The following is a 68,357-nucleotide window of genomic DNA, read 5'->3' on the forward strand; positions in this document are numbered from 1 at the left end:
GATTTGAATCCAGGCCTAATGCTCTCAGGCCATGTACAGTGTTGGGGAGTAATGGAATACATGTGCCACCGTTACGTATTTAAAATACAAAATATGAGTAACTGTATTCCGTTACAGTTACTGTTTAAAAAGGTGGTATTCAGAATACAGTTACTTTGTTGAAATAAAGGGATTACACGGCGGTCTTTTCCTGTTGTAAATAAGCTATTAAGACTCGACTGTAAACTGTGTTCGTGTTTTCCTCCGAAACAATAAGTTCCGTTGGAGCAGCCTTTCAACGCCTCTCTCTGTCTCTCGCTAGCAAACAGCTACGAGCCCGACACGGAACCCGACGTATTAGTCAGAGGTCCCTTTACTACGGTTCGGAGCCGCGGACCTTCAGTAATAGTAATAAATCACACAGCAATAGTACATTCATGTAGTTGTAAAAAGCATGATAATATATTAAGTAATCCAAAGTATTCAGAATACGTTACAAAATACATTTTGGGGCATGTATTCTGTAATCTGTAGTGGAATACATTTTAAAAGTAACCTTCCCAACACTGATCACCTCCTACCACCTCCAGTGCAGTGTGACTCAGAGTGAAGCACTCGGGTGTAGAAGTCTTTCCTCAGAGCTGACTGTGACCTGCTGGACTCAGCAGCACACCTCCACCCCTCACGTCACCTCCAACCTTGCTGAATCCTCCACCATCATTAAAAAATAAAGTCCAGGTTAAACTGTGGTCTGTTATTCATTAATATTTCCTTCTGTGCGTTTAATAAGTTCTATGAACAAATTCAAATCTGCCTCAGACCGTGTGTGTGAACTAATGATGAAGGCCTGGCTGTAATACCAAATTTAAACAAACATCTTTAAGGGAAACATAAAAAATACCATTAACATGAACTCCAAAATGTTAAAATTTTTTAACTAAAAAACATGAAAATTTATTTATCCGTCTCAAAAGAATTACCAAAAATCTTCCCACAAAGCTGGAAGTACAGAATTCTCTGACATGTGTTGGTAACATGAAGCATTAAGATTCTGCTTCACTGGAACGCAGAGGCTCAGAAAACAATGATTAATAGTCCAAACACTTTTGTCCATGTGGTGTATTTTTCTGCACAGCTGGATTCTCACTCTGAGTCTTTATGTTCTAACAGACAACCTTTGATTTTAACCACAGAAAGTCCAAATGAATCACAAAACAAAACTTCTACATGTTTCATCATAACATTAAATGCTGTGTATCAACAACATTTGGTGATTTTCCAGCTTCTGCAGATACAAAAGTATTTTCTCTGTCATGAAATGACCTCCATGCTGGCAGGATGTCCTCACTCACAGTGTGAGATCTCTGGCTGGCGGAGCGGCAAAATAACCAGCTCGCACAATAAAACCAAATAAAACCGAATGAACAAACAAACACAGAAACACCAAACATCATGATACAGACATAATTTGCACTGATGTGTTTTTAAATTCTGTCACACCCAGGGCCCTCAGTGCGACTGCGTGCTGCTGCTGCTGCTGTGCTGAAGTGTCACATACACCCTGTCGAAAGGGGAGGGGGGCGGGCTGCTTCCAAGTAAAGCACATTTCATTCATAATATCGTCAATCCAAGCTCATTATGTCACAGTCAATTTTTCCTGGGTTGTGCAAAACCACAGAAAAACCTCATACAAACCGAGTCTGCGCACTAAGGTGGAGATCTGTTAGTTGGTGGGGATTCTCGGGTGTGTGTGTGTGTGGGGGGGGGGAATCACGTTCATTAGCAGGAATAGTGAAAACTTGTTAGCTACTTGGCTATGATAGTAAACAGTAGACAGGCAGTAATATTATATAATTAAAATATTTATTAGTCAATAACTGGAAAAGGTGTATTGTTGATTTTTCTCCTATTCTCAGTGTATGATGAATTATTAAGGCTGTTTGTTAGCCATTTGTATGCTATGCTACACTCAAACCGGACAATAGTTTTCTGTTGTAGTCTGACTTAGCAAAAACAAATCTCTTACACCATTAGGCTGCATTATTTAGGAACATTATCTTACTGTAATTACAGAGTAATGCATGACTTCCAAACACTGATGGTGTGGTATCCTATTCAATAAAATGCTTGTTACACATAATTCTGAATATTTGATAAAACAATAATTTGGTCCAGTTTAATTCTGAAGATAGTTACTTTGGGATTTTGCAGAAACTTAACCATTTGTTTTCAGCCTCCACTCAGAGATGGACCGTCCTATAAAAACATGCTAATGTTAAACTGAAGACATGGTCTGAAACAAGGTGGGAAAGTAAGATCAACAGTGTTGAGCCCCTGAGGTACCGAGCATCTGCAGGGAGTGACCACACCAAAGACTCAGTCATAAAGACTGAAGCCCAGTCTTTGTCTGAGGAGGTGGGATCATACAGATTCAGGATTTGTACAGTGGTGTCGTATGACATTCTGAACCAAACTCACCATGTGGGCACGCTCATGCAGTCTCCCAGCATGCATGTAGATGTAGCGGTCAGTCTCCAACTACAGGGGAACAGGCTTTGCATCTGCACAAATGTTTGCCAAGGATATGTGTGAGGACATGAACGTAGAGGCTGTTCTGCAACAGAAAAGACTGAGATCTACGACACAGCACTTCTCTTACGAATCAATTGATGAGCCATTGAGTGATGCCCTAAAGAAGCTGGAGGTGACCTTTTTAATGTTGTTGTTGGTGGTCTATTCCATCCAAGAGAGATTCACCACTTTGGAAAATGTGGGAGAGAAATCTGTTGAAAAATTTTCCAAATCTCTCAAATGATGAACTCACTGAACTTTTTCTTTCCAAGCTCCTTAGTCAACTCACTGAACAGTGTAAGGCCCTCAGCACTACTTTGCTTTTTCAGGACCAATCAGACTTGGATGCCAGAGAGTTTGCAAAGGGGATTAAGAATTTGCCTGACTTACCATCAAAATCTATGAGCTTTTTTGAGCTGCTGAACTTTGTGCATGACAGTGAATGCAGCTGATGCTGAGAGCAGCTGCTCTGAGCCCAGCACACAGGAACACTTCATACATCACTGCATTTTCTCACAGAGACTCAGGAGGCTCAGGCCTGCTGTTCAGGCCCTGTTATAAAGATGGACAACACACCATGATGATCACATCATCTGACAGAGCAGACTTCAGAATAATGTGAATAGTGAAAATGGTTCCAATACAAACATATTTAGTCCATAATAACAAATTAAACATTTAACAACATCCACATTTAAAGATGAACATTTCTAAAGTCTTTTATCTTCATTACAACCAAACTTGCTGTTTTCCACAGACTAACTAACCTTAGATCCACCGGACACACCCGAGTTCTCCAGTTGTACCCTGTCAGTATCAAGGCAGGCATATATATATATACAGAATAACTCCAGCTTGTGTCTTTTTTTCATTCTAGCTGAAGTGGGCTGAGGTGAGCTTGCTGATACAGCAGGAGTCGCGTTCCTTTTCACCTCAATACCATTTTCTTCTGTTTCAGGAAAATTGCTTTCCGAGCTGGGCAAGGGGGAGGGTGCATCCGACCTCCTCGACTGTAATTGGTCCAGCCCAGAGTCGACCATGACACATGGCCAATCCACCACCTTTCATTGTTTATACTGATACTACAAACAAAACAAAAAAACCATCGGCCGATAAAAACAAAACATCACCATCCGCCTAGCAGGCAAATGCCGATGGCCAGTCCAGCCATGCCAGCAAGCAATAAACAATATAAAGAAGAAGAAGAAGCTGATGACAAACAGCTGCAGTAGCCAGAGCCCAGGAAAACTGGAGATCAAACCAGCCACCCGAGAGGAAGGAGAGAGGGAAGGAGACACGGAGAGGAAGCAGAGGAAGGAAAGAAGGAAAACAAACCTGACCTACCAGGACCATCACAAGTTTCTATCTGCTCTGAAAAGGTGGTGCAAAAAATATCCCATCAGTGTTGTTTCAAACAGTCCAGCTTAAATTACAAAACTTAAAACTAATCTTAGACTAAACACTGAAATAATTCTGACACATTATTTATTAAACAAAGTCAACTCTGGATTACCAATAAGGGCACTGATGAGCCCTACACTTACATAGATAATATATCACAAATATAGAGACATGCTGAAGCTTTGGGTTATTAAACTTACACTTTTTAAGCATGGCAACACTCTTTTAAGGTTTTTTAAGGTTTGCTGATGAGCCTTGTGTCAGCACTGAGGTGGAAGTTGTGGGCTGTAAAGAGTGTTTGTCCCACTGGACAGTTTCATGTCACATGGTTGACTTCCTCTTAAAAACAAAAGTGACCTTTTCTTTGTGTGCTTACAGCTGGAGAGTGTTTGTTTCTTTGTTCAGTCAGCAGCAGATTTAAAGGACTTTGTGTTTGTTTGAGGTGTTTTACAGGAGGATGAAGACGTTGCTGATGATCCTGCTCCTCATAAATGGTAAGAAACTGAATGCAGATCAATCTGCACTCACACCACAGTTTAAAGCAGATAGTCTCACTGTGTGGTTTGTGTGTGATGATTTCAATTAATGCATTGTACAAAATACAAATGTAATGATGTGTGCTCTGTGAGAGTCCAAGACAGAAGTAACAGAGAAGTAAGAGCTACTTTACATTTACAGAGTAAAACTTCATGTTTAGGTCACATGTACACTTTGTTGTATTTGACTTTGCCTGTACTTAAGATTAATTACATATTTTTGCATTTAAGAAAATGTTTTCTTTAAAACTCGTAAACGCGTAAATTTAACGATGGGTTTAGTTTGTTTTTGGACAGATATTGTTTTAGTTCAACTTTAAAATATTGCCATTTCTAAAATAGAAACCAGTTCATTCTTAAAGACCTGTGTTTCTTCTCTTTTGAAGATTTATCATTTTTCATTAATCAGACAAAAGCATTTCCTATCTGATTATTCAATTAATCAATAGAATAATTGATAGATTACTCAGTTACTACTGGCTGTAGGATTTGGGTGCTTTGTGGATTGGGTTGTGGTCAGGGTGGAGGTCCTGGTGGTTCAATCCAAGTTGACAAATTTGGCCATAGGAACAGGGAGAGTCACCTGTCTGATGAGGAAGGAGCCTGAACTAGTGTGTGATGCTGAGAGATATTAGCCAGATGTAGTCAGGCTCACCAGAACACACAGCTGTGATGATCTGCTGTGGTGAAGATGGAGCTGAGCATCAAAGCAAAGCTGCCGATTCGTCAGCCAGTCTATGTTCCTCATGGCCTCGAGCTCTGGACAGCGACTAAAAGTATGAGCTTGCTGATACAGCAGAAAAGAGCTTCCTCTGAAGGATGGTTGGGCTCTCCCTCAGAGGCAGGAGGCAGGAGGGTGGTTAGTCCTGAGGGGCTCACATTAGATCTGCAAATTCTCCACATTTAAAGGAGGCAGCTGAGGTGGTTCAGCCTCCTGACTGGTATAACTCCTCAGGAGGACTTGACTATGACTGTTTCTTTGCACTAAATACTGCTGCAGCAATTCACAGACAGAGCCCGGGGGCTGGACAACAGATGGAGTTCAACACAGCTTCCTTTGTGTTAGTTGGTTTAACAAAACCTAAAACATAAGTCAGAGATAACAATAACATGACTCTGGGATTTCTGTATTCAGGCCTTCAGTGTGTTCACATGAAATCAGGTGTTTCATGCATATATGTTGATGTACAGTGAATGAAGGAGACATGAAAACAACTTTAGTTTGTTATAAGAATTATTGTTTGGATTAGTATTGTTAGTGGGTGTTGTTATAGCTGCAGCTCCAGCAGAGTAAAAAGACTTTAACTTTACAGCAGATTAAAATCCAGCAGAGAAAACATACAAAAATATGTTTTCTGTATCACAAAGTGAAAACATGAACATTACAGTCAGGGACAAAAAATAAATTAAAAAATCAGCCCAGGTCCACAATGAACGGCCAGTATTCCTACATTCATACAAGCACCACTATGGTAAATGGACTGTCATTTATGTAGCACTTTTCTATTTGAGCACTCAAAGTGTTTTATACTACAGGCCTCATTCACAGATTCACAGATGTATCTTTGAAACTTTAGAGCCACGCTAGTTTTGTATATGACAATGTTGTTTATTAAAATAAGCTAGCATTAACACTTTAAACCTAGCAACAATTAACATTGAATATAAATTGTAAAACTCTTTTTTGTTTCTCATGGACATACTGTATTAACATGTTGATCTGAAATCACACAAAAACATAAAATCCCAGTAGGAAAAAAAAATTTTCTGTAAGAAACCACAGATATGTTTAGTGAATTATATTTATAACTTGAAATGCAAATGTAAATTTTCTCACTGGTTATATAATCAAACCACCTTTCCAAGCCAACAAGGTGACAGGACAGCAGGAAGACAACAGAAATGAGAAATATGGCCGTGTTAATGACTGTAAGCTGGTATTCATTGTGTATATATTTTTGCTTTTTTATATCAAACAAGCCTTTTTTGCCTGTGTGTGTGTTAGTAGGCAGGTTAAAGCATTCCCTGTGTGTGTGTGTTTCCTGTTTTCATCTTTTACCTTATTTTGCGATGCTGAGGACCTTTCTCTTTCTCAACCTCCACCCCGAGTCACTTGACTTCAGTTTCCTGTTTTTCAGAACAATCCTGAACCCAGTGTTCATGTGTCCCCACCTGCTGCTTGTGTCTACAGCTCCCTGTGTCACTGAAATAGTGAGTGCGTAATTACCGAATTGCTTTCTGCTTCACTGCCACCCTCCCTCAAGCCCGCTGCACCACCCCTCCTCTACTGTGGAGCTGCAGACCACACCTCCCACACAAACTCTTTAATAGCCTTTGTGTGGATACACTCTGTCTTTTCAGAAGTTAGGAGTTGAATTTTTGCCATCATGTAGGCACCAGCTTGATAATGAAGTGTTTCAAGGCCTTGAACAAAGCTTACAGTTAGTTGTTTTCCTGTCTTAGTACACTATTTTCTTTGTACAAGACAGTCCATTATTGTACACTGAGGTTAAATGAGGTGAAACACAAATTTTCCATGACACCCCTGACTTCCTCATGCAGTTCCATAGTTTCCCTCTTTTGCTCAGGAAATGAGAAACACAGTATTAATGAAAATTTCTGATCTGAATAACTCGAAGTCATGTTTATAGTTTTTCATTAGACCGAGTTACACCATAGCAACAACATAAGTGCTGCTTTAAACCATATTTGTTCACAATAATCATCAGAAGTTTTTGCTTCATTACTGAAGAAATCCTTCAAAGTGAAAGATTCAAAGACAAGTTCTGAAGTCTCTCCACTGCTGTCACATTAACCTGTTGTACAGTATTACACACCTTTAATGGTTTAACAAAAAACAAACAAACACAAAAACTCGGAACATGGTTCAGGAAAGGAAATGTGGCTCATTACTAGCAGTTATAAATTTGGTCAAAAGTAGACATTTAAACATGTCAGCAAAAAGTTGCTCAGTGTGCAGCAAACACATGTAAACGTGCCTTAAAATTCTCAGGATTTTAAGATTTTTTGAGTTTCAGTGTGAAGACAGTGATGCAGAGTAGAAATAACAGCTGTAGTTAAACAGCAAGTCACTGATGTGCAGCACAGATCAACTTTGATAGTGATTTTTGATTTCTTTATTAAAAGATAAACAATACAGCTGCAAATATTTCACTATGAACTCAATTTTACTCTAATCCTATGTAGCAGAATTAGATTAATATAAACCAAAAACTGCAGTATTTTGGATAATAACTTACACATCTCCTCATGAGGTATTCTAGTTTCGGCCAGCTAATCTGTGCTCCTCTCATTATTGAAATTAATTGTGTCTATTTAGAATTGCATTGTCTGTAGTGCTGTGTGATACTGCACGTGTTGGTATTAATCCAATATGAAGTAAATACATGGCTAATTTTACCAATACTGATACTTTTAACTTATAAATGCAGCGTATGTGGTGGAGAGATGCGTGTTATGTTTTTATCATTTGAACACTAAAACACTGTTTTTTTACCTTCTATTATAATTAAAGTTAGTAAATTCAAACACAAACCTTTCATAGTTTGTGTTTGAATTTTTTTTCATTTCCAAAAACATAATTTAACTTAATTCAGTGGGCTCCACTCTCCCTTTATTTCTCCTTTCTCTACGTCAGATTTAAAACCCAACATATTTCACACCACTACTCACCTCTTACTGCTTTGACTCCTTTCTTTTTTTTCTTTACACCACAGAGAATTTAACCCAATTAAGCCCGTCTATCTCTATGTGGCTCCGAATTACCCTTTTTTCTCTCTTCTTCTTCTTTTCTTTTCCCTTTTTCCTTTTGTTTTATTTTTTACACACTCGCCAGGGGACAGGCACAAAACAATCTACCGCTGAAGTGAGTGATTCAACCTTTTTACCTAATGTAGAACTCGACCTTTGATCATTAAATATATCTTGTTCTACTCCAGAATAAATATAAACCTGTGATCACACAGCAGTTTCAGTGTTATTCTGATATTATTTGAGAGCCCTGAGTCCTCAGGTTATAAACCTAGACCTCCAGACGCCGCTGGTCCGTACCTTGCGTCCAAAGTACGGTGGGGGAGCCAACCCCAGGACAAAGCTTTTTAGGTGTCCCCACCTCCAAGGTTACTATCCTAGTTACATCCGGGCCGCGTCCGAACTACCGGTTTGGGGGAACCACTCCCAGGACAAAATCCACAAGGCCCACCAGACGTCAACCTTAGTATCGTAAAATATTTTCTTTGCACTAGTGCCCTCAAATTCACACATCAACCGTCACTGTCACCATGTTCATATTTCACACACTGAAACACACAGAGAGCGTGTCTCACACGCAGGAACACACACAGAAACTTCTGAGCTCAACTTGGAAATAATTTAAAGTGTTTCTGCACCAACAGCCAGTCTCTATTTCATCTCTAGTTCATATGCTGAACTTTGGCCGTAACTTAGAAATTTTTCACCGTTTCTTGCCACAAAAGCCAGTCAAAGAGAAAGTTAAATGTGGGCTGCAACTCTAGTCTCAACGTAGAATGTTTTTAGTTTCTTGTTAGAGCCAGTTCCTATGTCACACTGGAATTCAGCCTCAACTTATGATGTTAGTATCTCGCGCCGAAAACCAGACACCGACAATTTAATGTGAAAATACGTGTAACTCAGCGAACAGATTAATTTAGAATGTCCAATATGCACATTTCGGTATTTATACAACAGGTGGTGCTGACCCTTTTAATTCTGTTGGACCGGTCCTCTGTTCGCCTCGCCTCACGATCTCACCAAAGGCCAAATCTGCCCTCCTCAGCAGACCAAAGATCCGGGTCACGGCACCAAGTTGTTAAATATTCCAATTCTTTAATCTTTGGGCTGAAGGAAGAACAACACTCGGTGTATAAATGCTCAATCAACAATCTCTTTATTCCATACCATTCTCATTATTCCATACAAACACTTTTGCGCAATACATCCGGATGGGAGATGTGCCGAAGAGGGTCACAGCAGATCTCATAGTGTCTGACCATTTCTCACATTCTTATAGCTTCAGGAGGCCCCCACCTAGTCATAAAACCTAAACATCCACATTCTTTCTCTCTCAGTGAGTCTAAGTTCTGACCTTGGCTTCCTGTCCAGTATGTTCTGTTCTTTTCTAATCAGATAAATAAGGCCATGATTCTCTGAAAACAGTATTTCTTATAACGCAGCAGTATCATGCATCATAAAACAATATCATTCATTCACAATAAATCAGCAGTCTAATGTAATACAAATCAGTTTAATAAATGTAATAGTTATCACCTTCTTCTAAGTCAGGAGAATAATGCAAACTAAAACTACATAATGATTTCACAATCTTTAATTAGGGGTATAACGTAGCATAAGATAATATAATAATCTCACAATATGTTGCTGCATTTTTTATATGTTCATACTCAAGTATTAAAAAACAAAAACACTAAAGGTATTCTGTACCTTTACCTTTATGCAAAAAATACACTGCACCCAAAATATTTCATAGTTCAGCAACACTGATCAATCTAATAAACTTAAACCTGCACCATCCTCCCTATTCTGGTATTCTAAAGACTACTTGGCAGAAATATTAAACAACCTAACTAATAGGGTTGCCAACTCCCAGCAAAAAAAAAAGGGAATCACCCCCCGCCCTCCGGCTCATGATGCTTAATCGACGTAATCGACTTTAATTTAATGCACGTGTAAAACAAATGTACAGAAATCAATTATTTTTCTACAATAATTAAATAGTTTCAACATTTTTCTTCAACAGAATTGCAGACTGCACAGATGGTAACTTCCCAAAGGAAAAAGTACTGTAGTTTACTAGGGTATATATTAGACTTAATAGAAAAGTATTTTTTTGTGCCCCCCTTTCCCTGTTAATGCCCTAACTGCCCCCCTGGCAAAAGTTTGCTAGACCCGCCCCTGCACACTTACCAGCCGATCAGCTAATCATTGATCAGTTTCATAATTGAAGTAGCAACAGGAGAGGGAGGGGGAGAGAAGCAGTCGCTCCATATATCGGTTGTTAAGCTTAACGTGGGAATGCTTTACAAGCATTCAGAGATGAAGTTACACACTTGCTTTACTTCTCTGGGATAGCTTTCTCCCAGATTAAATGCCGGTTTGGAAGCACGTAGAGAAGCTCCAAATGCTCCACCAGACCGCCGATAGGTCTCGCACGCCACAGCCGCTCTATCACGTGACGCATACTGCTCCGCCATGTTTAACTCTCACCCTAGTTCTTTATGCATTAATACTAGCGGTAAGGCTTTTGGACAGCTGAGTCCTGTTTCTGCACAACATTTGTTTATTTTACTCTTTATGGAAGCATTCTCTCTCTCCACTGCTCTGGCGCTACCTGGATGGTAAGCACAGTGATGTCTGATGTCTATCCTAAGCTAATCACTTACCTGTTTCAAAGCTGTGCTAACAAAAGCTGCTCTATTGTCAATGGAACTCCCCACTGTGGAATGATTTCTTGCAGTAAGGCTTTGGCTACTGCACCTGCATCTTATTTATTGGAAGGGAAAACTTTTTGAGAACATGTCATCAATTACCAAGCAATACTTTACCTTCACATGGTGTGAGTTCAGTGAAGTCCATTTGTAGATCTGTTTAGATTTGGTCTGGTTTCACATTGTCTTTAGCTGCTGACTTTGGTGATACATTTGCTCTGGAGATGCCTTTACAGTCTTTAGACTCAGTGTGAGCTTCACATTTCTAAATAGCTGTGGTCTTTGGGAGAAACAAGGCACCAACAATGCAGCCACCAGTCTGTGATTCACAATGGGCTTCCCTGAGACTGTTAAAAACTGCCATTGTTTCAATAATGTACCACGTGATATGCATATCTGGAATCAGTGTAAATGGTGATTGTTTGGCCCTTAGCCATTTCACATGCATGCATCAGTGATGTCAGCTGAGCTGCTTGAGCTGAATAGTGAGATGGTAATGAGTCTGATTCTAAGATGTTGTGTTCTGTGACCTCTGCGTATCCCACTTGACGTTCACTGGTTGCATGATGCCAAATGACAAAGACAACCAGATCAGAGTTATGCAGTGGTGGGTTTAAAACAGTACATCTTTAACTGTGACATTTGGCATTTCCAGTCGTACAGTGTGGTACGTTAGCCAACGGGTAGCTCATAAATGAGCTGGGGTTTTTTTTGCTCTTGAAGGATCAGTGGTACAGAATGCAGAAAGGCAGCTAAAGAATTAAGTCCTAGGTCCTAGGTAAGATCTAGGTTTAGGTCCTCATCGCAAATACAAGGTCTGCAGCCACGGACTGTGACAGTCACATGAAGCTAGAACTGCTTTTCAGCTGCTGCTACTGCTCACTGGCAAATTTGAAGGTCTGCTGCTGAGTCTAGTTTGGATGAGAAATATAGCACTGGTCTTTGTCATTCCCCATGCTCCTGCAATAAAACAGAAGTCAGGTATCCACCCTTTTCATCCACTGTCTGGGTGAATGGTTTGTTAGGATTTGGTAATCCAAGGGTTGATACAGCCTTAAGTGTCAGTTTTAAGTCAGTGACATCTTTGTCTGTGTCATCAGTCAGCTGTAGTCTGTCATGTGCAGTCAGTCCCCTCCCATGAATAATTGCTGACAGTGGAGACCTCGTGCAGCATACTGAGGTATCCACTGATGGCAATATGACATCATGCCAAGAAAGCTCATCGTTTGTTTGTTGGAATGGATTGAATCACAGCAGTCCTTTTTGGAGAGAGGGACTTACGGTCTGACGTAATCACGTGTCCCAGATATGTCACCTTCTCTGAGACCCATTGTAATTTGGAAAGGCCAACTTGTGACTGTCCTCAGTGAGGTATTTTAATTGTGCTTTTGTGTCGGTCTTGCAGGCTTAGAACAGATAAATAAATCATCAACGTATTGTCTCCCCCTCCAGAGGGATGAAACCTTTAAGTCCAGTGTCAAAAAATGTGTGAGCCTGGTTTAGGCCCATAGGACAACGTGTCCAAGTATATTTATTTACTTAGAAAGAGAAAGCAAACCAAAACTGACAGGCAGGATCAACACTTATACTGAAAAATGCATTAGCCAGATCAAACACAGAAAAGTATTTCTGGTGGAACTTGTGCCAACATGGTGAGGGGGTTGGGAATTTCAGGTGCAATGGGGTGTGTTGCTGCATTCACTGCTTGAAGGTCTTGCATGAAATGCCACTCTTCCGGCTGCCCCTTGTCCCTTATTTTTTACTGGAAATATTGGTGTTCAGCCTGAGTTAGCCTGGGGTCCGAGTCTGGGGTCAACTGGCATAGCTCCACCTGCTGGACATGCAGCAAGTTTTTGTTAGCAGCTGTACAGTTCTTACAACTCAAACAGTTGCTGTTAGCTAATTCCTAAACTCCCATTGCAACGTTTCACCCCCAGAATGTCAGTTTCTTCATAATGTTTGTACTGTCACACTGGTTTTAGACATGGGCCCAAATCTTTCTGATCATCTTATTCAGCTTTTGAAAGAGAAACATCTGGAATGATGTCATGGATTCTATAAAAGCTGTTTTGTTCATCACTGAGAATTATTTTGGCTGCACATTTATATTTTGTCCATGTTGGGTTTATCTAGGCATAAACCCCGCTGGAACAAGAGACCACTAACTGCATGACAAACAAGCCAAGAAGGCACTCTCCGTGTTTGTGGCTCGCAAGGGAAGTCAGCCAAAGTTGAGGAAAAGATTCCTTCACCTGAACTTCGACTGATTCCTTCGCTACAGCCCTTTTTATTGTCAGCAAGCAATCATTCATGAATATGCAATTACAAATACATGTGGCATTCTTAAGCAGGCATATCTAAACAACATCAGTGTCTATATTCTGCATATGTGTGTGTGTGTTTCCAGCTATACCATACATAGACATACGACCTTTCAATGAACTTAAACTGTGTGTATGAGGTATGCAGAAAAGCAGAAGTAAGCGTCTCGCTAAATGATAAGAACAGGAACTTGCAATAGGTCATGTCTCAAACGAACATTTAAAGGTGTGAAGTCTTGCACTTTTAAGAAACAGAACAATCTAGTTCCTAAAGCTATAATGGAAATTATAACGTCGAGGCTGCTTCCTCTCATCTCATGGTACACAAGTGCACACAGAAACTTATCAGACCTAATAAGGATATGATTTTTATCAGCATACAAATGATTATATATTTCTAAGCATAAATGATTATGTGTTCCTAAGCACAAATGACAATATAAAAATATAAATTCCAACAGTCCAGTACACACAGAATCTACCAAAAAGTCAACCTGTTCTCCCACAACCGGAAGAGTTCATTGTGACAAGCGTTTGTAAGCAGTAGGTGAACTCAGCATTCGATAATAGGTTTGCCTATCAGGCTTTTTTAGCTTTAGTGGTGAGGAGCGATATGGCCATGCTTATGTGTCTAAGATGGTCTTCATTGCATTGTGTGTGTGTGTGTGTGTGTGTGTGTGTGCGCGCGTGTGTGTGTGTCTGTGTGTGTGTGTGTGTTTCATCTTCTTCTTTTACCTTTCGTTGTGATGTCTGGGTGCCCTTCCCCTTGTCACCCTCTGCCCAGAGTCAGTCAGCCTCGACTCGCCGCCTTTCAGGACAATCCCTACCCCAATGATTTGTGGCCCTGCACTGGAAACATCTCTCTCTCTCTCTCTCTCTCTCTCCAACCTCTTCCTCCATCTCTCTGCCGCCCTCGGCCCCCGGCCTCTCCCACGTCCTGCAGCAGTCTGTGCTTTTGACTTGTACATTGTGAGTGATTTTTGCTTCAGTTTTTTCTATTTTCTTCTTATTTCTCTCTCTCTGCTCCATTGCCATTTTTTCTCCATTTATGGCAAATATCTCGAGCGCAGACAGTCTTACCAAGTCCCAATGCACACAGTGCTAGTGTACACATTTGTACTTCAGGCTTTGACTGTATTTATATCAGACAGCTTAAATAATCTACAACTGTCTCATGGTCTTGTTGAACACAGACAGATATTTGGAAAGGTTTAATCTCTGTGGGCATGCAGTGGTGAAGTTGTCACACAATGTAGTAATGGTGTTGATACATACTGGTGGTGAGGATGGGGGCGGTGATGTTATCTGGCTACCCATTGCTGACTCTTGACCAAACAGTTTGATTATTTTAAAGTGGGGACAAACTGTTTATCTCTGCTGTTGTTGGTTTAAATTCCACTATAAATGAGGGGAATTGGGCAACAAAGTCCTCGCTGTCCATTTTGGGGTCTGACAGGTGTGTTGCAGCTTCTCTTATATCATTTTCAGGCCATAGTTGGTGAACCAAAGCAGTATTTCCATCCTTGGTTGACCATGACCTCAACCATTGTGGTGATGCTGTCATCCTGCTCACTCATTCCTGGGTTGAATTCTTTTTCCGATCTGGAGGCATGAGGAGACAGATGATGCAATCACTCCAGCCATTTCTGGTGTGGGCTGGGGGAGGTTGGATGATGGGGAGGCTTGTTTTTCACGGTCAGAATAGGGTGGAGATGGAGCTGTGGAAGCTTCAGTCAAATTTGATAATGGATATAGGTTTGATGATGTTGATGATGTCGGTTCGCTGTTTTGTTCTGGCCTCTGTGCTCGGGGTTGTTGCAGGTTTGAGTCCACCTTGGTTTTGACAAACTGACACTGCAGTCCAAACCAGCACTCCTGTTCGCCACTGTCGGATCATTAACCCTTCCACTGCCGCCCAGTTCTCCTCTGCCTTTAGCCAGCTGTCTGTCCCTGCTGATCTCACTCCCTTGGACACAGAGGACCTCAGCTCCTGGTTTCAATCTTCTTGCCTAACTATCCTGGACTCTGTGGCACCATTAAAAACCAGGCAGCCCAAGGCTAAAGCCGAGCCTTGTGCCCTCCTGAAAACCCGAGTGGGTTTTCAGGAGGGAGTGTCGTAGAGCTGAACGCAAATGGAAGAGGGACAAACTGCAGGTGTCTCTATCAGGATACGGTCAAAGAGGCTAAAAGGGAATACTTCTCCAAGATCATTTCCTCCAACAACCATAATCCACGTGTGTTATTTAACTCCAATGACTTAGTTTTAAATGCTCCACTAAGTGGCTGTTTGGAGGCCTCTCATAAACTATCTAATGATTTTATGTGGGATTTTTTTTATTGAGGAGGTTGCAACCACGCGGGCTCTCATCTCTGCCCCTGAGTCTGACCCCTCTGTCTCGATCCCTTGCTCTGCTGTTTTTGACCAGTTTGAGCCCGTGACTCTTTCTTATTTAGAGGATGTGGTTGGCCACCTGAGGCTCTCTGGTTCTCCAATTGATCCTGTCCATCCACATTTTTTTAAGAAGACTTTGCCTAGCACAGGGCAGGCTGTTCTTACTATTATAAACAGCAGTTTAATATCTGGTGTAGTCCCTGCTAATTTTAATTGCAGTAGTACAATCCCTGCTTAAGAAATCTGCCCTGGACCACACTGTGGTGGCTAACTACAGGCCTATCTCCAAGTTGTCTTTTATGTCTAAAGTCCTCGAGAAAATTATACAATGCCAATTGATGGGTTTTTGTAAATGAGAATGGTATCTTCGAGATCTTTCAATCAGGTTTTAAAAACCTCCATAGCACTGAGTCAGTACTCTTAAAGGTTTTTAATGATATCTTCCTTACCTGTGATTGTGGTAATCATGTTGTTCTTGTCGTCCTTGACCTAACAGCTGCTTTTGACACCGTAGACCACAACATTTTACTGTCTCGGTTACACCATCCTGCAGGCATTTGTGGTACTGCTTTGAACTGGTTTAGGTCTTATCTTTCTGACAGAGCTTTTTATGTTAAATTTTAGGGTATGGTTCCTTTTCCGCTGCTCTTCAGTTTCATGTTTTTCCTCGCGCCATCAGCCGCAATAAAGGCTCGCTTTCAAGTTCATCAGCAACTCCGTTCTCTCAACATCTGCTTCTGGGTCCTGTCCAAAAAATCCACTGGCGCACCCCCCCGCCGTGACACTCAGAAGGCATGGAATGTCCTTCCACTGTTATCCCAATGACTGCCAGATTTATCTGCCTCTGAAGAAAGATGCTTTCTCTATTAAACCACTTCTGGCGTGTCTAGAAGATATTAAAACTTGGATGGCCCTAAACTTTCTAAAGTGTAATTCAAGCAAAACAGTTGTGATTGTGTTTGGTCCTAAGCCAGGGGTGGGCAATTCCAGGCCCCGAGGGCCGGTGTCCCTGCAGGTTTTAGATCTCACCTTGGGTCAACACACCTGAATCACATGATTAGTTCATTACCAGGCCTCTCGATAACTCAGAGGATAATAAGGGCACTGAAACTCTGAATCAGTTTAATGGGATCAATGAGAGCCTGTTTGAGGCAGGTGACAGGTGATTCACCGGAAATGACAGAAACTGATTTTTCCTCCTCTGGCCGAGGAGCGGCGCAATCAGCTGACGCGATCTGCGCTATTTTATGCGATAAATAATCTTTCTCTTCCCAAACACATCCAGACAGTTTACAACATCACAGGTTACTACATACACATCACAGCACAAATATGTCTGTTACCGCGGTCAAGTGAGCCGTCATCTGTGAGCCGCGGTCAAATCAGCCGCCTCTTATCTTGCGCTTCTACACTAGCCTTTATGGCAGCACCTTTTCTCCTTCTTTCCCGATCCCAGGCGTAGACCCACGCACATGTACACGCGCGCGCGAGCACAGGTTCCATTGGGACAGCCTGGTTGCATCATATTCAAAAATTCATTAAAAATCATCCTTGATAGTTGATGTTCAACTTTCAACACATTCCTCCTCTGGGACACCTACTGTACCTCTGGGTCAGACTACGCCTTCCAGATGACTTTCATTCTTTTTACATCCTTTTCTTTGATGCCTGTATTCCAGCTTGATGATTCCTAGACCCTTTTGGTATACAGTGGGTGTGTGGGCAGACAACTGTGGCTTGTCATCCAGTTGGATTCACTGGAATTTGTACGATGGCACTATCTACAAATCAGGACACATCAAATGTGATATTAAAAAAAGACATAATGGCATAGTCATTGGTCAGTTTACCAAGCATTTGTCAGTTTTGTACTTTATAGTTCTGTTCATCATATCATTGTTTGCGAATCTTGGATTATTTGATGTCATGTTTACATTATGTATTCTTTTGTTTTCAGTTCCATATTGCTTTTTAGTGTAGTTCACAAGTGGATGGAACACTTGTGAAAACACTCTTGTCATCATGTCTGTTTACAGTTTTGTCAGTGTCAGGCTCCTGTGTCTTAGTCCGGGTTTTATTTTGGTGGCCTCTAGTCACTTTCTTGTGTTTAGTCTTACTTCAACTGTCTTCTTATTCCCGATTTTTCCCTGTTGTGTTACACAGCTATCTCCAATTCGAATAATCACCATCATTTTTATAAATTTCGCACAGTCTGAAGCATCAGTTCACCTATATATTGTGTTTCCTGGGTGCAGTGTGCCTTAATTAATTGTTCTCTGGTGTCTCCCACTTCCAGTGTGTGTGACTACCAGCAGGTTTGGTAACTCATGAAATAGAAGAGCTTCTGTTCCTGTAATATTGAATTTCATTTTAAAAGGTGCCAAAAAAACAGAAAAAAATGGATTTAAACAAGAAGAGTATATCACAATGAATATAAAATTTGAATTTACACAATTTTATTCATTCCTGTTTTAGCAAATAAATATTATGTATCTAGCAGTAAATCACAACAGCAGTCACCTCAAGACACTTTATGTTGTTGGGTAAAAACACAACAATAATAGAGAGAAAAGCCCAACAATTTAATGACCCCATATGAGTTAACATTTAGTGAGAGTGGGAAGGAAAAACTCAATTTGAAGAGGTAGAAACCTCCGGCAGAACCAGGCTCAGGGAGGGACAGCCATGTACTGGCTGAGGTTGATGGGAAGGAGACAGGACAACATATACACTGTGGAAGAGAGCAAGAGATACATACTAACTAATGATAAAATGCAGAGTGACTGAATAAGAAAAACTACTTATATCATGTGAAGCCTGCAGGAGCCTCGGCTAATTGCAGCACAAATAAAGGAAGATTCAGGGTCACATCATCCACACTAACTGTATTATTTGTCAAAACGGAAGGTTTTAAGGCTAATCTCAAAAGCTGAGACAGATGTTTGTCTACTGAATTAATATTGGGAGCTGCATCCACAGAAGAGAGGTCTGAGAGCTGAAGACTCTGCCTCCCATTCAACTATAAAATAGTATAGGAACCACAAGTAGGGGAGACCGGGGATAGTTGTAACATTTTTGACATTTCTGTCTATAAATTGGAGCTCTTTTAAGGTAGTGGATTGAAAATTTAATGCAAAGTATTTACATGTCTCTGCTATTAAATAGTGCAGCTATTTTCTCTGCAGCACAATTACCCATTGCATGGTATGGTCTCAAACACAAAGAGTGAAATGTTACAATTAACCCCATAGCCTGGGTTAGTTGTAACATATCCTGGGGTGACATGTAACACAATGAAATAAGGGTACTGACAAAACATTAACATGTAATCTTTTTTATTCAACACATGAATGCACTTAGAGCCATTTATGTAGCTGTGTGTGTGTGACAGAATGCAGAAATCTAGCTATTGAACATATTCCAACCCCCCAAAAAAGACAAATTATGGAATTTTCTGCAACTGAATATTTCAATAATTTTGGTTGGTCTTCCTTGAGTTTGGCCTCATTGGCTCAGTGGGCATTATAACCTACAACTCTTGCACCAACTTTTGAACATAACAATGAATCTGAAAAAATGTAGTTGCGCACCAGCATCGCAATTCCATTACTTTTTATCATGGCTTACCTTGGTGTGGTTTGCAAAGTGCTTCAGAAAGATGAGGAAATCTGTTTCTTGCATCCATCCTGATTTATTTCCACTACCAGTACTTCCTACTGGTCCATCTCTGACACAGTGGTCTGCATAATGTATATGTGGGAACACAAACAGTGGTTGTGTTGCCACTGGCATTAACCACATATACAAAGGTGACCAGTGAACCTCTCTGCTGATGTCGTTGCCCCAACTTGTTTAATATAAGTTAAAGTAATAGTGTGGTAAGTTGTAACATCTGCATTATTGTTACAACTAACCCAGACTGTTGTTGTTACAACTGACCCAGACTCCTATAGCCATGAACTAGCTAACATTACAGCCAACGGCTAAAACATTAGCACTAAAGACCTACACAGAATATATCCCCATAGACATACAAATAACAAAATTTAAGTTTGATGAGTTTAACTGCAAAGCAGATAATGCTATTAGAAATTGAAATAAAGTAGAAAAACTTACTTTTTGGCATACAAATTACTTTTTTTCGTGTTAAATTGTCTGTGTTTGACAAAATGTGCTGATTTTTCACATGTGATAGCAGAACTGAATTGGGCATGCACAGGATGAATCACATCATTTGAAACTTAGCCCTGATTGGAGAAATTGGAAGTGTTACAACTGACCCACGTTACAACTATCCCCGGTCTCCCCTACGCCTGCAGTCTGAAGGAGAGAAGCGGCCTTTTAGGGACATATGGTACTGTGAGGACGTCAGGAGCGGATCTAGAGAAATTTTCTTAGGGTGGCATGAGGGTGGCAAAGAAGTCAAATGGGGTGGCAAAATCAAAGCCTTATTTTTTTCAAACACATATGCAGGTGGTTACATATGGTTAAAATGATTCAAATGCAGTAAGTGTACACTTTTTTCTTATAAATAGTCTATAACTTAATTATTGTCTGTAGCCCACATAATTAAACACTTTAGTTACATAAAACATGTGAGTTTTGATCTTATGTACTGTATAGCCTGTATAATAAATAAATAAATATGTAGACCAATAAGTATAAAATCCAGAAAGCTACACAACATGGGGGCGGTTTATTTACAAACACAAGTCTAACTTAAGTTTCACACTGTGTTTTGTTAGAAAACAATCACATTGTTAAATTCTTAAATTACACAAAATGTCAGAAATCTGCACTGTCATGAACAAAAATTGAAACCTAATTTTTCATGATTTGTTGGATTAACCCTCTGAGGTCTGAAATACAACCGGCCATTTTTGACTCCTTTTGAGTTTACGTTTGTTTTTCACCCTCAAATTGTTTCATTTTATTTTTTTCCCCTTGCCTTGTTTGGTATCATTCTTTTCAGCTCAACTGAATTTAGTTGTTTTTTTCACTGACATACTGCATTAGTATTACTGATCTGAAATCACACAAAGAACTTAAAATCCTAGTAGTATTTTTTTACTGTAAAAAAAGCCACAGACATGTTGAGTAAATTTTTATAACTTGAAATGCAAATATAAATTGTACATTTTGTAAGCATATACAACTATTTATCTAAAAATGCAGCCAATACACCTGCAGTTTTTTTTTCCATTTTGTACAACCATTTAAAAATATTACTAAAACTAAAATGAGAGAACAATCAGGTGTCGCAATAAGATGCCCTACAAATTATGTGTGCAAGTAAAAAAAAAAGTTTGTCCACCAAAAGACAGAGGAGAACAGCACAGGGATAAACCTGCAGGCCTGACAACAGGAGGTGTATCACTCCACTGGTTTTCTACTTAGTGACAGTGTTTACATTGCAAATGTGCCTTTGTGACATTCATTAGTGCCCTCACTGACACACAAAACAAAACAGCGACTACACAACAGAACAACTACACAAGACAACACAACACACTAACTACACACTCCACACTAAACGTCACAAATCTCCCACATCTAAAAACTTGCTCTCTCTCTCTCTCACTTGCTCACTCTGTCTCGCTGCCGTCACTCCCAAAACCTTCCCTTCTTCCTAAACAGCCAAATCCCACGTGTTGACTTTTTTTTAAATTCGTTGACATGGTACATTTTTCCACCGATAGGAAAGAGGTGGCTTTTTTTCCTTTCTTTACTGTTTTCGCGCTGTCCTTAGAAAACACTTAAAAAGCCACACACACACACACACAAAAACGCGACGACAGTATTTAGAAAAAAGGGATCATTTTAGGGTGGCACTTGCCACCCCATGCCACCCTTCTAGATCCGCCCCTGGAGGATGTTAACATAGCATAGGGCCTGATTGCTCAAGACCTTGTATGTCACAAAAACATATCAAAATCAAAACCTGGATTTAAAAGGAAGTAAATGGAGAGAAGCCAATATGGGTGAAAGATGGTGTGGCTTTATAGTCCCTGTCATGACTCTCAGCAGCATTTTTGATCTATTAATTTAGAACAATTTTTGATGCCACGGATTGAGATGAAACGTGGCTCAGAGGTACAGTAGGTGTCCCAGAGGAGGAATGTGTTGAAAGCTGGACATCAACTTTTAAGGATGATTTTTAATGAATCTTTGAATATGACGTAATTGTATTGACTGTATTGAATTGAATATAAATGTCCTTTAGTTTTTGAGGAATATTATAGTAGATCTGGATGAAACTTGGTCCAGAGGTACAGTAGGTGTCCCAGAGGAGGAATGTGTTGAAAGCTGGACATCAGATATTAAGAATGATTTTTAAAGAATTTTTGAATATGATGCAACCAGGCTATCCCAATTAGTGATGTCGGTTGCGAACGAAACGGATCTTAGAGCCGGATTTTTGACATGAATGACGCGAGCCGTGGGTTTTTTTTTTTTCTTTCTCTCACCCTCTCTTTCGCACTTTTTTCGGCTTCACACTGTGTGTGTGTGTGTGTGTGTGTGTGTGTGTGTGTGTGTGTGTGTGTGTAGGAGGTACTGGGGTCCTCACAGACGGTGGCGTTCGCAAAACCCGCCCTCTGCAAAGCTAAGGGCTAGCCAGCGAGGAGCGTGAGAGCGAGGAAAACGTTTTAAAAAAGAGAAAGGAGGATGAGGAGGCACGGAGAGTCCGAGGTCCAAACGGAGGGCTGTGTTCGCATAACCCGCCCTCCGCAGAGCTAAGCGTACGCTAGCGAGGCGCTTGAGAACGATGTAGGGGGAGCAAGGAGGACGGGGAGGCACGGAGAGCCCGAGGTCCAACTGGAGGGCGGTGTTCGCGTAATAGGCAGGCCACACAGCTGTTCTTTCGCTAGCGAGGTGCATGAGAATGATGGAGAAGGAGCAAGGAGGACGAGGAGCAACGGAGAGCTCGATGTCCTCACCGACGGGAGTTTTCGCGAAACCCACCCTCCGCAGACCTAAGCGTATGCTAGCGAGGAGCATGACAAGGATGTAGAGGGAGCAAGGAGGACGAGGAGGCACGGAGAGCCCAAGGTCCAACTGGAGGGCGGTGTTCGCGTAATAGGCAGGCCACACAGCTGCTCTTTCACTATGAGGCGCGTGAGAACGGTGGAGAAGGAGCAAGGAGGACGAGGAGCCACGGAGAGCCCGAGGTCCTCACCGACGGGGGTGTTCGCGAAACCCTCCCTCCGCGGAACTAAGCGTACACTAGCGAGGCGCTTGAGAACGATGTAGAGGGAGCAAGGATGAGGAGGAGGCAAGGAGTGTCTGATGTCCAAACGGAGGGCGGTGTTCACGAAACCCGAGGTCCTCACTTAGGCCCGTTTACGCGTAACCCAAGACCCATCCGGCTAAGGCTCACCTGCGAGGAGCAGGAGAACCGAGGAAAAGGAGGACGGGGAGGCAGGGAGAGTCCGAGGTCCTCACTTACGCCGGTTTACGTGAAACTGCCCTCTGTAAAGCTGAGTGTTCGCAAGGGCAGGGCAGAAGGACCGAGGAGAAGGAGACGATGATGATGATGATAATGATGATGATGATGTGAAGTTGAGAGTTGGTTCGGGGTCCCTCCAGACCCCAGTGTTTGCCATCGTAACTTACGAATGTGGATTGGGGTGGCGAAATACCCCATCGCAATTCCTAAGGGGTCACAGACTACCCACGGAACACAGAGCACCCGCGGTCCTCACTTAGGCCGGTTTACGTGTAACCCGGGGCCCATTCGGCTAAGCGCTAGCCTGCGAGGCGCAGGAGAACCGAAGAGAAGGAGGTCCGAGGACTAGGAGGCAGAGAGAGTCCGAGGTCCTCACGGAGGGCGGTTTACGCGTAACCCGGGGCCCATCCGGCTAAGCGCTCGCCTGCGAGGAGCAGGAGAACGGAGCAGAAGGAGGACTAGGAGGCAGGGAGAGTCCGAGGTCCTCACTTAGGCCGGTTTACGCCAACACTGCCGAGAAGGAGACGAGGATGATGATGATGATGGTGATGATGTGAAGTTGAGAGTTGTTTCCTCCAGCGGTTCGGGGTCCCTCCAGACCCCAGTGTTTGCCATCGTAACTTACGAGTTTGGGTTGGGGTGGCGAAATACCCCCCATCGCGGCTACTAAGGGGTCGGCAAATACCCCCGAGGTGATGAGATGGGGGTAGCGAAATACCCCGATGCGAATAACGCGGGGTAGCGAAATACCCCACCGGGACATCGGTAAAGGTAGCGATATAAGAGTTACCCCGTCGGGGTTGCGGACAAATTGCCAACCAGAAAGACAGACAGAGCGCACACCACCGACTAGGACATGTCCCGCACCAGGCCGTGGGTGCCGAGGAGGGATCGAGGCGTTGCAGCATCAACATCTGTGTCAGCGTCGCAAACCTCTTGGGGAAACCGCGGCTCCTTCAGTGGAAGAAACTTAGGCGCATCGTGCACTGCTGCTGCTGCTGCTCCTGCTACTCTATTACGACCTGCTACATTTCATTATCAAGGCCTAGCCAGCAAAGACGCAGAAGAGAATACGGTCGCCTGTGGTCACGTAATAGACAGGTCCGAATGCGAAACCTTCTCCAGAAAGACAGAAGAAGAAGAGAAAGAAGAAGAAGGGGAAGAAGTCAGAGCCCATCTAACTGACGAGGTGGAACATGACGAGGAAATTGCCGTTGTTTGGGCCGAGGCGCAAGCATCCGGCTTTGAAATCTCATCGCAACATTACCAGGGTGACGACTCAGAAGATGACTCGGAAAAAAAGTTGCAAGATGACAACGAGCACTCTGAGGCCGAGCTTCGCGACGAGGATGCTGAGGATGGTGGTGATGATGGTCGCGATGATAATTACGGTGAAGACGGCGACGTAGACTACGACGAAGCTGTAGGCGATTGCCACGAAGGTGATGACGATTACCATGAAGATGGTAGCGACGAAGACGACACCGACAAATACGATGGAGAAGAAGAAGAAGAAGAGGACGAGCAATCGTCGCGGTCGACTTATCCCAAACTCCACATCCTCGAGCAGTGAGGAGGCCCCACCGAAGAGGCTCTAGCCGCGGTCCGAGACGAGTCGTCCTCGTTCATGGCGTACTTTCCGCCCGAGATAGAGAACGCCATGGTCGCGATGACCAACCCGGAAACGTCCAGGCGCCGGACCGCCATCGACGGTTGGAAGCCCATGGGCCGCGCCGAGTTCCGAGCCTACATGGGGCTGCTGATACTCGCCGGCGTGTACAGGTCACGAGGTGAGACCTGCGAGAGCCTGTGGGACGCCGAGAGCGGCAGGTCCGTGTTCAGAGCCACGATGCCGCTCAAGACCTTCCGGGCTTGCTCGAGCGCCCTGTGCTTCGACGACCGAGAGACCAGAGAGGCCAGGCGTCGCGACGACCGCGGTCGATACGGCAAGCTGGCCCTGGTCAGAGCGGTGTGGGACGAGTGGTGCGGGCGCTTGCCTCTCATGTACCGACCGGGACCCGAGGTCACCGTGGACGAGAGACTGGTGCCGTTTAGAGGTTTGTGTGATGATGATGATGATGACGGGACTTATGGGATGGATACTCGGTTTTCCTATATGTATTGTTTTTTGTACTTTTTATATTTTTTATTTGCTTTTTTCTCCCTGCGTGCTTGTGAAACTGAGATACGTTCTGAACTCTTTCTCTCTCTTGGTGTATGTGTGTCCGACTGTCTGTCTCTCTGTGATGATTGTGATGATGATGATGATGATGATATTGGCACGTATTGGATCGGATACTCGATTTTCCTCAATTCCTCAATGGACACCTTCTGAACTCTCTCACGGTTTCTCATCGTCTCACCCACAGGAAGGTGTCCATTCAGGCAGTACATGCCCAGCAAACCGGCCAGGTACGGGATCAAGATATGGGTCGCGTGTGACGCCTGGTCCAGCTACGCATGGAAAATGCAGGTGTACGCCGGAAAGCCCGACAAGCTCGGTCCTCCCGAAAAGAACCAGGCCGCCCGAGTGGTCATGGACCTCACCGAGGGACTGGCGCCTGGACGCAACGTCACCTGCGACAACTTCTTCACGTCGCGCGAGCTCGCGATGAGGCTCTTTCGCGAAAGAGGCCACACATTGCTGGGCATCCTCCGAGCCAACAGGCCAGAGATCCCCAGAGAGCTGCGCTGCGTCAAGGGCAGGGCCATCAGCTCCGCTGAGGCCGCGGTGCTCCGCTGAGGCCGCGGTGCTCCACGGCGGCCCGGACGGCCGGTCGCCCAACAAGGTCGTCCTCTCCTATGTGGTGAGGAAGAACAAGAACGTGCTGCTCCTCACCACCTCTCCCCGCTACGTCAGGCCCTCCGGGTCGCCGATGGAGCCGAGCCGCAACCCCGACGGCGGCGGCGGCCCTGTGAAACCCTCAATGGTGCTGCATTACAATCGCACCAAGGGAGGCGTCGATAACCTAGACAAGGTCGTGAGGACCTACAGCTGCAGGAGAAAGACTTCTAGGTGGCCCGTGGCCCTTTTCCACAACATGGTGGACATGGCGGCCTACAACGCGTTCGTCCTCTGGAGGGAGATCCACCAGGACTGGATGTCGGGCAAACTCAACAAACGAAGGCTGTTCCTCAAGCGTCTGGGCAATGCGCTCATTCTCCCGACGCTCAAAGCCAGGCGATGACGAGGAACGCGAGGAGGAAGGCGAGAAGGAGAAGCCGTCTCCGCTGCCGATTCCCGCCGCGACGAACCACGGGAAACCCCGGTCAAGAGGCAGAGGTGCCGCGTCTGTCCCAGGAGCAAGGACGTCAAGACCAAGATCGCTTGCTTCGCCTGCTTCACGTGCACGTGTGCTCGAGGTGCGCGCTCACATATTGCCCCAACTGCGCCGCGGCCCGCCATCCGGTTTCGCGACGAGACCCCTCCGACGACGACGACGACGACTACGACTACGAGCACTGCGGCACCCCGGACCTCTCTCTCTCTCTCTCTCTCTCTCTCTCTCTTCTTCCCTCTCCACCACCTAAGATCTCGAAAAAAGCTACCTATTGACACACCGACTACTCGTAGGCCAAGCGCGTCGACGATTAGGGACATTTACGAACTCTTTCTCCAAAGCTCACATCACTGGGAATGGACCCATTCGGTCGCGACTGCAGCAACGACGGCGACGAGGGGACCGAACCGGACCATTCGGAGAGCGCGAACGGGGGGAGCGGCGATCGTCGCGGAAACCGACCGAGCGTCCCAATGTGCTGCAAAACCACAACACAATTAAATATGAATTAAAATAAGAAAACAAAAAGAAGATGCATATTCTCTGTCATATGGGCCTGCATGAATAAACTTTATGAATCCTTTATCATCCGCAACTGAAAATAGTTGTGGATGATTACTATACCTTTCTAATGTGACATTGTTGTCCCTGGCTCTCTTTCTCTCTCTTTCCCTCCGGTTCTGTTCCTGTGCTACTGCGAGTGTAACTATGGCCCCTCCCCCCTCTGCCCAGCGCAAGCACAAGGCTCGCGTGCGGAGTGAAGCGCAAAAAAAGTGCGAGAGAGAGGATGAGAGAAAGAAAAACCACGGCTCCCAATAAGGAGCCGGCTTGCTTCGTTCACTTCAAAGATCCAGCTCTAAGAGCCGTTTCGTTCGCAACCGACACATCACTAAAGGCTAGTGTAGAAGCGCAAGAAAACAGGCGGCTGGCTTGACCTCAGTTAACTGTTTCTTACTTAAGCTCTAGGGGTGCAACAATACATGTATCGATATTGAACCGTTCGATACAGTGCTTTCGGTTCGGTACGCATATGTATTGAACGATACAAAATTTTATATTTATTTCATCAACTTTTCTTCTGACGTTGCTGTCTGTGTTGAGAGCTCAGTGGATCTGTGTTCGACTACTCCGCCTAGGCTGCATTGTCGAGCGCAGATCCACTGAGCGCCGCCCACATGCATTCACTCAAGCTAGCGAGACAGAAGTTAAGCTTTTTGCAACATGGCAACTGCCTCAACGCCACCCGAAGTTGAACCTCCTCCACCGTCATTGAAATCTGGCGTTTGGAACTATTTTGGCTTTCATGTGAAGTATGACCCTGATGGACAAAACTACAACAGTATGTCGGATGTGCCACGCCATGGTTAATTACATCGATGGGAACACAACAAATATGAATGCACATTTACGCCGACATTACCCTAGTGCAAAGACAAGTGGAAGCAGACAAAAACAACAACAAGCACACATGCTACAGACTTTACCCGAGTCATTTGGACAGCCGTTAGCACATGATTCTAAGAGGGCAAAAGAAATTGACAGGGCAATTGCTACTTTTACTGCTGTCGACATGCGACCCTTTTCTGTTGTAGAGAACACCGGGTTTCAGGAAATGCTGAGAGTACTTGAGCCCCGTTACAGTATTCCTTCACGAACCTATTTCACCAATACCGCAGTTCCTGCTTTGTACAAGGAGACAAAAGCTAAATTAGAGACGGCAGTGTCAGCAGCACCCGCTGTTGCTCTGACCTCAGACAGCTGGACGTCAAGAGCTACACAGAGCTACCTGACTGTCACGCAGACACGCCTGGTCGAAAGTCACGCCACTGACGACTTAGCCAAAGGTCTGTCTGAAGCTGTGGAAGACTGGAAGTTAGTGCGACCAAATGTGACAATACCTGTAAATACTGACAATGCTAAGAACATAGTTAATGCCGTCACAGCTGCTGGACTGGGGCCACAAATCAGATGTTTTGCGCATACTATTAATATAGCTGCTCAGAAAGGAATGGCAGTGCAGAAGGTTTTGAGAGAATTGTCTCCTTCTTTCACAGAAGCACAACAGGATGCAATGTGTTTAAGAAAAAACAGCAACTGCTGCAGCTTAGTGGAAAAAAAACTGATTCAAGATGTTCCAACTAGGTGGAACTCCTCTCATGATATGATGGAAAGATACCTTGAACAGCAAGCTGCAGTTTATGCTGCTATGGCCGACAACACTGTGAAGAAGAGTATGAAGAACATTCAGAATCTAACTCAGGAAGAACATGCACTGGCTGAAAATCTCGTTACAGTCATGAAAACCCTAAAAACTGTGACAGTCATGATGTGTGAAGCGTCATCTCCAACAGCATCCATGATCCTGCCACTTAAAATGAACATCCTGAACTCTATGGCGCAGTCTGATGATGACAGCCCAGCAGTGAGAGATGTAAAAAAAAAACATCAGGGAGGACCTGGAGCAGAGATACGCTGATCCTGCCCTTCAGAATTACCTACACAAGTGCACAGCTTTAGATCCTCGATTCAAGTCCCTGCGACACTTGGATGATGTCACTCAGCTGAGAGTCTATGGAGCACTCACCAAAGAGCTTGTCCTCAGCATTGAACAAGTAGGTATTCTTTTTTTCATTTTTGAAATTTTATTTTGCTTGATTTATAAATATTATTTAAACAAATACAATTAACAGTTTGGTTGTTTATATTTCCTCAGGACCAAGCCGCAGGCACCACAGAAACTGTGACCTCCGCAGAGACTCAAGCAGCAAACTTTTCAGATTCACCATTAGCATCTCCACCAGAGAAAAAGTCGGCCATGAAGGAGTTGTTTGGAGAACTGTTCATGGCACAGGAGCCAAGGACCAGGTCTGTAGCCGAAGTGGCAGAGGAGGAAATGAACTTGTACAGGTTAGCAGACTGCATTCCCACAGATGATAACCTACTGAGATGGTGGAAGGAACATCACAGCTTGAACCCTCATCTTTCCAAGTTGGCACAGTGTTACTTGGTTGTACCTGGAACCTCTGTCCCAAGTGAGAGGGTGTTTTCCACAGCAGGTGACATTGTCACAGCAAGCAGATCTGTACTGTCAGCAGAACATGTGGACATCCTAATTTTTCTGAAGAAGAACATGGAAATTGAGTAAACTATGTTTTGGTTTGTATTTAAGTGGACCTTTTATTTAAGTTGTTTATGTTGTATATGCAGCTAAGTGCTAGCACTCCAGAAGATGAGTGTTAGGGGAGGTGCATTAAAGAGTGGTTCATTTTATGGGTACCTGATTTGTTATATATGCTGCTGAGAATATACCCCCAGAAGAAGGGTATAGAATAGCTTTTATTTGTATTTATTTTATTTATTTATTTTTTTATTCTTTACATGGTGTTTTTTTTTTGTTTTACATGGCGCTAAGTATGCACAACAGAAAATATGTGAAGTATAGCTTTACCAGATTTAAGTTTTCATGTGTTTTCTGTACACCATAGAACATTGTTCTAAAATTGTTTTCATTTCAGGGATTGGGTGTGTTTGTTTTATATTCTGCCAAGAATAGAAAATACAGTCAGGGATCCACAAATAATTCAGAACTGTATGTGGTTGATACCATGTTTTTAGAACATTTCAAATGTTTAAAAATATATTTAGGAAGGCATTTCTGTGCAATACATATTTTTATTTAAGTTGTTTTTGTTGTATACGCAGCTAAGTGCTAGCACTCCAGAAGATGAGTGTGAGGTGAGGTCCATCAGAGAGTGGTTCATTTTATGGGGACCTGATATGTTCAATATGCTCCTGAGAATATACCCCAGAAGAAGGGTATAGCATAGCTTTTATTTTGGAAAAGGACATTTCTCTGTAATAAACTCGTTTCCAAACTCTTTTATTTTTTTATTATTTTGTTGTTTCAGCAACATTTAATTTAAAAACTGTATTTTTGACTTAAAAGAAATATTTATAATCTTAATAAATGACAAATTAAAAAAGGCATGAAAATTTTTTTGTATCGAAAGAATATCGAACCCTGACACCAAAGTATCGAACCGAACCGAACCGTGAATTTTGTGTATCGTTGCACCCCTATTAAGCTCATCTGCAGGGACAGCAGGTCGATGTGTGTGAAGAAAAGAAAAACAGCGAGGCTCAGAGGGAGATGGCACACTTTCTGGAGACCTGTTGTTTTTTTCCTCACATCACCTCACTGACCTGATTACTTCATATTAGATGTGAGAAAAAGTGAAGCCCAAATGTGAGTGAAGGAGACTGTACTGGGGGATTTTTCCTCTGCTGACATACTGATGGATGTCAGGGTTTCCAATCGTCTTTGGTAAGAAGCTGTTATGTATTTGCTGTGATGTGCATGTATTAACCTGTGGTGTTGGTGAAAGAGATCATATTTGATCCCATAAAATAACGATGATTGCACAGCTTGGTCCACCTGACCTGGTGAGGAAAACCTGGTGAGGACTCCTGCTCACAGTCCTCATTTATAAAGTGTTTTATACACAAAGTGTCATGGTCCTGGGCCACGTTGGCCCAGTATTCTTAGTTTTCATGTGTTTTGTACTGTGTTCTTTCATTATGCTGTGGTTCCTAGGTTCTGTTAAGATGTCCCTTATTTTGGTTACCCCCTGTGTGCTCCTCTGTGTATCTGTGAGCCCTCGTTTCCCCTCCTTGTGTTTCATTCCATGTCTCCCCAGCCCGCTACGCCTGTGCTTTCCCCGTGCTCTCCTGTCTCTCTCTCCTCCTGTCTGCACCTCTGTACTTCCTGTTTTACTTTGACAGTCTCCCGTCAGTGTCGCGTTTCTCCTGCCATGTCTTGTTACGATTATCTGTGTCAGCTGTGTTCCCCGTGTGTCCCCACTTCCCTCGTTAACCCTCTGTGTATTTATGTGCATGTCTCTCTCAGTTCAGTGTCGCTTCGTCAATGTCTCCTCCCGAACCTGTGTGCCTCCCTGTGTTCCCTCGGTCCTCAGCTTAGTTCTCCCAGTTTAGTTTTGTTACTTTGTCAGTCCTGCATTAAAGCAGCATTTTTGAGTTCCACTTCAGTCTCTGTGAGTTTTGCATTTGGGTCCTCATCTGCCTCCACACAGCGTGTCCATGACACAAAGAGCAGCGAACAGCCTCTTACTGCTAAACAGACAGTAAAGTGGACAGTTTATCCTGGTTTAACACAAACTCATTGTTGCAGCACTAAAGTGATCCCATTAAACTGATTCAGAGTTTCAGTGTGCTGATTTTCCTCTGAGTTATCGATCCTGCCACTAGTTAGCTAACATAAACTAATGTAAGTCTGTTAGCTCCAACCAACCAACCACATGACGTCACGTCCTGTACAGACACAAGATGGCGCTGAACATGTTTATAAAACTTAACTTTAAGCACTCATTTCTTAAATCCAGCTTCACAGACAGAGTTACATCTATGAGCAGGGCTCTGTGCTGTAAATTAGCCTTTATGTGTGTGTAAGGTTTCATGTCCCCTTTAAGAAATAAAACAAATATCACACATTTTTATAAGAAACAGCTTGAAAAAGTCCTCCAGTCCTCCATCATCTCATCATGTTTGGACTGTTGTAATTCTCTCTACTCGGCTCTCAGCCAAGTGTCCTCCAGCTTGTCCACAACTCAGCTGACAGATTTTTAACTAACTGAAAGAGACGAGTCCTCATCACTCCTTCCTTACACCACTGGTTGCCTCTTAGATACAGACCTGACTTTAACCTTTTATTCATCACTTTTAAAGCCTCACATCACCTCGTTCCTCCACTTCCTCTGGACTTCCTGCCTCTTCCTGTTTTATCTGTGAGTTGGTAAAATGTTGAATGTTTCTGTCGTTCTGGTTTCTGTAAAAGTGTCTTAACTTGATCTTTACCTCAAAGTGACTCATGGAGTCTGTGTGTCCTCAGTTTCCCAGCATGCCTCAGCTGTGGAGTCGTATGACGGGGACTCGTTCACCCTGCTGTACTGTCAGTTTTCCACTTTTCTACTAGACAAACCCTCAGTGTTGTGGAGTCACTCCGACCTCAGTCCTCCAACCGTCCACCAGCGTCAGCTTCAAGGAGACGAACTGAAAGATCAAAACCAGCGTTACAGCGGCCGAACATCCATGAAGACTGACGCTCTGGAAACTGGAGACCTCAGCCTGACCCTGACCAACCTCCAACTGTCTGACAGCGCCACCTACACCTGCTCTGTCAGAGAATATGGACGTGAACTGAGTCGGAGTGATGTACAGCTGCAGGTCAAAGGTCAGCAACAAACACCTGCTGTAGATACATCTGACATCACTCAGATAAAACTTTATTATTTTACCTTTTTCAGAATAACCATGTTGGCTCTTTGAAAGAAGTATAGGCCTATTCATTTATTCCATTAATGGCATTCAGTCAGAGGTCAAAGATCATGTTGTTGTTTGTGTTTCTCCACAGAACGGTTTCCATCCTGGGCCAAAGCTCTCCTGGTTCTCCTGGTTCTTCTTGTGGTTTCTGGAGGTCTTTTATTTCATTTCCGACAGTATTTCATGTCGGGTGAGTGTCTCCTACTACACTACCCATAATGCCGATGATTGATCATTCACCATGCTAGTGAGCTTTTTAAAGCCAAGTACAATAACCTCAGCTTTGTCTGAATTTATGGGGAAAAAATTAGGTCATCCAGACTTTAGGAGATACCTGTAGTTTAACTAATAGATTTGTGTCTTCTTTCATCATGAATACATTTATCTGAGTATCATCTGCATAGCAATGAAAATGTATGCAGTGTTTTTTATATTGTCTAAGAGCAGAATGTATGATGTACTACTCCCAGCACAGAAGCCTGTGGGGTCCATCAATAATGTTTGATGAAGACGCAAACAAACTGGAATCTAACAGATAGAAATGATTTAAACCACTGCAGTCGAATTGTTTTAATACCAACAAGTCTGTTCTAGTTTCTGTAGTAACATATGATGAGTAATGCAATCGAATTCTGCACTGAGGCGCAGTACAGAAATAATTTTATTGTAAGGAGGCTATAAGAAGATCATTGTTAACTTTTACTACAGCTCATGTTGTGCTTTATTCTCATCTCAGTTTACAAGGTGGATGCAGATTCAGGGGCGGAGTCTGTCCTGCTGCCCTGCAAAACCACAGTTTGCCTGCCTAAAGATGCTAAAGTGGAGTGGAAGATTGGTTCATACACCAAGGTCCACGTGTATGAGAACAGCTCTGACCAACCTGAAGAACAGCACCAAGATTATAAAGGCCTAACGAAGATGAAGAGAAACTTACCTGGAGACCTCAGTCTGACCCTGAAATACCCCACAGACACAAACACCTACACCTGCACCGTCTACAGCAGGGAGGGAAACATCCTGATGAGGAAAGAAGTGCTGCTCACTGTCAGAGGTCAGTGCTGTAGATACAGGTCAAAGGTCAGAGGTCAGACTCATGATGGTGGTTCAGTCTCAGTGGGCTCCATCCAATAATGTTACAGTGTTAGCATGTCTGATGTTTGTGGCTGTTTGGGTTTTTATTTGATTTCCAGCCAAATGTAAAAGCTTCAGCAGATGAACTGTAGGAGCAAAGTTCATGTGTGAGACTTCATCTGAAAGGTAACATCTTCTAGTTTCTGAACATGTGTTTGTTTAGCATGTGGCTAAAACACAGGCTAAGCTAAGTCAGTTCAAATCTCAGTAAAAACCTTCTTTGGTCCTCATCTATAATCAGTCATATCTGAGTCACAATAACTAGAAGATGATTTCTAGCAGAACTGTGAAAATCTCCACATCCTTTCTCCATGTTATCATCCAAAGCTGTGTGAAGTTTCAGAGCTCTGCAGCTAACAGAGACTTTCAGTTTGCTGCTCTCTTCCTCTGACAGCTCCATTCTTAGGGAGCGTTAGTTCTCTGTTTCACTTTATTCCACTTATTCAGTCTGATGTTCTCTGATCTGTTTCTCTTGTTTAGTGTCTTAAATGCTGCCAGTGCCTCTCTTTGCTTTAACCAACCTTTCTCTTTATTTCTGAGCTTTTTAAGGACTTTAACTGATGCATCAACCTTTGAAAATGGAAAGAAATCAGTCAGATTCATGGCTGCATCAAAGTGTCACATGTAGTTCTCCCACATCAGCTGGATTATATCTATAGCAGCAAACAGCAGCTGATGCACAAATCTTTGTCTCTGTTAATAAAGTTGGATCAGTTCAAATAGTTTGTTGCTCTGCATTTGAAATGACAAGATGACAAGATGGCGCGGCCACGTCCAGACGCCTTCCTGACCGTTCCGCTCCGACTATGCACCTTTTTAGTTTTTTACTTATTTTTTGCTCTGGTTTACATTCCAAAATCCTCTAGTTTTATAGTATACGACAGCAGATCACTTGTAAACATCGGTGACAAGGTTGCACATTTAATCTTGGACACATCACCGGCCGTCTGCTGCGCTGCTATGCTGACCAGCTAGCAGGTGTGTTCACTTCCATCTTCAACGAGTCCCTGGAGAAGTCTGTGGTCCCCACATGCTTCAAAAGATCCACCGTCATCCCTGTGCCCAAGAACAGCAAACCCTCATCCCTGAACAATTACCGGCCAGTTGCACTGACCTTGGTAGTAATGAAGGTGTTCGAGAGGCTGCTGAAGAACCACATCTCCTCCTCCATCCCAGACACCACAGATCCACTACAGTTTGCCTACCGATCCAACAGATCCACAGAGGACGCCATCGCCCACGTCCTGCACACCACCCTCAGCCACGTGGACAAGAAACAGGGTAACTATGTGAGATTGCTGTTTGTTGATTACAGCTTAGCGTTCAACACAATAGTTCCCAGCAGACTGTTCATAAAGCTGAGGGATCTGGGACTCAACAGCCGTCTGTGTGCTTGGGTGTTGGACTTCCTCACTGGCAGAACTCAGGTGGTGAGGGTGAGTAGGTGTGTCTCCGACAGCATCACCATCAACACAGGAGCACCACAGGGATGTGTCCTCTCGCCCACTGCTCTACTCCCTCTACACTTCAGACTGTGTGGCCACCCACAACTCCAACACCATTGTGAAGTTTGCTGACAACACAGTGGTGTTAGGCACCATCTCCAACAACGATGAGGCAGTCCTTCAAGTATCTCGGTGTCCACACCTCCTCAGACCTGACATGGTCTGCCTACATTCAGGTCCAGACCAAAAAGGCAAGGCAGCGCCTGTACCACCTACGACAACTGAGGAAGTTCAGGGTCTCTCCAAAGATCCTCAGGATTTTCTGTACAGGCACTGTGGAGAGCATCCTCACACAGAACATCACATCCTGGTTTGGGAACAGCTGTGTTAAGGACCAAAAAGCTCTTCAGAGAGTGATCCGTACAGCAGAACGCTGCTGCAGGATTGCTCTCCCCCCGCTTCAGGACACCTACACCAGGAGATGCCAGACTAGAGCAGCGCAGATACAGAAGGACCCGTCCCATCCTGGCAACAAACTGTTCCAACTTCTGCAATCCGGTAGAAGGTTCTGCATCATCCGGGCAAGCACAGAGATTCAAGAGGAGCTTCTATCCCCAAGCCATCCGGGCCCTAGTCGAGGAGCGTGTCAGGTTACATTTCACTGTGTGTTGCACTTGTATAACTATGCATGTGACAAATAAAGAACCTTGAACCTTGAACCTTGAAAGCAACAGTTTATCTAATGCACCACCTTCATGTTTCCTTCATATTTGAATCCCCCTGTAGATACTGACAGGTAACCATGTCACACAGAGCTCAAGCCTTTGAATCCAGCTGTGATTGTTGATTTTCTATTGAATGGACTTTTTCAAATCCAGCTGTAGGCCTGTGTTTGTGAGCTCATTAACAGCTGTTTATTTAGAGATACGTGGTCCTCACAGGACAGCCACTACAAACATATGATTTTATAGAATATGATGCATTACTGCAGATTCAACACAATAGAAAGGATTTGAAATGAGCTCAGCCTTAAACATGTGCAGCAGTAATATTGATCCATAGACACTGATGGGAACATTTTTCTGCACAATAAGTACTTTGACTTTTCATACTTTATGTCCAATTTGCCAGTACTGCAGTTTTGTGTGTAGTGAGGTGTTTTCATGGTGTTTTATTGGTGCTTTTACTAAAGGAAGGCTTCTATCAAATTCTTCCAAATGTTGTCAAACTGAGCTGTGTGATGAAGTGAGTGTGACAGAAACACTCAGACTGTGTTTCTCTGCTTCATCAAGTCAAATCTGGTCCTCAGAGACTGAATAAAGTCCTGTCCCACTAACAGCAGCTCCAACAGTCTGTTCACTGCTTTCTTCCTGTCAGTCTTCATCTTTCTGCTGCGTCTCCTCTTCACACTGACCACTTTCTATCTAACAGTGAGCTCCCAGTGAAGCAGCAGCATTCAGCCTGTTAGAGTCAACACAAATGTCTCCATCCAAGCTCATGTTGTGCTTTGTTGTCCTCTCAGTCCCCCAGGTGGAGGTGGATTCAGGGGTGGAGTCTGTCCAGCTGCCCTTCAACACCACACTTCACCTGCCTGAAGATGCTAAAGTGGAGTGGATGGATAGTGACGATGATACAGTCCACGTGTATGAGAACAGGTCTGACCAGCCTGAAGAACAGCACCAGGTTTACAGAGACCGAACGAAGATGAATGAAGACCTGCTGAAAACTGGAGACCTCAGTCTGACCCTGAAATACCCCACAGACTGGGACACCAGCACCTACACCTGCACCGTCTACAGCAGGGAGGGAAACATCCTGCTGAAGAAACAAGTGAAGCTGAAAGTCAGAGGTCAGTGCTGTAGATACAGGTCAAAGGTCAGAGGTCATGTAGGAGTTTATTCTCTAAAAGCTTTTAGTTTGAAACTATTTTCAGTTCATTCAAATAAAATAAATTCTTTGATGTTTTGATCTAAAAGCCAAAAATGTCAGGCGGAGCAACTGTGTGTTTAAATGAACAGACTAAGAAGACCATTAAAAATGATCCTAACTTCAAAATAAAAGCCTCTGGCATGATTTGAGTTTGGATCAAATCAATAGTTTTGTTAGTTTAGTCCAAATCAATGTAAATGTATAAATATCAATAGTTTTAAATTTGCTGAGATCATTCAAACACTTTGATCCAGTCATTTGGATGTTGTCACATGTCAGGGTGGAGCAGCCATAAATATGAGGCTTTTATTGTGAAGTGAAAATGATGAGTGTGATGATCCAGAAGAGCCCATGGGGTCTGGATTGATGTTTGTTTCAATGATTTGGGCCCTGGAATCATTTCTTCATCTCCCACTTTAAGACATATTAATGTCAGCCTCACATGTCCCACAGTGGACAGATTTCTATTTCTAGATGATATTTGGAGGATTTTCATGTGTTTCTCTGCTGTCACAGCTCTTTGTGATATTTGAGCGCAGCTGTAATGTTTGTGTGGTTAAAGCCACCAGACTCCACTGACAAAAACTCTCATTTTAGCCGGAGAACACGGGGCTGCTGTGGGACTTTGTGTTTGCAAAGATTTCTATTGGAGGCATTTTTGCCTTTATTATATAGGCGCAGAGAGTAGACAGGAAAGTGGGGAGAGAGTGAGGGACACACAGGCACCTGTAGTAAGCCCCGCCTTCAGTCCACCTGCTCAGCCAGGTGAGCTATAGCGCTGCTTTAACATGTTAGTGTGATTGAGAGTGAATGAAAGTGAGTGATGGAGGCAGCAGGAAACTAACAGGCTGTTTGTTCTGAGAGGTCACATGACTGTTTTTCTCAGCAGAGTCTGATGGATTTGATGAGACCATGAGAGCGGCTTCAGTTCCTCATCAGAAAGAGTCTGACAGAAGCTCCTCCCTCTATACCCCAGTAGACTTCTATTAGACTGCTCCAGATTCCTGAGAGTTCACACAGAAAACTTTACAAACAGCCAAAGAAAAACTATTGAAAAGGCTTCAAGATCACAAAGAGCACATGGGGTGGCTGTAGCTCAGGTGGCAGAGCAGGTCAGCCACTAATCAGAAGGTCGGTGGCTCGATCCCAGGCTGCCTCCTGGCTGCATGCCAAATATCCTTGGGCAAGATACTAACCCTATGTTTGCCTACTGGTGGTGGTCAGAGGGCCCGGTGGCACCAGTGTCCGGCAGCCTCGCCTCTGTCAGTGCGCCCCAGGGCAGCTGTGGCTACAGTGTAGCGTGAATGACTGAATGTAGTGTAAAGCGCTTTGGGGTCCTTAGGGACTGAGTAAAGCGCTATACAAATGCAGGCCATTTACCATCTTTCACAGCACATATGAGCCATTAAGAAGTGCACATTTGTGTTTTCCATAGTCCATCATCCAATAATATCAAAGGACAAACTGTGAGGTAAAAAGCCTTCAGCTCTTTGTGAATGAAGCAAAAAGACTTTGGTCCTGAGAGATGGTTCAAAACACAATTCAGACCTACCAAAGTATTATTGGTGCCAAACACATGAAGCCTTCAACTTTGTATTTGTCCAGTCAGTGTGGCAATAGAAGTCACTGTGAGGATTTTCAATGTGCTATCAAAGAGCATCCAAACAATCAGGTGAGAATGAAGAGAATTAGTGTGGATGGACAGAAAATCCATATCCAGTGTGATTTAGGAGCCGTTCATATATAATGAGTGAAATGAAAGAAGAGCACAGACAGTAAGAACATGAGTGAGCAGACATTTTGGAGCTGCTGATCCACACAGGGCTGGATGGAAGGAGTGGGAGTCCATGATGGCTCAAAGTCTCTGATCCTAACTGTTCCTGAGCCTCTCCCCCTGCCTCCTCTTTGGATCTTCTCCTCCTCTTCTTCCTTATCTGCCTCCTCCACCACTGCTCTCTCCTCCCTCATGTCCTCCTCAGCTGAACTGAAGTCAGGGCTGTAACATGAGCAAACGTGCAGAAATGACTGAGTCAGCATGTTGTTGAAGTGAGTTGAGTGATTGTGAGCAGATTAGATGTGCGAGCCTCCCCTGTAGAGAAAAGCAAATCTTCTCCAGAGTTTCCCACCTCATGTTTTCCTGTGTCACAGCTGATTGTCAAATCCTGGCTGTCACTAAATGAGTGGTCCAAAGGTGGAAGGAGGAGCACAGTTAGATTGTTCACCTCCTAACCTGTGAAATCAATCAGCTGAATGAAAAACACTGTGATCCTATGAGCTGCTATCAGGGCTGCTCCATTCTCAGGATTCTCATCTGGATGATTGAAGCAGATTATTGATGAAGTCAGCAAACAGCTTTCAAAATGGCTCTTTTTCCAGGGGAACTCCCTGAAATGTAAATCTCATGGAAATGAAGAAGAAGTCCAAAGGCGTGGTTAGGCCCAGACTTGTGGCTGTTTTCAATGTAAAGCCCATGTTGCAGGCAGCTGCTGCTCCTTACTGGCCCACAGTCTCCACTGATGGATGTGTCAGCTCACTTGTACTGTAGCCACGGGGAGAGCGATGGAGAGATGAAGCTGACAACCAGAGGTGTAGTGCTATTTGTTGAAGTAGCCCAGCGCACCGTGTGCCATGTAAGCACAAGTTTCCAGAGATGATTGGACTCTGAAATGATCCATGTTGGACTGAATGTAAGAACAGATCATAAAGTCCTCTGTGTGCCCGTCTGTCTGAGCATCTTCATCAGTGTGCAGCTGATCTACAGCTAATGTGCTGATTGATGAGCAGCCTGTTCATGGTGATGATGAGAAACAGATTTGATTCAAAGCACAAATGAGTGAAAAAGGAGCAGCAGCCATGATAGAGCGAGTCATCTGCTGACAGAAATAAGATAAGATAAGATAAACTTTATTAGTCCCACACGTGGGAAATTTGTTTTGTCACAGCAGAAAGTGGACAGTGCAAAGTTATATAGCAAAAATTAGAGAACACTGGAATACAGTAAGAATAATATACTGTACACAACTGTACAGAATAGAATAAAAGAAAAGAAAAGAAAAGAAAAGAAAAGAAAATATACAATAGGATGAAAATAGAATACAAATGCTATATACAACTGAGTAAAAATACAACTTTGTCAGAAAAAAGTATTGCACTGAGTCTTATTGCACATGTGTGGATGTGTGTGTTTGATCAGTTAAAGTCTTTATTGTAGAGTCTGACAGCAGTGGGGAGGAAAGACCCGCGAAATCTCTCCGTCCCACACCGTGGGTGCTGCAGCCACTGAAGGAGCTGCTCAGTGCTGTCAGAGTCTCCTGCATGGGGTGGGAGATGTTGTCCAACAGGGATGACAGCTCAGCCACCATTCTGCTGTCACTCACCACCTCCACTGGGTCTAGAGGGCATCCTAGAACAGAGCTGGCCCTTCTGATCAGCCTGTTCAGTCTCTTCCTGTCCCCGGCAGAGATGTTGCCACCTCAGCAGACCACACCGTAAAAGATGGCTGAGGCCACCACAGAGTCACAGAAGGTTTTCAGGAGTGGGCCCTTCACTCCAAAAGACCTGAGTCTCCGCAGCAGGTACAGCCTGCTCTGCCCTTTCCTGTAGAGGGCGTCTGAGTTATGAGTCCAGTCCAGTTTGTTGTTCAGATGAACACCAAGGTACCTGTAGCTGTCCACAGTCTCAATGTCCAGTGGTTGCAGTGGAGGATGTTTGTGCCTGCGGATGTCTACCACCAGCTCCTTGGTTTTTCCAGTGTTGTTCTAGAGGTAATTCTGCTGGCACCAGTCCACAAAGTCTTGGGTCAGTTCTCTGTACTCCCTGTCGTCCCCATCAGTGATGAGGCCAACTATTGCAGAGTTGTCAGAGAACTTCTGCTGGAAGCACTGGGTGGAGTTGTGGGAGAAGTCTGCATTGTAGATGGTGAATAGGAACGGAGCCAGAACCGTTCCCTGTGGGGCCCCCGTACTGCAGACGACCCTGTCCGACACACAGCCCTGAGTCCTCACATACTGTGGTCGGTCGGTGAGGTAGTCCAGAATCCAGGTAGTGAGGTGATGGTCCACTCCAGAGTTCTCCAGATTGTCCTTCAGGACCGTGGGAAGAATGGTGTTGAAGGCACTGGAGAAATCAAAGAACATGATTCTCACAGTGCTCCCAGCGGTCTCCAGGTGAGAGAGGGAACGATGCACGAGGTGAATAACGGCATCATCCGCTCCAATGCCAGGCTGGTAGGCAAACTGAAGTGGGTCCAGTGATGAGCTCACCAGGCACTGACGCTGAGCCAGGACCAACCGCTCCAGGGTCTTCATCAGGTGGGATGTCAGAGCCACCGGCCTGTAGCTGTTGAGGTCCTTGGGGCGTGAAGTCTTTGGCACTGGTACAACACAGGAGGTTTTCTAGAGCTGTGGGACTCTTCCCAGCCTCAGGCTCAGGTTGAAGAGGTGCTCCATCACCCCACACAGTTGGTCCGCGCAGGACCTGACGACCCTCGAGCTGATGCCATCTGGACCCGCTGCCTTCTTGGCTTTAATCCTCCTCAGTTCCCTGCTACCCTGGGTGGTTGAGAGAGACAGGCTGGAGCCTTGTGTTGAGTGTGTATTGGATGCTGTTGTTGGGGGTTGGGAGGAGTGAGCAGGGTGAATAGAGGAGGTGTGAAGTGTCTGAGGTGGAACAGCAGCAGTGGGGGTGGGTGAGTCGATGTTGAAGACTGCCTCATGGATGAATCAAACCTATTAAAGAAATGATTCAGTTCATTTGCCCACCTCACATCCCTCCCAGGCAGAGAGTTCTGATGTTTGTGGCCTGAGATGGTTCTGAGGCCTCTCCAGACTTCGCCACGTAGTTTTTCTGAAGCTGGTTCTCCATCTTCTGCCTGTAGCTGTCCTTCTCATTCCTCATCAGTTCTCTCAGCTCTCTCTGCACCCTTTTCAACTCCTCTTTGTCTTTGGATTTGAAGGCCCTCCTCTTCTTCTTGAGGACAGCTTTAATTTCTGGGGTAATCCAAGGTTTGTTGTTGGAGAAACACCGCACAGTCCTGGTAGGTATGGTGTTATTAACACAGAAGTTAATATAGTCCGTAATCCATGTCACAAGGCTGTCGATGTCCTCTCCGTGGTCGTCACAGATCACCTCCCACACAGTAGACTCAAAACAATCCTTAAGAGCCTCCTCGCTCTCCTCCGACCATCTCTGCACTGTGCGGGTGGCTGGTGGCTCACTGCGCACTAAGGGCTCATACACAGGGACAAGCTGCACCAGGTTGTGATCAGATCTGCCTAGGGGAGGTAAAGGTGATGAACTGTATGCCTCTTCAGCATTGGCGTACAGTAAGTCCAGTGTTTTATTATCTCTGGTTGGGCATGTCACATACTGGGTGAAGGTGAGCAGTGTGGAGTCCAGTGAGGCATGATTGAAGTCCCCTGATATTATGAGAAGGGCTCTCGGAGATTGCGTTTGCAGTCTGCTGACCACAGAGCGGAGAGAGTCACAGGCTGCATCCGCGTTGGCTGAGGGGGGGACATACGCTGTTATCGCGATAACATGCGAGAATTCCCGGGGCAGGTAGTACGGACGCATGCTAACGGCTAACAGCTCAATGTCTCTGTTGAAGAGTTGTTCTTTCACAGTGATGTGCCCAGGGTTACACCATCTGTCATTCACAAACACTGCCAGTCCCCCCCCTTTCCTCTTACCGCTCTCTCTCGTCCTGTCCACCTTCAGCAGCTGGAATCCATTTAGCGTCACGCTCGTGTCCGGAGTTAGCGGTGTTAGCCACGACTCCATTAGCATCATGATGCTACATTGCCGGTACTCCCTCTGTGACCAGGTTAGCGACGTGAGCTCATCCATCTTATTGGGCAAAGATCTTACATTTCCAATGATTACAGAAGGAAGAGATGATCTATAACGTCTCCTTCTTGGGCGACGGCACTCCCTCCCAGCACGACACCCCCGTCTTCTCTTCCTCAGCTTGCTCGGAATGTTGAGTCTGTCCGCCGGCAGTACCGCCACGGGACGTAGCACTAACAGCTGATCCCTACTGTAAACAAAGGATCCCTGCACTGGGTCCAGACACGGGTGAGAAAAGTGAAAAAAAACAAAGAAAAACGACCAAGACTAACACAAAACGGTAGAACATGATTGCAGAAACTCAGAATGAGCTGCTGTAACAGGCTGCCACACATGGGGGGTGCCGGAAGGAAGCATGTTTCCTGCACGCTGGACTCCATATGATATGTTAGCAGAGAGTATCTGGCTCCTGATTGGTTGAAGTGGAGCCCATCTGCTGCAGAAAGATGCCTCCTGTGCCAGAAAACATTGAAGTTGTCTCTAAAGCCCAGGCTGTGGGAGTCACACACAGAGGAGAGCCAGGTGTGGAGGCCGAGCAGCCGCCCAAACGCCCCACGGCCACAGGTGGGAGTGGGGCCGCAGATACAAACACTACGGTGGGCTTGTTTCACAGCCTCACAAAGACACACAAAGTCCAGTTTGAGGAAGTGGGAGCGCTGTTTGGAATCCGGTTTGTGCCCATGTGGATAAGGATGGTGTCGGCCTCCGGACGGGATCGTATTCTGCCAGGAAACTTGTCTAAAATGTCCCAGAGCGTCGGGCCGGGAAAAGACAGAGCGTACGCCTCCTTTATTGTGAAATTCCTCACCATGGTAACTGAACACATCAGCTGGTCTGCAGCAGGTTATGTTCAGAGTTTGAGGCTCAAATTGGCTCAAAGTGTCCCATTTTCACTGATTGTTTTCCCGACGACATGCTTCAAGTGTGATATGGATCCTCTGCTGAAGGAATCTGCTTTCTATCCACAACCTGTTGATCCGTATCTGACTAACAGCAGCGCAGGAAGCCCTGCAGTTATAGAGAAACTGTCTGAGTCGCATTGTTGCTGCAATTTACCTGCAACTGCTGATGAAGAAAAAGTCTCAATGTGTTTGTGTTTGGTCCTAATCTGCTGCCAAGTCTGTTTGACACTGCTGGATTTCCAGCTGATAGATGACAGATTAGAAACTGATCAGTCTATTGATCACACAATATTCCATCAATAGAACTGATTTGACTTTGATTTGTGTAACAAAGTGATTTCCACGTCTCCTTCATGATGTGACAGTGTCAGAGCTGAATGCACTTGTAGAGTATCATGTTTTTATGGCTCACATTTAAAGTGTTCCAGCTCTAATGTACAGCTGTCATATTAGAAATAGAAGCAGCTCTGATTTTAGTGCTCAAATAAATCTATGAAGTGATGAATTCACACATGAACAGTTTTCTGCAGCGTTCCTCTCGGCCTTATTTGCAGCTCCACTCTTGTTTTTGCTCTAATAATTATTTCTCTCCATGAGCTGTTTCTCTGCCTGAAGGAGGCGCCACTCCATCGCTTCATTTAGTGCAGAACAAGAGTCACATGATGCTGCTCTGTCAACACCAATCACACTTTGTACAGCTCATGTTGTGTTTGTTGTCCTCTCAGTCTGTCAGGTGGAGGTGGAGGAGGGGGTGGAGTCTGTCCAGCTGCCCTTCAAAACCACACAAAACCTGCCTGAAGATGCTGGAGTGGGGTGGGAACGTGAAGATCCCAAACCATCACTTAAGGTCTATGTGTATGAGAACGGCTCTGACCAGCCTCACAAACAGCACCAGGTTTACAGAGACCGAACGAAGATGAATGAAGACCTGCTGAAAACTGGAGACCTCAGTCTGACCCTGAAACACCCCACAGAGAGAGACAGTGGGAGATATGTATGTGCAGTCAAGAGCAACGGATGGCTCTACAGATGTAAAACAGTGCAGCTCAGAGTTAAAGGTTTGTTTATTTGTGTTCACCTGTGTGTCTGTGTAGTAGAAATGCCAAATGACAAACAGAGACCTGAGCAGAGGTGTAAAGCTTTACTTTGGAGTTACAACTTAGTCTATGCAGAAACCCAGATTGGTGAAGTCTGTCCTTCACCTTATATACATTTATTCCCTCTTCCTAGTGACACAACATAAGGAATTCCTTTCCATATTAGGAATTGTTTAGACATCGCGAAACTAGTGGGGGTGAATGTGGTTGAAATAGGTGTCTGAGTGCTATGTGTAGCTGGTTTATCATGAAGATCAACTATTCCATAATTATTCTAGCATTTTCCCATCTCTGTGTGTGTGTGTGTGTGTGTGTGTGTGTGTGTGTGTGTGTGTGTGTGTGTGTGTGTGTGTGTCTCTGACTGTCTTGTGTCTCCTCTGCAGGCAGAGTTCAGGTCCAGGATCAAACAGGGGACATCAGGAACAGAAGCAGCTCCATTGATCCGACTCCTCTGATGGCTGATCAATCAGTTTGATCTGTGTGTTCTTTGATTATTGATCAGTGATGTCAGAGTGGAGTCAGTGTGATGTTGTTGTTGTGTGTTTGAGACTTTTAGTGTCCATGAAGGTCTCTGCTGCCGTAGATCCTCTGAACTGTGACAGAGGTCTCACTCTGGAGGAAACTCTCAGCACTTTCCAGCAGCTCCTCCATCATGGAGGACGTTCCCTCACTGTAACAGGTGGAGGAGAGAGGAGAGGAAGCACAGGTGGCTCCTCTGAGGAAGAGGAGCGTTCCTACAAACCACATGATCACATGACCAGAGGACAAGCATGTGTAGAAACACATTAAAGTCAGCCTGTAAACACGTTTGTGTAAATTCTAGTCGTGTTTTTCTGTTACATTCAAATAAAAGCAGAGAAAGCAGAACAAATGCTGAAGCTGTCTGTGTGAAATAAAGGAGTTAAAGTACTTTAAGTGCCAAAGCTTGGGTTCCTCTCCTACAGCAGCTTTTCTTTTCTTTCTTTTCTCTCCCTGTGAAATACAGCAGCTGGACCTTTAGCTGCAACACACTGTGAGACAAACTGCACACAAAAAGTTTGTGTGTTTGCTGATGTTTGTTGAGCTGATAGAAACGCTGCATTTGAAATTAGCTGACACTTCAAAAACGTTCCTCCCTTTATGCTCGCTCCTCTTCAGCAGGGCTAGCTAAATGCTAAAGTAGCGCTAACACAACTTACAGACACCTGCAGTCGTTCAGGTGTTGTCCCAAAAACATATCAAATAAAAACATGGCCCACTTTAAGCCCTGACTGTGACTCACAGTTTGACTCTTTGGTCTCTTTTTATGTGATTAATAAATGAACAGGATTTCCTTTCATGTGTTTCTGTTTAGGCTCAAATCACTTTGATGTTTGAAGGCTCGCACTGATGAAATAATAACTCCCCTCAAATGTGTTAAACCTAAAGTAACCAGCCTGTTTGAACATGTAAGGAGTAGAAAGTACAGATACCTGTAAACTCTACTTAAGTACAGTAACAGAGTATTTGTACTTTGTTACTTCCACCTCTGGCCCTACCGTTTTATCCCATATGACTAAAGCCAGGTAGGGGCTGCTGGATTCAGCAGAGCAAACATCTGATGTAGTCGTGGGCTCACAAGTTTCTCTCTGGATGCTGTCATGTTGTAGTTGCCATGGTTACACAAGGTTTGGCCCTGACCAAAGCGCTCGGCACAGACATGGTAGAGAAGGCCGTCACTAAATGATGGAGGCGGGGAAGCGAGACTCAGAGGGGGTCAGGTATCCTGGTGTTACTGAGGAGAACTCTGCTCTCTCTTTCTAGTCCCTGTTATTTACTCACACTGTCCCATTTAAAGCAGCTGAATCCTCTGTGATGCTGTTCACACAAATATGGTTGGATCACGCTGAGACTGAAGGAACTCTGACTGTCAGCTCACTCTTGAACACACTGAGTTTCTGGGAGTCTGGCAGATATAAGACCCTCTTCAGGAACTGACTCAAAGAAGAAAAAGTGTGGATTTTTCATTTGTCCAGATTGTCATTTTTCACTGGACGTGGGTAAAACTCCTGGATATCAAAGACATTCTGAGGATCACTGAAGTTAAACGGCTGTTGCTGAAAGTTTAAAGAGAATTGTAAAATGATAAGATAATGATTGACTAATAAGATTATCTGACAGGTCCTTAAAGTGGCCCCTTGGTGGAGCTCAGCAGGACGACAGGTGGCTGTGAGCTCATTTTAAAATAATCATAGAATAAACAGAAACATTAGCAGATGATGTTTGAAGGCTTTACATGTGTTGGATATGAATGTTTGGAGCCCAGATCATCATTTGTCTTGTTTCAATGGGAATGTTTTTCTCCATATTGGCCTGAGGGTGGTGCTGTTTAGCCTGTACTGAGTATTTGTCACTATGCTGAGTTGTGGGTGGAGTCAGTGATTGGCTGAAGGTGCCTTCTTTAAAGCGGGAACACTGGCTCAGCTTTCCTACCTCCTTACTCCCAGCTGGACCACGCTGCATCAACAAGTGATTGTCTGTGTGTGGAAGAGTGATGCCATTGTACACACTGTAAATATCTTCTTCTTCTTCAGCTGTGTGGGTGGAGAAGCTTTTCTGTCAGGGAGACGGTGTCCTTCTCACCTTCAGACATGAGATTAGAAAGAGAGGGAGAGAGAGTTCAGATTACAGTGCAGATATGAATGAATGAATCCGTGCTCGTCCTCACGGCTCCTGCATGCTTTTAAAAAAGTGTGTGTTCAGCTCTGATCTCCAATCTGTTCTTTTCTCTCTTTGTTTCTTTCCTGGGTTCATGATCATCATCACACCGTCTGAGGCTCCTAAATATCCATGTTTGCTTGTTTCACTTTCACAGTTGAACTCTGGGAGTCAAAGATGTTTCAGCTCCAAACTCACTGAGAGCTCCTCGTGCCCACCACGTGACCAAAAACATCTTTGTGCTCACGTGCTGCACGTGTCTGAGACACTTTAGTTTGAAGGAGACAAACTGCAGACGCAGCATTTCCTGTTCATGAGTGTAAACCTGAGCATTTGAAATGAGCTCCACAGGGGAAGCTGTAGGTGACAGAGATACTCACAGACTCACTGACGTTACAGTCTGTTAGCATCACGCAGTATCACAGACACACGGCAAGATTTAGTGCAAGTGCTGAGAGACACACAGCAGACATGTTGACTGGAAACATATCAGACTGAAATAAAGCAGAAGCACATGTTAGCACATGCTAATATGATGTGGATGTGTTTAGTGTGGGAGCAGGACTCACCTGAGACACACCTGTGTGGATGATGCTGCTTCCTGCTCTGCTCTTTCTGCTGATTCAGCTTCTTCATCACGTCTGAGGCTCTGTCACAGTTTGTTTGTTAACATCATCATGGACACAACACAAGCACATTTATTTGACATTTTCTATGATTGTGATTGATGTGGATGTAGAACATGTCACTATTTCATTGTTTAATAAAGTAAATGTTCCATTAGAAACAAAGACAGTAGAATTATAAACAGAGTTTGAAACATGAGACATTTGATGGAAGTTTGACCTTATTTGACCTTGAAAAAGAGCTCAGAGCTCCAAAATGGCTCTAAAGAGCATTATTATCACTTTGACCTTCAGATCCATCTGTTGACCTTGAAAGTGAGGTCAGAGGTCAGATGTGAGCTGATATTTGAAATCTTCATGTGCTCCTTTCTACATGTTGATGATCCACAGCACACTTGTTCCAATCCTAGTTTCTAAGTTTGAGGCTTTTTCTCAGTTTCCCTCAATAAATCATGAAGTCGACCTTGAAGACTTGGGTGGATGTGAGCCAGATTTGAATAGATTGTTAACATGAGCCCGCTCTACACCCCTACAAAGTTTGATCAGAGTTCATTCACAACTATTCGAGCTCTCGTGTTCACACACAGAACGACACGCACACACACGCTACCAAAAACATAACCTCTGTTTTCAAGGTGAGCTAAAGCTCCAGGTGTCACATCAAACACTCACAGGGAAAACACCAATCACAGCACGCACACATATACTGAACATTACAGAGAGAATTATTAGAGATCAGCTTTTATAAGATTTATTCTTCCTCAAAGTTCCAACAGAGCCAAACAACCCAGAGGGAAATGTCCGGGTCCTCCCAACAGCCAGTGAGCTTCTGTAGAGAGGACACGTGAATAAAGCCGCAGTGATCCACTCCAAAAACACACAAACAGCTCTTTGCTGCCTTTGACTCCTTACTTGATGCAACAGCTGATGCTGTCAAATAAAAACAAACTTCATGTTGACAATCAAACTGATCTTTATTGTCTTTCTTGCAGAAAGCTTTCATTATTTCATGGGCAGCTGAAAGAAGTAAGAAGTGCAGAATATGACAGGAAATAAGTGGAAGAACAAAATCTTCATTTCCTCCAAGTCTTCTGGGCCTGGATGTGATGGAAACACTCACTGAGTCCACTGCTGTGCTCATTACTGAAGCTCATAATGCAGCAGGTAGTATTGCACATTTCCAGGACTGAAACATGTTTGAAAGCTTGGAGGATTTCCTGCGTTCTTCTCCAGGTCATTGAAGCAAACTGCTGGGCTGAGCGGGCAGTTTCCCATCGAGTGTCCAAAAACTCTTTAACATGGTGGAGATTTCATAGCCACGCTGTAACCACGCTGTAAGAACATGAGGATGATCCCACCGTCACCGTTCTCATAGGGGGGTCGTCTGATTGGTGGAGTTTCTCTCTGTTATTGTCGAGTCTTTACTTTACAGTAGAAACTCCTGGAGGTGACTGTTGTTGTCATTTGCTGCTGTAGAAATAAAACTGAAGGAATTTTGCAGGTAGAAGATTTTTGATTTACAGCTTCTCACACACGAGACCAGGCCTGCAGCTATCCATTATTTTAGTGTGTAAACAGACTCCGCCTCTCTGTGTAAACAGACTCCGCCTCCACGTTAAACTGTGACATCATCATCACTGCTGCTGTTATCAGTGTTTGTGTTTAACACTGGAGGCTGTGTGGGCTTAATGTGCTCAGACTTTTATTCACACGCTGCTCATAAACACGTTTCTATTGGAGGTCTGTGAAACATGGAAGCAAAGAATTTTATAATCCAATTATTGGAATTACTTGATGAATCGTTGCAGCTCTACACGAGACACTTTCTTTAAAAACCATCAGACTGGTTTCATACATGTTAACGCTTAAATACAGAAAACTTCAGCCTGATATTCCCGACGTATGAAACTATGTTCAAATCCAGATGAACTTTTTTACAAAGAGCCTGTTTCTGTTAATATTATATCAGAAGTCTGTGATGGTGTTCTGTCTCGTTTTCCCAACATTAACCTGTGAAATGTTCATATTTATGTACCAGTCAAAGGTAAAACATGTTTTCTAATAAACTGTGTTTGTAAAATCTGCTGGTTGTAAGAAGAAGTGTGTAAATGTCCCCAGTGGCTGCTGTGGTTTACATGGTGAGATAACATGTGAGAAATCATTCAGATACTGAGGCTACAAACTGTTAGTTAGTGCTGCTGTGGAGACGGATAAAGAACATGTGATGATGATAAAAACTAAGAGCTGAACTCCCCCAGCTGACATTATATGGGCTGAACCATTAAAATAGGTAGGGCACTTCCTGTAGGGAGTATAATAGACATTAAAAACCTCCATGTGTCCACACATCAACTGTCACTGCAACCTCAGAGCAAAAACAGGGTTTAGACCCACTGTGTTCTTAACCCACAGTTACTCCCCATGAGCATTTCTACTGCTGAAGACAAGCCTGGTGAAACTTCAGCTGCCCAACATACTGTTAGTGATTCACAGATTTTTCCTTTGTTCACTGTCAAAGCTGATGTTCCCACTTCCTTGTGATCCTCCCTCATGTGCTCCTGGTTTCTCTTTTGTATTCTTTGGACTTCTGTATACAAACCAACACAAGATGAGTTTATAATGTTGACCTTAATCTAACCTTTAGGTCCAGTCCCTGCTCTGTCATTACAGGATGCTCTGACCAGTCATGGATCAGCAGATTCAATGTGTTCAAAGACTTTTGCTCAGACTCCACAGAAGCAGCTTTGTGGAGGATTCATCAAGTCAAAGTCAAAGTAAACTTTATTGTCATCTCTGCTATATACAGTGTTGCGCCCCTGTCTAGGGGTACAGGAACGTAGTGTAAGAGTTAAAAAAAAGGAAGTGACCCCGCCCTGGTTCCCAAAACCATACACAGAAAAAACAATTTCTTAGTGAACGGTGGTTTATTTGTCTACACTGAAAAATGAAACTCCTGGGTGAACAAAGGCCAAAATAACAACCAAAACAAGCCAAGTCAGGAGAGGAGGTGTTGTCTAAAACCCTATGTGAAACAAAAACCAAACAAAAGACAAACGCTACACCTAACTGAAATAAACAGGAGAAAACAGTAAATAATAAGGCAGCTCACCCCTTCTGTTTCAGTGCTATTTACAAGTGAAAACTAATGTACACACTATATTCAAAGCTCGGTGAGTCACGAGAATCTCAAACACGAATGTTACAGGTTTTGAAAGCCAGGGTCGGGTCTGCTGCTGCTGTCAGTGGCTGCCCCGGCACAACTGCTGGTGAGGGATTTAGAAAAGAGCCACATGATCAGGAACCAATCAGCCGCCGCCAGATCTCCAATCGGGAAGGACCTGTGGAGTCTTAAAGACGGAGCACAACAAAAGTACACAGCCGGCCCAGGGCCGTAACAACAGTTCAGTATGTAGAGAGACGAGACGATGAGGCTCCAGTTCCATTCAGTGCAAAAGAACAACAATAAAAATAGGAAGAATAAGAATAATAAGAATAAATATATACACACTTGAGACTGAGGTGAGGAGACTCTGGAACAATGATGGCTTGTAGATGTTTTGCTGCTGTGGCTCAGGGACTTGGGAAGTTCACACTCTCCAGCTTCATCTGACCCACTATCTCCTGATTATCACCACACCTCCCCAGGTTCCTCCTCACTGCATCCAACCAGCCTTCTAGTCTTTTTGCTCTTATCATGTGTGATGGAGATGATGCTGCCCAGCCTGATGGAGGCACCACTTTACAGTTCAGCACAGTCCAGTGGATGGTGCTGCCTCCACTGACTCAACCTCCAGCTCAGCCACCCTCTGCTGGTCCCTTATACTGCAGTGTTCCTGGAATACTGTTTTGCTCTCACTGACCTCCTCCTGAACCTCCTAAGAGTCTCCACCTCCACTGCTGACGGTGTGCTACACCTCTGGAGAGCCCTCACATCCACTGCTGAGACTGAACTCAGCTTTCTAAAAAATGTGTTTAATTACAGTTAATTCATGATGTAATAAAGAGGAGCAGTTACAGGATGATCAGAGCATCCCCAGTGTTTCCTACCTTGCTGCACATCTTTGTGTCTCCTTTGTTTCCATCAACACAGACATTAACCCACAAAGTCTGACACTGTAGCTTCATGACCAGCAGGAGGATGATGACCATGCTGTGTTGTCTGTTTGTTGTACTGGAGGTTAGACATGCAGAAGATAAAGAAGGTGCTGAGTGTGTCCATGGATGATACAGTGGTGTCAAAGTCTTTGCCTGATTTCCTGAGTTTTGCACATTTGCCACTCTTACATGTTTCACATCACCAAACAAATTTTTATAAAAGATGATTTCATTGATTAAGAGAGAAAAGTCATCCAAGCCTGGTGCTGTGTAAAAAAGTAACTGTCCATCTTGTTAAATCATGAATTAACTGATTAACACATTCTTTAGAAAGCTGAGTTCAGTTTCACTAAACACACTCCGGCCTGATCACTGACAGACCTGCTGAATCAACAAATCACTTCAATAGAAGCTGACTGACAAACTGAAGCAGACTAACAGATCTCAGAAAGCAACACATCATGCTGCTGTCACAGTCCTGGGTCTGTGGGCCAGTCTGTGTAATTCTGCTTTAACTTATATTCTTTGATTTGTTGTTTTTCATGGTTTTGGTTCTCTTTGATTTCTGCTTCTGTTATATGTATATTTCCTAGTCTACAGGTTTTGGTCTCTGTTCCCTTCCTGTGTTCATGTTTCTCATTTTACTCCCTCTTGCCTCCTTGCTTCATGTTCCCTTTCCTGTCTCTCTGAGCTCATCTCTCTGTGTCTCATGAGTCCTGTATTTGGGTCCTACTGCTGCCTGCCACAGCACCTTTACATGACAGCCACAACCTAAAGAAACACCTGAAAAACAAAGTCACTGACATCAGTTTGGGAAGGGTTACAAAGTCATATCTAAGGCTTTGGGACCAGCGAACCATCCATCCATCCATACTCTTTTCCTTTTGGGAGTTGGGATTCTTTTCACACTCACATTCACACAATTTAAAGACTCCAATTAACCTTTAACCACTAACTAGATGTGTTTGGAGGAAGCTGGAGTACCCAAAAAGAACAGGCAACTCCACACAGAAAGACCCTGGACTGATGGAGGAATTGAACTCAGGACCTTCTTGCTGCGAGGCAACAGTGATAACTACTGTGCCGCCCCACAGTGAGACCTATTAGCCACAAATGGAGAAAACTGGGAACAGTGGTGAAGCTTCCCAGGAGGACCCAACCAAAATTACTCCACGAGTGCAGCGACGGCTCATCCGGGAGGTCACAGAAGGACCCAGAACAACATTAAAGAACAGCAGGTTCAGTTCACATGTTTCAGTTAAGGTCAGAGTTCATGATTCAACATTCAAGAAGAAAACCACTGCTGATCAAAAAGAACAAAAAGACTCGTCTCACATTTGCCACAAACATCTTGACTGATGAGACGAACGTTGAAAGTCCTGACCCGAATACAACTGACATGCTGTGGGGTGACCTTAAAAAGGTGGTTTATCCCTGAAAAGCCTCCAATTCTGCAAAGATGAGTGGGCCAAAGTTCCTCCTCTGTAAAAGACTCAGTTATGACAAACACTTGATTGCAGCTGTTGTTGGTAAGAGTCGCCCAACCAGGTATTAAGTTTAGGGGGCGATCACTTTTTCACACAGGGCCACGTAGGTTTGGATTATTTCTCCCTTAATAATAAACACATTCATTTAGAAACTGCATTTTGTGTTTATTTGTGTTATCTTTGTCTAATATTTACATTTGTTTGATGATCTGAAACATTGAAGTGTGGCAAACATGCATAAAATAGGAAATCTGAAAGGGGTCAAACATTTTCATCCATGCTCAGATAAGGCTTTTGATAACCCATAAGTAAAGTTTGCTGAACTGGAAGTAAAATGTGGTTTGATGATGGTTGATGTGCTTTCCAAATGGTTAGAAGTTTTTCCTTCTATTAAAGGAGGTATCCTGAACTCCCAACTGAGACTGGATGAGAAGTTTTTTTCAGAGAACTAGCGGGAAGCAGGAACCATTCCAGGCACAGCTGACAACCCAGACAGGGGTTAAGGTCAAGGTTGATGCCATTTGTGGTCCTGCTAGTCATCACAAGAAGATTGCAGAGCCACAGCAATAACTCAGAGGGTTAGAAAGATTGCTGCGTTTGACACTGAGGAAGACAACCAGGGTGTACGACGTGCTCTGCCCTCTCATCATACAGCTGCGTTGGAACGAGAGAGTGAGGGGTGGAAGAGCGGCCTCCTCCAACAAGAGCGTGCCAAACTCCAACTCAGTGACCGCAGAGCAGACTCTGTGTCACCAAAGAGGGATCAGCCATGGAACACAGACAACACTCGACTAAACAGTCAGGCCGGTTTTGCCCAAGAGGTTTAGTGTGTTTTTAACTTAAGGTGGTCATTGGTAATGATACATTTACATGACTCTCTGAACATCACAAATTCTTTTAGAGTCCTGATCCTGATTAAAAGTGACTGAAGTAATTACAGTATGCAAGTTTCACAGCTACCTGACTAACGATTACTAGTGTACATTTTGTATGGCAGCTAGACTGCTTTTCTAGCATGTCAGTGCCTGATGTGTAAGTGCATTAGATCCTGATTATCCTGGTCAACATAGCGACAACAGTTGTAAGTTGCTTTGACATGTGTACTGAACTTTGATACATTGTTTGAAACCCTAAAAATAGGATTTGGGAGTCATTTTCCTACATTGAGGGATTTTACTAGGCTTTTAACATTTTGGGAGAGAATGAAGTTGTTCTTTCAGAGGTAAATGTGATAGAAAACAAGGACTATCACTCTGTTGTAAATTTAGCTCAGAAGTGTTTGATGTATGGTGGCGGTGTGGAAACACATGGCTACTTCTGGGTTTTACCCCAGACTTTGAGAAGCACTAACATCAAAGTTAGCTTATGTTTGTTTTATTAATTTATCCACAGGTTCAGTCGTATCCACTGTCCTTGATGGTAAACATCTGGATGGGGCAAACAGAACGGCACGAAGGAGTGTGTGTGATGTTTGGTGAGGCATGTTTGCCTTATTCCCTAATAATACAGGGATGAAGGTTCTTTTACAGAAACAGTTACTGAACTGGGAAACATGGTTTGATGGATTTTATGATAAAGTGGAGAAATATGTCTCACACTGAAGGGCTTCCTTATCTTAACAACAGGTTCTTATGAATGAACAATTTGAAGTAACTAAGCTTTCTTTTAGCAGATGAATAACTAATGCTGTTAATATTTTTGTGTGTTTCTTTTATATTTTTACTGTTATTTTGTTAACAAAAAGGGCGGAGACTCAGAGGAAGAGGAGAGGATAGAGTGAGGATGAAAATTAAAGTGTGAATTCTTTTTCCCTGACGCTGTAGAAGGATACACATCGTGACATCCCTTTAATCGCGCAATGGTGTTGATATAATGTGCAGGAATTGGAGAAGAAATTTCTGTAATTGATGTGATTTGGGGTGATCAAAAAGGGTGAAATTGTGGTGGCAAATGTCTTTATTCTGTGTATTAATCACATATTTTAACAATATCACTTTGTCACTTAGGATAGCTTCACATCTGCGTCTTATGTTTCCACACACACAGTGAGGCCATTGTGAGTATGCCTGAGACATCCAGGCGTCGTGTGTGGGGGGGCCTGGGGTTTGTCTCATGCTTGTAATTGTTTGAAGGGAAAGTTTCAAGGATGAGCTGAACTGAAGATTTAGACTCACGTGATGTGTTGTTAATGTTTTTGTCTGTGTGTGTATATAAGAGGTCAGGGCGGCGGCCATCTCTAGAGACCGCTTTGGCGTTTTATCAGAGCGTTTCTTTCCACACTGTAATATGTAATTAAACCCACTTCAAAAAGACGCTCACCAGGTGTTTGTAGTTTATTTAAAATTTCCACGACACCACTAAACTGCACTTTGTCTTTGTTTTCATTCCCATTTTCACATCTGTGAAGAAACGTTCATCTCCATCAGCTGCTGCGCTTCACTCACATTTGGAGATCATGTATCGGACTTTCAGGAGCTGGACCACACCTCCAAACACGCTCCTTCCAGTTGTCATCTATATAGGTTCCCCCAGTTCTGCAAGCTGTTCATTCTCGTTTACGTGCCCCACCCTCCCTCCTTATTTTCAATACTTTAACTTCTTCACTTCTATTTAGTGCACGGGGATCTGCCAGGCACAGGAGCCGTCGCCAGTCCCCTTCGAGGCCTTCTCCGAACCGCAGCTCAATTCATGCCCAAGCATTCACCTTTACCTACTAAAACATTGTCAAACCTAACATGAGGACGTGGGCCCAGCTAGTGAAGTATGAAGTGTCCACTTCCTGTGTTGTTGCAGGTGACGGAGGCCTGTTTCCTGCTGCTGCCACACATTCAGTCAGTAGAAAGCATGGAGGTGATGGAGGAGCTCACAGCAGGTCCCAGCTGAGCCACACTGTCAGTGTTGGCCGGCGGTCATGTGTCGATTCAAACAAAATGGCATGAGACTGGAATAAAATGTATCCATAAACTGGAAGACTTTATTAAAGAGAACACACGTTTACACACTAACACAGCAAAGAACCCAACACCCGGGCCGGGCGGCGCTGCTGCACTGGGCCCCGGTCTGGATGGGCCTGGGCCCCCCCTTTCCCTGGCGGGTTGCAGAGTATGGGGGTGCCTACTGCTATTCCCTCCCTTCCTTCCCTCCCCATCTCCAGCTGCCTCCCTCTTCCCGCTCCACCACAATCACCCACACATGCAGGGCCTTGGGGTGGGGGTGTGTCACCAGGGTGCAGAGGAGACATCCCCCCCCTCTGTCCCCTTCTGGCTGCCTCTGCCTCAATTTTATCCCACAACTTAGACATTCACATTACTCACACTCTCATTACCAGTGTTGGGACTAACGCGTTATTAAGTAACGCGTTACAGTAACTACGTTATTATTGTGGTAACGAGCACTGTAACTAGTTATTAAGCCAAAACCAGGAACGCGTTACTCGTTACTGGGATTTAGATAGGCTCGTTACTCGTTACTTCGTGTGGTGGATATCGCGGAGCTTCCACAGATTCAATAACATTAGCAAGTGGTGGAGGCCAGCAGGTGGATGAAGGAAAAGGGAGGCAAGAGGAGAGACCCGAAGCGGCCGCCGGTCCGCGTGTCAGGTGAACTGAACTTCAGGTAAGAAGTTATGACCTGCAGTCTATCTGAGTCAGATATAAACCAAGTTTAGGTGGAGTTTATTTTCGTTATGCTGACATTTTCGTACTGCGTGCTAGCTAGCATGACGGAGTTTCTATACAGCTGGGTGGGTGCTATGTTACTGATGTTGAACTTTATTTTGTTCATACGGTTAATTATTAGAGTTGCCAACCGTCCCCTAAAAAACAGAATCGTCTCGTTTTCAGAGAAAATATTACGCGTTTCGTATTGAGGTGAAAAGGAACACAGTTTGTCCCGGACTTCAGCTACAATGAAAAAGACACAAAGCTGAAGCTGCACAGCTGCCTCTTCTTCTCTCATTCTCTCCTCTCCTGTTTCTACTTCAATCACGAAACTGATCAATGATCAGCTGATCGGCTTTTCTCTCTTGTTTATTTATCGCTCACTTTGCGCCAGAAAGAGGAAACCAGCGGATGTCGCGCTAAACAACAGCAGCACGTTTAAGCTTGATCAGCTGTTGTTAGAATTTATTTAATATTAATTTCTAGTATCAGCTGATGTTTGCTGGAGCCACAGCTGTAAAGCTGCTGGTCATGATATCGGTTTGGTTATCTGGTGAGAGGGAAACATGAAGATGAAACCAGGAGATGTCCTTACTGAATCATCAGAGCTGAACAGGTGATGGAGAAACAGGTTTACCTTTTAGGTGACATGGATGAGTTGAAGGGAAGTTATGAACTGTTTCTGAGAGACAAATAACACCAGGATCCTTTTCGACGTAGCTGACAGCTGGTAACTGTGCAGGGGCGGGTCTAGCAAAGTGTTGCCAGGGGGCCAGGTAGGGCATTAACAGGGAAAGGGGGGCACAAGGAAATACTTTTCTTTATTATTCTCATTTAAAATGTCTCGCTTTTAAAAAATAATTATCTGAGTCTTACAACAAACGATTGATAGATTGATACATATATACCATCAGAACAGTGTACATCACTGTCACAACAGTGTTTATTTTCATTCAAAGGCTTTATGATTTTTCCTATAATGGTGGGCCGATCTCTAGTCAAAATGCCCAGGACGATTTTTTTGTCCCAGTCCAGCTCTGTATGCAGCTCATCTGCAGTCTGGTGTTACCTACATCTTCCTATTCAGAAGGCAGAATTTCCAAGTTCTGAGTACAATCAAAAGCACCACGACTGCAGTTTTTGTGTTGGATGTAAAAAGCAGGCTAGAATCATGGCGGCAGTCAACGACGGTCCAGGCGTGGGATTTCTCTCGTGGAAATGTGCACATTATTTTTTCCTTTCTGTTGGTAGGTGGCACAGTGCACTTGTGGCAAGTAAGCAAGCTAGAAGACTGACAATTTTGCTGGGTATCCAGTTACTGAAGCAACACATTAACAAGAGAATTCTGAGTAAAACCAAAGTTACTTTCCCTAGTAACTAGTTACTTTGAAAGTAACGAGTAACTTGAAGTAACTGAGTTACTTTTTTAGAGAAGTAACTAGTAATGTAACTAAGTTACTAATTTAAAGTAACTTACCCAACACTGCTCATTACACATACATATAGGATCTTGGAGGTGGGCACGCAACACGGATTCCAATCACCATCAGGGTGTACACCTCACCCCTGGCGTCGCTGCCCACCTCTCAATTTTAAATACATGTAGACATTGAGGGCTAGCAGGAGGGGCTATACGCTTACCTGCTGCTCTGGCAGGTAGCTCCATGCCCTCCTGGGTTTTAAATGCACCTTAGAACACACATACATCAACACTACATATGAGCGGGTGGAGGGAGGTTTGGAGTCTTCCTACACCCCCGTTCTCTGCGGCCTGCTGGAGCGGGGGGGCTAGGAGGAGGAGTTGGCCGTCCGACTGGGGTCTGGAATGTGGGGCCTCCCTGCTGCTGCGGAGTCGGGGCGGTCTGCTTCTCCCCACCGCAGGGAAAAGGGTAACACCACCTGGGTCTGGGTGCAGTTTCCCCCTCCAGGGGCAAGGGTACCTAGACCCGGGGCCTAGAGTACGCTTGGGGAGTGTGATTGTGTGTACAGTGTCTCTCTATGTCTGTCTCCACGTTGGGTGAGTGTTGAGAGCATGAGGGTGGGAATAGATGTTTGTATCTGTGTGTGCCTGTATGTCTGTGTCTATATGTCAGGTTGGGTATCAGACGCCACCTCTCTGGGGACATCTCAGGCCCTCCAAGGTTTGGAGGCCCATCTCCCCCACCACTTCCCCTGCCGGTGGCGGACGCCCTCAGACATCGGTGCGTTGGTGGTTCTTTGTGTCCGGGGGTGGGCGTCCAGGTACCCACCGGCTCACTCCTTGGCGGCTGCTTATCGGGGCCTGGAGCCTGGGGCTCGCTCGGGCCACTTCGGGGATGGGGTGCCCTCGGCCTCTCGGCCCGGGGCTCGGTCACTCAGGCACAGCTGGCTGCCGGCGGAGCTCATGGGCACGTCACTGCAACCCCCCTGGCTTCTGCTCCGCGGCTGCTGAGTGACCCCTCATCTGGGACTCTCCTCAGCTCTTTCTGTGATAGTGGCGCGGCTGCCCCTCTGTTGGTCTTCCTTGGTCTCTTGTGTTCTGGGGCCTCTGGATGTCTGGAGTTTTGATCTCCTCCATACCTGCTTCATGCCCTGGAGGTCGGGGCAGTGGCCCCCCACACCCTCTAGCAGATCATTACATGAAGGAACCTTTTAAAAACAAGCGCGTTCATGCTCACAGGTGTACACACGGGTGCTCACACACACAAACTACACCCTTTTTGGCTCCTACCTCAAAGCACACTGTGTGCTGTCGATCTCATGTGCTGCACCATAATGTTTAATATTTAGTATTTACTGTCATATTCCCATATATCATTGTGATCTTGTTTATTACTCTTGTCTTCTTCTGCTTGCTTTCTTTTTTCTTTCTCAACAGGTGATCCAGGTGATCGATATGTATTTTTTTGTCTGCTTATTCTGTTGGTTTTTGTTTTTTGCCCTTTTTCCCCGTCCCTCTTCTCAGGTTTTTTTTTTTTCTTTCCCTCTTTCTTTCTCCCCTTTCTTTCCACCAGTCAAGTCTGTCCCGTATTCAGCAAGTGAAAATAAAATAAACAATAAAAGGTGAATCAGATGGACCATTACGGCAAGGCTGGGATGGTCCATTTGGTAAAGTAAATCCGTTGGGCATCTTTCTTCGCCTTTAGACAATAATTCTGATGGCAAAAGAACCAAACGGGACAGGTTAAAAAAAAAAAAAAAAAAAAAAAAAGAACCCAACATCCTGCAAAAGAAGCAACCAGGAAAGATGAGTACTGTTAACATACTTCTCTTAATACATATACAAATAATTTAGGTTACAGAACAAAGATAAAATGTGAACAGGTCTAACTCCGGTTCTTTTTCCTGACACAGGTATGATGGCCAGTCCTCCTGTCTCTGCACCTTTCACAAGCAGTTCACTTAAATACTACCTAAGGACCCTAATAAGAATCACTAACCTCAAATGTATTTTTTAAATACCAATCACTCAAATTAATACAAATGCAGGAAAGGGTAATGGAACCCCTGGTCTCCATTACACACACTTTAGCACAGGTGGTGTGTGTGCTGCCACCTCCTTATTCCTCACTACGTAAATCCTCGCCTCCTTCCCTCTCCTCCTTGGTCCCTCCCACCTTAGAGCCGAGCACAGAGGAGTGTGGTCAGTGCGGCTGTGGCGCTCAGACACTTGAACTGTGGTGTTTGTCCATCGTTTAGTTACAGTTACTGCTGTGTGTTTTGATCTCTGACAGGTCAGCAGAGGATGACTCATGACAGCTTTTATCCAATCAGGGTGCAGAAACAGGTCAGCGAGCATCCAGAGAAACGGGAGGCATCTGATCTCAGTTTCAGGTGTTTGCAGAAAAGCTCTGAATCCTTTTGTAAATGTGAGATTTCACTTTTTTCTTTCTCATAAATGTAGAAAAGCTTCTAAAACTCAGAGCTGAGTTTGTCATCACGGGGCCCTGAGTGCAGATCACTGAGGAGCACGAATGGAAACATGACAACATGTTAGAGACTGTAAAGCACCGCGGCCTGCTCACTCACAAGTCTCCACCTGCTGCGTCTCCACCTGTGTCTGCAGGGGTGGTGTCCTGCTGCGTCTCCACCTGTGTCTCCAGGGGTGGTGTCCTGCTGCATCTCCACCTGTGTCTGCAGGGGTGGTGTCCTGCTGCGTCTCCACCTGTGTCTCCAGGGGTGGTGTCCTGCTGCATCTCCACCTGTGTCTGCAGGGGTGGTGTCCTGCTGCGTCTCCACCTGTGTCTCCAGGGGTGGTGTCCTGCTGCATCTCCACCTGTGTCTGCAGGGGTGGTGTCCTGCTGCGTCTCCACCTGTGTCTGCAGGGGTGGTGTCCTGCTGCGTCTCCACCTGTGTCTGCAGGGGTGGTGTCCTGCTGCGTCTCCACCTGTGTCTGCAGGGGTGGTGTCCTGCTGTGTCGCCTCTTTGGAGTAAAATCATTGAATAGCTGATTTGTTAAACTCTGTATTTTAATGAGTTTTGTTCATTTCTGTAACTTTTATGAATAAAAGTCGGTTCTTGCTGAACAAAGAAACTTTTACAAACTCAGCTTTGATTTTAAGCTAGAATGAGACAGTTGTGTGTCTGTGGTGGTCGCTGGGATTTATTGTTGTGTTTCTGAGGTTGATTATTACTGAATGGTCTTTCTGTTTCATCGATGCTGCACTGTTTGGACTTTTTCATTGTGTTCCTGTCTCAGCTTTATTTCCTGTGACTTGTTTGAGTTTGTGTTGTGAGTTTATTGTGGTGCTGCCTCCTCAGTGTGCGTCTGGATCGTGTTTAGTTATTTCTCATCTTGTTCGGTCGGTGCTGTTTTGTTGTTTAATGTTTTACTTTAGTCTGATTTCTCTGGCCATCATCAAACCTTAATCTTTTTCATCTGAAGTCCAGAGTTGAGAGTTCAGTGTTTGATTTCATGTGTAGTTAATCATTTCTTCTTCCTGCTCTGATCCTTTGTCCTTTATTTCTCTGTTGTTCCTGTTTCCTTCTTTCATTTGCAGAAGAACGTGTCTGCATGTGTTTCTGAGTAAAGTGTGCAGTGATAGAAACAGCCTGGTTTACATGTGAACACTTTAATGACAGATTTAGAGCTCAGTGCATGAATCTGAAATAATGACACACATGTACATTTCAGCCTTTGTGCAAAAACACAGTTTCAGTGAGTTTTGTTGGTCTTTGAAACAATAATGGTCTCCTCAGATTAATCACATCCATGTATATCAGACGCTGTTTGTTTCTTAGTGCAGCTGTTTGTGTTTGTGGAGGTCAAAGGTGTGTTTAAATCAAATCAAATCAAATCACTTTTATTGTCACGTCACATGTGCAGGTACACTGGTACAGTACATGTGAGTGAAATTCTTGTGTGCGAGCTTCTCAAGCAACAGAGTTGTGCAAAAATACAATAACGTAAAACAAGCAAAATATAAAAATGGCTAATCTAAAAAGTAATAAATATATGTACAATATATAAAGGTATATACATTACTGAACGTGTGTACTAAATATGTTTTTCTACGTGTGTGTGTGTGTATATAGTGTGTATATAGTGTGTATATACATGTTTTACAAATGAAATAAAGTAAACAATAAAATAAGATATATAAAATATACAGAGGTTGGTATGTGCAAAACAGTGGCATTAATGTACAGTATGGAGTGCATAATGTTGAAGTTCCAGTAGTGAGGGTGAGGTGTCTATGACGTGTTCAGCAGTCTGATGGCCTGATGGAAAAAGCTGTCTCTCAGTCTGCTGATACGGGACCGGATGCTGCAGAACCTCCTTCCTGATGGAAGTAGTCTGAACAGTTTGTGGCTGGGGTGACTGGAGTCCTTGATGATCTTCCCCGCTTTCCTCAGGCACCGCTTCCTGTAGATGTCTTGGAGGGAGGGAAGCTCACCTCCAATTATCCGTTCAGAGCACCGCACTACTCTCTGGAGAGCTTTGCGGTTGTAAGCGGTGCTGTTGCCATACCAGGTGGTGATGCATCCAGTGAGGATGCTCTCAATGGCACAGCGATAGAAGGTCCTGAGGATGTGGGGGCTCATGCCGAATCTTTTCAGTCTCCTGAGAAAGAAGAGGCGCTGCTGCGCCTTCTTCACTGTTTTGTTTATGTGTACTGACCATGTAAGATCCTCAGCCAGATGTACACCAAGGAAGCGGAAGCTGCTCACTCTCTCTACAGCAGCGCCGTTGATGGTGATGGGGGTGTGTGCTTCTCTGCACCTCCGGAAGTCCACTATCAACTCCTTTGTCTTTGCGACGTTGAGGGTGAGATGGTTGTCTTGACACCAGTGGGTCAGGGCGCTGACCTCCTCCCTGTAGGCCGTCTCATCACTGTTGGTGATAAGACCCACCACTGTAGTGTCGTCCACAAACTTCACAATGATGTTGGAGTTGTTAGTGGCCGTGCAGTCGTAGGTGTAGAGTGAGTACAGGAGAGGGCTCAGTACACACCCCTGTGGAGCACCAGTGTTCAGTGTGATGGGGGATGAGGTGGTGCTGCCCAGTCTGACCACTTGGCGTCTGTCAGACAGGAAGTGAAGGATCCAGCTGCAGAGGGAGCTGCTCAGTCCTAGATCCTGCAGTTTCCTGTCCAGCTTCGAGGGAACGATGGTATTGAATGCTGAGCTGTAATCTACAAACAGCATTCTCACATACGTGTCTCTCTTCTCCAGGTGTGACAGGGCAGCATGGAGTGTCAGGGCTATGGCATCATCAGTGGACCTGTTGTGGCGGTATGCGAACTGTAGAGGGTCCAGTGAGTCGGGTAGTGCAGAGCAGATGAAGTCCCTGACCAGCTTCTCGAAGCATTTGCTCAGGATGAGGGTCAGGGCTACAGGTCACCAGTCGTTCAATGAGGAGATGGTGGAGGATTTGGGTACAGGGACGATGGTGGCCATTTTGAAGCAGGCTGGGACTACAGACAGAGAGAGGGAAAGGTTGAAGATGTGTGTAAACACTCCAGCCAGCTGAGCCGCGCATGACCTGAGGACGCGGCCGGGAATCCCGTCCGGACCAGTAGCTTTGTGTGCGTTCACTCTCCTGAAGCACTTCCGCACATCCTCCTCAGACACAGTGTGCGCACTGATGTCATCCGCGGTGCGCACACTGTCCGGTCTCATGGTTTTCGCTGTGTCGAATCTAGCGTAGAATACGTTTAGATCCTCACACAGAGAGGCCGTGGTCTGCGGTGTGCTGGTTTCCCCTCTAAAGTCTGTGATCGTGTTTAGTCCCTGCCACATACTCCGAGGGTTGTCAAACTGTTGCTCCACCCTGTCCCTGTACTCACGTTTGGCTGCTTTGATCGTCTTCCGGAGTTGGTAATGTGCATGTTTGTAGTCCGATGTGTTCGCGGAGGCAAAAGCGGTGCTCCGTGCCGCCAGCGCCGTGCGAACATCTCCGTTAATCCAGGGTTTTTGATTTGGGAAGGATTTAACTGTTCTGGATGGGACGACATCTTCCACGCATTTTCTGATAAATCCACAGACTGAGTCTGTGTATTCATCGATGTCTTTAGCAGCCACGTGAAACATTTCCCAGTCCGCGTGATCAAAACAGTCCCGCACCGTAGACTCCGATTGGTCAGACCAACGATGCACCGCCCTCAGGGTTGGAGCTTCCTGTTTCAGCTTCTGCCTGTAGGCGGGTAGAAGCAGGATGGAGCGGTGATCTGATTGGCCGAATGGGGCGCGGGGGAGGGCTTTGTACGCATCCCGGAAAGAGGTGTAGCAGTGGTCAAGAAGCTGGTCTCCACGAGTGTTGAAATGGATGTGTTGGTGGAGTTTTGGTGAGACTTTCTTCAGGTTACCCTTATTAAAGTCCCCCGTCATGATAAACGCCGCTTCTGGGTGTGCGGTTTCCTCACTGCTGATCGCGCTGTACAGTTCCCTGAGTGCTCGGTCAGTGTCGGCTTGTGGGGGAATGTAAATTATCATCTGGAGACCCAAACAGTCGAATGTACAGAGCTAAAATCATGTGTTTGATTTTTGGCTTTTACAAACAAGCCATTACTACCACACTTACTGGCCACTTCATTAGGTCCGCCTTGTTAGTAATGGGCTGGAGCCCTTTTTCCTTCAGAGCTGCTTCATTCTTTGTAGTATAGTTTTAACAAGGAGACATTTTCACCATGTTAACATGATAGTGTTACACAGTTACTGCACACGTGTCATCTCCACATCCATGATGCAAATATCCACTTCCACCACAGCCAAAGCTGCTCTATTGGATCCAGACTTGGTGGATTTGAATCCAGTGAAGTGATTTTCATGTTTTAAGAACTGCTTTGAGATGATGTCAGATTTGCTTCTCCTGCTAGAAACATCCACACCAACCAGATATTTCCACACAGAGAGCTGCTGCTCACTGGACAGCTTCTCTTCTTTGGACCATTGTCAGTAAACCCTGGAAGAGGCTGTGGTCAAATCCCAGCACATCAGAACAACCTGTTCACAGTCATTTAAATGAGCTTTCTTACAAGGATCCATGTGCAAGTGACAGGAAACTGCAACAGTTTTACAAGCTGTGTTACAAAATGAATGTCACAGAGCAAACTTAGATATAACACTATAAGTCTTTCCTCTTTGTTTCCTTAGTGCAGCTTTAATGATCTCTGGTTACTGTGGGCCCATTAAAAAGTGTGGACGTGTCATTTCCACAGAATATTTCACAGACAGTAAGATAGAAGCATAACTTCATAAATATAGTGTTTTAAATGCACATGCTGCAGCTCACAGTGATGCTGCTGTGTGACAGGGTTGTGTTGTTCACACTGTCATACTTGGTTGTCTTGGCGACAGACTTTCTGGTATCTTTTCATAATAACTTGTACCTGTGGGTCACATGATCAGGGCTCGTCACTAAAAGAAAGAAACATTCAATTCAATCTGTTTACTCAGTTTGATTCTTTTAGTACTTTAGTTTCTTTCACTAATCTGATGCTGCGACTACAGACAGAACCATTTTGTCCTCTTTAATGGTTTTGTAGATTCCCAGTAGCTCCACAGAAAGGCTGCTTTTAGTGCTCCACATAATATGAAGCCAGTAAGCAGCTGTGTGGATAGTATATGGTTCAGACTGGGACTGTGATTAGATAGGACGGCAGAGTGCTTTCATTAAAATGACATCATCTGAGTGGGAAATACTAAAGTGACTCAGATTTGTAACAGGAAGTGTGGACTGTGATGTCATCAGACAGACAGAAACAGTCATTCAGTAATAAAGTGATTTAATATTCAACAACAGAAAAATAACATCAAACATGTTTGTTTCATTCAATGTTACAGCTTCAGCTCATTAAGGCTAAAGTTCACTTTTTAAACTGTAAACTTAATAATACCAAACTGAAAGTAATATTTAGAATAAACACATGTTTGTATATAAAGTGAAGCCAGCAGGAGAAGCTGAACACATCCACAGCTGTGAGGGACACTGGTGCTGTGACTGATTAAATACATCAAACACATCTGTGGACTCAATCTGTCAATATTATTTGTCATATTTGAAACAGCTTAAAAACAGTGCTGTGTTAAAGCTGTGCTGTGATGTCTGATTATATTTAAGGTCCAATCATGTACTTGTGTATTTGTAACTAAGCAACGACGTGGGCGGAGCTTCAGCTCTGAACTATCAGGAAACATTTTAGAGCATCAGCTGATAAAAACACTGTGAGACAGGAAGGATTTGAAGTCTTCTGCGCTCTTTATTCTTGCTTGTGCAGAGTTTGTGGGCTGCAAAGCCACCGTCAACAACAACTGCTTCCTCTGCTGACAGGAAATGACATCATCCCACCTGAGGCTTAGATTACAACAATAAAAGAACTAAACTGCTGAGTAGAGAAAAGATGGGTTTACTAAAACAGAGTATCAGATGTCAGGTCAGTTAATGTCTTCATTTAATCCAGTAACAAACCAAAGGTTCCAGATTTGAGCTGTTTGAAGTCCTGTTATTAAGTCTGTTCATCATTTTCATTTCATTTGATAACTTCTACCAATAACAACCAATTATTTTCAAGCTGAGAGATTTAGTGTGAAAAACAGAAGCAGGAAATGATGCTGTGCAGTATATTTGTGGAAAACAATGATGAGGCTAAAATCAAAATCACACACAGGTAAAAATAAACACAACATTTGTGTGTAAATATACGAGGTGGAACATTTATTTGATGCTTTAGCTGCTACTTGTGACACTAAATGTTTGCAGTTGTGCTTCATGGTTACTGAACGTAAAACAACACAAACACTGCTGATTGTTGGTTTGTGTGTTATTTGTGTTGTATTCAGGTGATTATAGAAAGACTAATAACACAAATATTATGGATGAACACATTTCCTGGGCTGTGTCAGGTTTTCCATACAAACACTTGATGTTTGGTAGTTGCAGGTTCAACATGGTGCATGGATATATCCAGCGTCCCTCTTCTGCACGTTTCCATCAGTCTCAGCCTTCCTCTCTATCTTTGTCCTGTAGACTCCTCAGCCTGAGCTGTCCCTGTCACCCACTCATTTCCATCCTTTCTATTCTGCTCACTTGTTCAAATCTTCTGCCACCTCCAGGTCGCCTCCTGTCTTTGTGTCATGTCTCCATCATCACAGCCTCACTAGGCTGTAAAGCTTCATATTGACTTTAGCTGCTGTCCTCCTGTCACAGATCCCACCTGATACATGTGTGCACCCACTCCATCCTGCCTGTACTGTCACTTCACCTCTGTTGGACTTTGCTGCTTTGTATGGAGGA

General features: G+C 44.2%; 2 protein-coding genes and 1 long non-coding RNA gene across 3 annotated transcripts; 2 read left to right on the forward strand and 1 right to left on the reverse strand.

Moving 5' to 3' along the window:
• Positions 1-546: 546 nt before the first annotated feature.
• Positions 547-3,611, reverse strand: LOC112846854 (uncharacterized). Its single transcript, XR_003220033.1, has 5 exons — positions 3,318-3,611; positions 2,941-3,102; positions 2,639-2,762; positions 2,458-2,540; positions 547-688 (listed from the first exon to the last, which is right to left on the reverse strand). It is a non-coding gene; the product is annotated as an uncharacterized LOC112846854 (long non-coding RNA).
• A 584-nt stretch (positions 3,612-4,195) lies between these two features.
• Positions 4,196-38,244, forward strand: LOC112846846 (uncharacterized). The gene is made up of 6 exons (XM_025907016.1): positions 4,196-4,445; positions 32,319-32,660; positions 32,841-32,939; positions 33,486-33,800; positions 36,848-37,123; positions 38,144-38,244. The coding sequence occupies exons 1-6, from the start codon at positions 4,409-4,411 to the stop codon at positions 38,242-38,244; spliced, it is 1,170 nt and encodes a 389-aa protein (XP_025762801.1). The 5' UTR covers positions 4,196-4,408.
• Positions 27,491-30,245, forward strand: LOC109200456 (zinc finger BED domain-containing protein 1-like). The gene is made up of 2 exons (XM_019356029.2): positions 27,491-29,025; positions 29,127-30,245. The coding sequence occupies exon 1, from the start codon at positions 27,726-27,728 to the stop codon at positions 28,887-28,889; it is 1,164 nt and encodes a 387-aa protein (XP_019211574.1). The 5' UTR covers positions 27,491-27,725; the 3' UTR covers positions 28,890-29,025; positions 29,127-30,245.
• Positions 38,245-68,357: the final 30,113 nt, after the last annotated feature.

The sequence above is a fragment of the Oreochromis niloticus genome, linkage group LG5 (assembly GCF_001858045.2).
Source record: "Oreochromis niloticus isolate F11D_XX linkage group LG5, O_niloticus_UMD_NMBU, whole genome shotgun sequence".
Classification (NCBI taxonomy): domain Eukaryota; kingdom Metazoa; phylum Chordata; class Actinopteri; order Cichliformes; family Cichlidae; genus Oreochromis; species Oreochromis niloticus.

Excerpts from the sequence above, each read along its gene's own strand:
- LOC112846846 (XM_025907016.1), top strand. The coding sequence starts at position 4,409 with ATGAAGACGTTGCTGATGATCCTGCTCCTCATAAATG. Across the intron at positions 32,661-32,840 it reads TGTACAGCTGCAGGTCAAAG|AACGGTTTCCATCCTGGGCC; the intron begins GTCAGCAACAAA and ends GTTTCTCCACAG. Across the intron at positions 33,801-36,847 it reads AGTGCTGCTCACTGTCAGAG|TCCCCCAGGTGGAGGTGGAT; the intron begins GTCAGTGCTGTA and ends TTGTCCTCTCAG.
- LOC109200456 (XM_019356029.2), top strand. The coding sequence starts at position 27,726 with ATGACCCTGATGGACAAAACTACAACAGTATGTCGGATGTGCCACGCC.